Here is a 72,089-nt window from a genome sequence, read left to right on the forward strand (position 1 = left end):
ATCACGCAGATTTCCTCTGTTTTTCGTTTCTAGCTTGTTTCTGTTGCAGATATCCAAGGTATAAATCAAAGATTAATGGCCCTCTTGGAGTCAAAGATTGCAACAACTCCTCCATCACCACCAAAGGAAGACAACTTAGCATTGGTATGGTCAATCCCCTTGGCTTATGCCAATCTTGAGGGAGTTGCCCCGGTATCGTATCACCATCACATCTTTTGCCTTTACCTTTGTTTTTGTTTTCCTTTTCAGTTTTCTTTTTCTCTAGTAGTTTAAAAGTCTTAGTTTTTTAGTCTGGAGTTTTGCTTTGTGTCACCCCCGATGTATTCTTGCTCGTGAGCCATATAATAAAGAGTTTCTTAGTTGAAGGGCTTTGCCTCTTGCCATGATCAAAAGAGTGAGAATAGAACAAAAGCATGAAAGATCATGTAATGATCTTATGGGAAGTGATGGCTTCACATATAAAAAGAATGAGGATTGAACCTTGTTCAGGGTAGGCAAATGTAGACCTTGGTCATTGTTGCAATTAATAGGAAGTGATAAAGAAGGAGAGGTTCACATACAAATATATCATCTCCGACACCATCTATGATTGTGAACACTCACCAAACTATTGCATGCCTAGAAGTAGATGTTGGAAAAGGAAGACAACATAATGAATTGTGTTTGCTTGGCTCTAAACAATGTTATATGATTAGAGATCCCTTAGCATGTGACAATTTCTTCCACCTCATATTACCCAAAACTCCCGCACCAAGTAGAGATACTACTTGTGCATCCATAAACCTTCAAACCAGTTTTTCCATGAGTGTCCACCATACCTACCTATGGATTGAATAAGATCCCTCAAGTAAGTTGTCATCGGTGCAAGCAATGTAAATTGCTCTCTAATATGTACGATCTATTAGTGTGTGGAAAATAATCTTTATACGAGCCTGTGATGAGGAAGACATAAAAGCGATACACTTCATAATAAAGTTCTTTATCACAGGAGGCAATATAAAGTGACCTTCCTCCTTACTAAGAGGACACGCATCCAAACCTCAAAAGCGCATGACAACATCTGCTTCCCTCTGCAAAGGTCCTATCTTGTACCTTTACTTTTTTCCCTTGAAAGAGTCATGGTGATCTTCACCAATTCCCTGTTTCGCCTTTGTCTTGGCTACCGTGATATGCTTGGGAAAGATCTATATTCATATGTCAACTTGGAGGTAGGCATTCATGAATTATTATTGTTGACATTACCCTTGAGGTAAGAAGTTGGGAGGCAAAACTGTAAGCCCCTATCTTTCTTTGTGTCCAGCTGAAACTTTGATCTCATGAGTACCACGTGAGTTGTAGCAATTGTAGAGAACGAAAGAATAATTGAGTATGTGGATTTGCTTTACAAGCTCTTATTTGACTCTTTCTGATGTTGTGATAAATTGCAATTGCTTCAATGACTAAAGGCTATCGGTTGTTACTTCTCGGTAAGGTTCTTGATCCATGCTTTACTTTTTGAAGGAATTATCACTTTAGCATGAGAGATTATATGTTGGTATTGTTGTTCTGATCTTGATCATGATGCATGCATGTTCGTATATTGTTTTGTCGACACCTCTCTCCCTAAACATGTGGACATATTTAGTGAGCTAGGCTTTTGCTTGAGGACAAGCGAGGTCTAAGCTTGGGGGAGTTGATACGTCCATTTTGCATCATGTTTTTATGTTGATATTTATCGCTTCTTTGGCTGTTATTTCACTTCACGGTACAATTCTTATGCCTTGTCTCTCTTATTTTGCAAGGTTTACATGAAGAGGGAGAATGCAGACAACTGGAATTCTGGCCTGGAAGTGGAGCAAAGTTGAGATACCTATTCTGCGCAACTCCACACGCTGTAAAAATCAACGAGATTTTTTTCCCGATCTATCAAAAATACTAGGCCGAAGAAGTGCCAAAGGGGGACGTGCAGGTGGCCACAAGTCTGCACAGTGCGGCCACCCCCAAGGCCGCGCCATGAGGGCATGTGGGCACCCTCCAGGCCCACTTGCCCCCCTCTTTTGCTATATGAAGGGTTTCGTCCAGGAAAAAAATCAGAGAGGACCTTTTTCGTGGTTTCGCCGCCGCCATGAGGCGGAACTTGAGCAGAACCAATCTAGAGCTCCGGTAGGACGATCCTGCCGGGGAAACTTCCCCCCCCCCCCCCCGGAGGGGGAAATCGTCGCCATCGTCATCACCAACACTCCTCTCATCGGAGGGGAGTCGTCACAATCAACATCTTCATCAGCACCATCTCATCTCCAAACCCTAGTTCATCACTTGTAACCAATCTCCGACTCGCGACTTTGATTGGTACTTGTAAGGTTGCTAGTAGTGTTGATTGCTCTTTGTAGTTGATGCTAGTTGGATTATTTGGTGGAAGAGTTTATGTTCAGATCCTTGATGCTACTCATTACCTCTCTGGTCATGAATATGATTATGCTTTGTGAGTAGTTACTTTTGTTCCTGAGGACATGGGATAAGTCATGCTAATAGTAGTCATGTGTATTTGGTATTCGTTCAATATTTTGATGTGTTGTATGTTGTTTTTCCTCTAGTGGTGTTATGTGAACGTCGACTACATAACACTTCGCCGTTATTTGGGCCTAGAGGAACGCATTGGGAAGTAGTATGTAGATGATGGGTTGCTAGAGTGACAGAAGCTTAAACCCTAGTTTATGCGTTGCTTCATAAGGGGCTGATTTGGATCCACTAGTTTAATGCTATGGTTAGACTTTGTCTTAATTCTTCTTTCGTAGTTGCGGATGCTTGTGAGAGGGGTTAATCGTCAGTGGGACGCTTGTCCAATTAAGGGCAGTACCCAAGCGTCGGTCCACCCACATATCAAACTATCAAAGTAACGAATGTGAATCATATGAACATGATGAAACTAGCATGACAGAAATTCCCGTGTGTCCTCGGGAGCGTTTTTCCTCCTATAAGACTTTTTCCAGGCTTGTCCCTTTCTACAAAAGGGATTGGGCCACTTTGCTGCACCATTGCTACTTTTGTTACTTGTTGTTTGCTACAAATCATCTGACCACACAATCACTTGTTACCGACAATTTCAGTGCCTGCAGATTTTACCTTGCTGAAAACCACTTGTCAGATCCTTCTGCTCCTCGTTGGTCTCGACACTCTTACTTATCGAAAGGACTACGATTGATCCCCTATACTTGTGGGTCATCATGCATGCATCTAATTCATACAAAAATTTACCAAAATGGAAATGAATGAACATTTTGGCAAAACTTAGGAAACTCATGTCATGCAAAATTCATAAAATATACCCATAGAAACTTATGTCAAGCACAATTTGGTCATCTCTCTCACAAACACAAATTTCCTGCTTTCACAACAATACAAACTTTTTACTCACCTATGTAGATAAGGGAGCACGATGGATGAGGCGAGCGAGTGTTGCTTTTGTGATCGAAGTGGAGGTAGCTATCTTACTTCATTAAATGAGTGGATCTACTTGGGGAGGACATGAATATAGTGTAGAGGGAGAGCTAGTGAGTGAATATAGTTGATGGGCAGGCAAGACATAAGGGGACAAGGGGGGAGAAGAAAAGCAAGTGAGGAAGATGATCCATTATTGAAGGGGCAAATGAGAGAAATAGAGGAGGGTGGAGAAGCCTAAGAGAAATAGAGAAGTTGGAGAGCAAAGCATCTAAGGGAGAAGGAAGGGGGGAGAGGGCAGGAGGAGGGGAGAAAAGGTGGTTGATGTGCCTTAGCAGTAGGGCGTATGTACGAAGCACGCTAATTCTATTGGTTTACATATAGCGCTTGTTGCCAACCCTGGTTTGTGGATAAGAGGGGCCTACAAGCTACCCTCCTCTAACTTTAGTACAAGCGTCGGGGTTATCGCACATGCTACTGCGAAATAATTATTTGTAGCGCATGTTTCTGTGGTCACACTACTACTATATTTCAACTAGGGGAGATCCATGGGGCCATATAGAACGAGCATCGGGCCAACCACGAGGAGCAGCTACTATACTATAGTAATAGCGCTGGTTAAGGAACGGTGTCACTAATAAGTAACAGTGGTGCATCCCTTCAACCCACTCTACTACTAATGATCTACCTATAAGAATTTCCATAGTAGTGTCACACAAAGAGGAGAAGTAAAGGCTTCACAAGACAAAACAAAAAGTAAAGTAGTAAAGGAATAGAACTGATTGCTCAATGAAGAAAAATGATTTGCTTGCCCAGTTTCAGTTGGTGTCACCATTGTATGTATGCTTTTTGAGGTTGAGATTAAACTCACAAGACCATGTATTTACCTTATTCCCCTTGAGCTAAAGTCATTTAGACCTCACCCAATCAATCAGGTAAGTCTTCAATGTAGACTTCTGAAATATTCACAACTTTGTTCACTGATAATCCACAATGTCCCTTGGATGCTCAAAACATGACACGTAACCTTTTGGAAGATCACATTATTCAAGTGTAATAAGTATTTAATTCACTTAGAACAAGATGTCTTCAGTTCTCCTCAATCACTTTGGGCTCTCGGTACCTTAATTTTTCAAGCATGAATTCTCTCTCAAAAGTTTCGGAGTTTGGTTGCTCTGAAGTGAAAGAAGTCATGCAAGAACTCGGAGCATCTACCAATTTATAGTGGAGGCGGTGGCTATTTATAGCCAGGGCTAGACCGATATGATATGATCGGTCTGACCTTGGGTCAGTGGCCAACTGACATGTGTCCCAATCGTCGGATTTCAGTTAGAGGCGACAACTTGAGCTACAACCATGGTTGGCTGAACAAACTATGGAAGAGGTTTTTGTCTCGGTATCTTCACTAGAAGACATAGGTTTAGGTTGAGCATCGGGTCAGTTCCTGACTTTATATAACCTTGACCCACTTAGCATTGCGGTAGTTCCTATGACTCCAGAAAGAAGAAAATGCAAGTAATGAAAGACTAATTCTTCGAGCTCAATTGTTTTCAAGTGCATGTCTTTCCACATGATGATACTCTTCACTGTCTTCACACATTTTTAGGGGTCGTCTTCAACAGTTAAACCGAATCTCCTTGGACTTTTATCTATGTCATCATGTTTACTCTCACAAACACTTCAGTCCCTCAACCAGGTTTGTATTCAATACCCCAAAACCAATAAGGGATTGCACTAGATGAACTTACATAACTGCAAAAATCGGAAGAACACGACAACTCCAACTTTGATAATGACAATTTGTAGAAGAAATATGGTGTGCTCGTGTTTCTCAAGTCCTCCCCGTAGACCACCAATTACCTGTCATCATCAGTACCTAGGCTCGTTCAAGGCATGTTAAACCCCATGATGACATAGTTAGACGAAGAGAAAACATGAAAACCCGACTACCAAAAGCCATGCCGCAAACTTTACAATTCTTGTCACCATCAACACTGCCAAGCAGATGATATGGCAAGAAAAGGAATAGACGACCCCCCCCCCCCCCCCCGCGCGCGCGCGCGCAAGGGACATGGGAGGTAAGACCACAATGTAAAACCAAAAGGGATAAGGGGCACCAATAAGTTCATTATCACCATCTCCATCAGCAAGTACAAGTAGGGCATTCGCTCTAGGTCGAACAAGCTCCCACTCCATGGCAAAGCCTCCCCCCTCCCCACCAGTGATGCCACCTAGGCCGCAAACCATAACATAGCTGAGGAGTCGGAGTACCGACCTGCACCGATCCAGAGACCAAAACACTGACACAACAAGGTGTGGGTGCTGTAAGGCTACTCGTAATGGAAGTATCATAGGTAGTATCATGCATGCCAAATAGGCAATTTTGATGAGGTGACATAGAATTAAATGAAGAAAGAGAGGGTTCAATATCATATCATGATACCGTATTATATTAAATGATGTGCTACTATGTGTCTTGCATGACAATAAATGAAATATCCTATGGTACTAACATATGATACGATGCATTACGGATGTGGTATCATAGACTAGTATCATTTGCATGATACTAGTATATGATACTACCCATTACAACTAGTCTATGAAATCGAATCAGTGTAAACACAGCATGTAAAATTCTGTATGTGACTAGTGATTAATACAAAGTCAGTAGTAGCCTTTCCTATTGTAGTTCATGTTAAAATAAACTGACACAATAAGGAAACATTTGCGCGGTGCAGCCATGGGGAAGGCGAGAGATCCAGCTCCAAGATTAGGGTTCTACCTTAGAGTCAAAATAGGGAGAGACATTCAATGATGTAGCAAAGACACACACACTTAACACGCATAGATGAACACACGGCTAGTTAATTTAGAAGCTAGAAATAAGAGAAACGCTTTCAGCCGGCGCGCTGGCCGAATCGTTCGGCCGGTCGCTATTTAGGTATGTAACATTTTTTTATTCAAATATGTTACAACCACGTTTACGTTTTTTATGTTGTTGCAATTTGTCCATTAAAAAACTACATATACGTTTGGTTTCAACTCGAGTTCATTGGATTTTTTTGTTATAACTGATGTTTGATTTTTGCTACATCCGTGTTAATTTTTGCTACAACCGCTATCATTTTTTGCCGCAACCGTTCATTAAAAAAGTTGCATACACGTTCGTCCGAGTTACAATCCGAGTTCACCGGATTGTTTTTGGTACAACTCACATTTTGTTTTGCTACCACGCATCATCATCGTCATTTTTTTGCTACGATCACGTTGATGTTTTTTCCTACAACTATATTTTTATTACAATCGTGGACGAAAATAGCTGCATTGTGACCAAAATTTACTGTATCAAGAAAAAAAATGCTGCATGGGTAGATCTAACGGTGCGCCCTGCAGATCTGACGACCGCGCTGCGACTGGCACGACTGTTCGCGCCGGCGCGGCGACGCCAGTACTACGCTAGAAATAAACTAGTCATCATCACACCACACCGCTAGTGCATAGCAAGTGAGGATGTCAGCATGCTAAAGAAATGGGAAAATATTTCGTCTTGTAGTACTCCCTCCGTCACGGTTTAGAAGGCGCGCATAGAAATTCTACAGAATCTAGGTGGTTAGTGATTGTTCGTGAAATGAGTTAAAAAATAGGATTCATACTACGCATGCATATAGAAATAATATAACAGAGTACTAATTAGCTGCTAGGAGTAAATGTAATGCGTCTTAAACCTTATTTATTATAAAAATGCACGTAAATTTAACGATGCCTTCTAAACCGTGATGGAGGTAGTACATCCATCCAGTACAGACTTCAAAGTTGGACCCTGTACACACACCGTTGACAGCTCACCTTACCCCGCACCACACCCAGGGTTATGTTATGTACACTCGTCTTCTCAACCCTCTTTCCTCCGTCACAGTTTATAAGGCGTGCACGTTTATCTAGGTCGTTAATTTAACTTATATAAAATATATTGTTTAACATAAAAATTATATCATTACAAAATAAAATATTTAAAGTTTTTAATGATATATTTTCTATAATATATGCCTTTTATTAAGTTGGTTAAATTGACAACCTAAATATACGCGTCTTATAAACTGTGATGGAAGGAGTACATGAAACGCACATGCTTTCCCCTTTGAACATTCTTTTTTCCCTCCTCCCATAATGTCGGCCGCGGTGCTGCGCAACTTGAAAATAGAGAAGAAGGTATGAGAGGATGGTGACGTTCCTCCGGCCGCTCCCTCACGCCTATGGATCGACGGCCGTCAACGTTCGCCTCCGGAGAAGCTACCGCCTCCATTCGCCGTCGTCATCGCTCTCCTGCCGCTGCGGCAGCCTCACGCTCATGGCGGAGGACCCCTCCCACCCCCACCACCGAACAAAGGAGGACGATACCGCCCCGACCTCACAACTGCAACCAGAGCAGCAAGAGCTAACGCAGCATCTGCCACCAGCGCCATCTCCGCCGCCGCGCGACGTCCACGAACCAAGTACGAGCAGTACCAGCTGCGGCAACACCAGTTCCTGGCTGCAGCTCGGTATCCCACAGTCGTCTTCGTCGTCGAAACGCACAAGAAACGATTATGAAGCAGGACCCTCGTCGTCCATACAACCGGACGCTTCGCCGCCGCTGTCTGAGCTGGGCATGTCTCTGTTCCCAGCTGGTTCTTCTTCGCCATCGGTGGCGGCAGGTTCAATGGTCGTGGCGGTGCCTCCTCCGGCGCACGAGGCCGGCACATGGTTCGTGCTCCTGGCGTCGCATAACCAGTGAGTACGCTACATGATGCAATCTTGTGCATTTGCCAATGTGAGTAGTTAGCTCATGTACTTGTTGCCGTTGATCCCATGCAGGAGAAGGGAGCAGCGATTGCCGCAGGTGCAAAGGAGCTACTTGAGGGTTAGGTAGGTTAGCTCCTAAACTTTGCCTTAATTTTCTTAATACAAATTACAATGCATGGTGCGTCAGCATCGATCTTTGGACTTGGATCAAGTCATTAACGACGGATAAATGGATTGATGATGGATTCTTGGTTGGGTTAATTAGGAAAACTCATTGGTACATTCGACCCATTAGATATTTGACTTGCTGTGGTGTGTGCTATTGTTTCATGGCCATTAGAGACGGGCGGATGACTGTTAGAGTAGTGATGGGGTACCTGGTTTGCAAGCTGGGTCTTGAGGACAATTCACAGGTATGCCATATACATATGTCTCATCCTAGCTTGTCTCCTTTCCTTGCAATTTGTCTGCTCTGCACTCTTTCTTCGTACTTAACATTTTTTTTTAGAAATGAAGACATCGCCCCGACCTCTGCATCGAACGATGCATGCAGCTTTTTATTAAAATAAAGTAAACGAATCCGCCAAAAGTACATCAATCCGCAAACAAACAAAAAATAGATACAAAGCGCCAATTGCGCCCCAACCAGCGACGGAAATATAGGACGACGACTAGCCACCTATCCTTTTAGCCTGCTGCCAGGCAAACCGGTTGAAGATATCCTGTGCTACCATCTCTCAGCGGACACACCCAGTAACCATAGGCTCCGTGGTTTCCGCAGGAGTGAGTGATGACCACATACGGATCAGTGCGGTAGCCCTGAAAATAACCTGTAAAAAATTAATAGATATGCATCTGTTAAACACTAAATCGTTCCTGCAGTTCCAAATCGCCCACAATAATGCACAGGCTCCCACCCGGATAATTTTTGCCAAATGACCACTAACTCCCTCCACCCACGTCCCAAACAACGTGTTGACAGTAGTGGGGGGATTGATATTAAACGTAATGTGTATAGAGCGCCATAGTATTTTAGCCATTGGGCATTGGAAAAGGAGGTGCTTGATAGTTTCACTATGGTCACAAAAGTTGCATCGCTGGTTACCTTTCCAGTTACTCTTAGCCAAGTTGTCCTTTGTTAAAATAAATCCTTTGTCAAGAAACCACATGAACATCTTTATTCTCAACAAGTTGTCCTTTGTTAAAATAAATCCTTTGTCAAGAAACCACATGAACATCTTTATTCTCAACGGAACACGGACCTTCCAAATATGTTTGGATCTTGGAATGTACCCCGAATCTATAAGATATAACTACATCGATTTTACCGAAAAGGCACCATTCTTAATGAGTTTCCAATGAATGGTATCTGGTCTATCCGACAATTGTATAGCCATTAACCTTCTAATTAAGTGAAGCCAGCTTCTCCATCTTTCCCTGATCAAGGATCTACGGAATTGAATATTTAAAGGTGTGTGACTCAAAATTGTCGCAACAGGCGCTTGTCTGCGTTGGACAATATTGTATAACTGTGGATATTCCACTCCAAGGGGCAAATCCCCTAACCACGTATCCTTCCAGAATCTAGTTGATTCTCCATTAGCAATGACAAACCTAGTCTGGTTGAAAAAAGCAGTTTTACACCTCATCAATCCTTTCCTGAATGAAGAATCATTCGGTTTAACGGTCATCTGTACTAAGGTCTTATGTTGCAAGTACTTATTCCTTAGAATCTGCATCCACGTGCCTTCGGTTTCTACAGAAATTCTACTCGCTCCATTTCATAATTCTTGTCGTGGTTGTAGTTCACCTTAGCTTTAAATGCAAAACAGTGTTTTTATAGTTTCTGCTACTCAGATTTTTTGCTTTATTAATTGAGCTGACCCCAACGTGTAGTCCGTGGGCTCCCAAACAAACAAAATACTAGTAGCTCTAACCGTTCAGCCGGATCCGAAAGAAACTATTTAGCCAAAACTAATAGTACTACATATAATATATGTTAATTAAAGCAACTCCAAGGAGATGACCCATTTCGTTCGTCCATGTTCCTTAGGGTCGCTGGAGACAGAAACGCAGGCCCAAAGCACCGACCCATTTCCAAAATCCGTCTGCATCGTGTCCGCGTGGAGCTATTTCCTGCCCAAATTTGCGCATGAAATGCGTTTGCGCAGACGCGACACGGACGCGTCGCGCGTCCCCTCGATGTTCGTCGCGGTCCCACTTGTCGGCCGCCTAACCACCAGCCATGTCTTATTAAATGTCAGCACCTACCTAGGTGCCCTCCTGGCAGTGTGTGGATGGTTAGCGTGCCTGTCCTTTTTTATCAAAGCGTGCGATGGGGCCGGCCTCATCCACTTCCAACCCCGTCCACATCTAACCATGCGGTGCTGCCTCGCCGGCGACCACGAACTCTAGCAAGCCCAAACCACCATCAGGTTTTTCAATGGTAAGGGGAGTCGGAAGCTGTCCGCCGGTGCGAACTCTTCCCGCGGCTCGCCGGGGCGAGCTCCTCCGCCGCCGCCTGCTAGATGCGACTCCACACCATAGCGACATCGCCTGTACATACCAGTACACCAGGCACGGAGGCACTGGCTGTAACGCCGGCCAGTGCAGTATCTAAATGTCAACATGCCTCACGGCTGGCATATGGATCCGCAACGGATCCCTATTCCGGCAGTTCCACACCCGGCGCGGGCGCACGCCGAGGAGGTTCTCCGGCGTTGTGAGTCCCTCACTCCTGAGCAGCAGCAGATGTATGCCTACTCGCCAGATTCCCCCAACCAGAAGCGTTGGTTCGCGCTCGAGCATGAGGAGGAGCACCGCCGGGGCATCCATATCGACCATGACGTTCCTCCGCCACCACCTGAGGTTCTGCCGCACGAGGAGGAAGAAGAGGCAGCATACGAAGCCGCCTGCAAGTGCGCCGTGGAGTAGGCGCTGGAGGCTCGCAAGATCGAGGAGGGGGCCCAATGGGATGGGATGGAGCAAGGCCTCGCCTTGTCGGAGGCAGGGGACTCCGTCCACGCCCACCTCTTCGTCCCGCCGCCGCCACTGCCGCCGCTGCCCATCGTCGAACCCAAGGTGGAGCCGGAGCCCATGTCGATTCGGAAGCACTCGCCGCCTCCACCCAAACGGATGAAAGCAGACAAAACGCGTGTCCATTTGGATCGGTTCGTTGGAGTTGCTCTTAGTGTACCACATTCAACTCACCAAAACGGGTGACGGTGTGTTCAAACAAGCCCAGAAGAAAAAGAAATACCTCCTTGTGCTGAATATTTTGTCTCTTTTTTTGTAGCATGTTATATGGTGTGTTAAATAGAGAGAATGCTAGAGAACAAATTGGGAGGAAAGAGTGGCAGGGGACACCAGGTAGTAGCTAGGGAAACCTAGCAGTGCATCCATGTCGCTAGAGATCTAATCGTGCATGTTATAGTAGCTAGGGAAACCTAGCAGTGCATCCATGTCGCTAGGGAAACCTAAAAGTGGCAGCGCACATATTGGTAGGTGAAAGGAGCTTTGGAGCTACGGACAGTAGTTTAGACGTCGGGATTCCCATGAGTCTTTGTTGCTCTTGTAGGTGAGGTGTGCTAGTCCATGCGTTACATCATGGCGCCACCCCATGATTAAGCTCTCTCTCCCTCCCTCTCCCCGCGTGTCCCTCTCTCTATCTTCCTCTCTCTCCCTCTTCCCCTCTCTCTCTCCCTCCCTCTCACGCTATTGTGGCTGCTGCTAGCTGCTAGCTGCATGCCTTCTTATCGCTTACTAATATGCTCCCTCTAAATAAAGGTTCTACTAACGTATCATACGAATGTATATGGACATACTTTAAAATATATGTTTATTTATTTTATTTAGTATGTAGTTTTCTGAAATCTTTAAAAAAAGTTATATTTAAAAACAGAGGGATTATTTAGTATACATGATCCCTTAATTTAGTTGTGTCTACTTCCTACCTTTGACGTAGACCTGAACAATAGGGAATGACATCCCCTACAAGAAAAAAATACTAATTTTTTTGATAAAGGACTTTTATTACTTTAAAAAGTTTAGGCATTACATACGGTCTCTGCATAGCTAGCATGCACACACACTAGTGGGGACGGGGCCTTTAGCCCCGGCCCGTAAGGGGCTTTACTCCCGGTTCATCAACCGGGACTAAAGGGGCGGGACTAAACGCCTAAACTTTCGTCCCGGCCCTTTTAGAATCCGGGACTAAAGGTGCTCCACGTGGGCGCCTCGTAGCGCCCCAGGGGCAGGCCCTTTAGTCCCGGTTCGTTACACGGACCGGGACTAAAAGATTTTCAGATTTTACTGGGTTTTGGGTTTTTTTTAATGAATTTATTTTTGGGTTTTAGGGTTTTAGGGTTTAGGTGTTCGGGAGATTAACGTGATGCCTCGTTTGATGTTCGGGAATTAGTTTTCATATAATTTAAATAAAAATAATTATGCATATATATATATATATATAAGATTAACTTATCTTACAAGCGATCATATATATACAATTATATGGAGATCTGAATTATCGGAACTAGAGCCCGTCTATTCGATTACATGGACGAACATCAGTAATGGCCCTTAGCTACACTAAATCGTCCTTTGTCTTCTATAGCTTCCGTCCTCAAAAATCCCGCAAGCTCCTCTGCAACAGCAATCGCGCGTTGCTCTGGTAGGACCTTCGTCCTCATGGCCGTGTGCTATATAAGAAGAGGAGATGAATATGAATATCAATCATGATAACAAAGAATGACGGGTAAAAATAGAGGTGTGAATGTTCATTGCTTACGTCGAATCTGTGATCCTTGAACTCAGAGGTAAATGTGTGAATGGTCTCGCAAACATAGTATCCGCATAGATTCGTTCCCCGTGGCTGCTGGTCGCACTTTACGAGAATAGAATATATATAATCAAAATAATAATCTAGCATCATAAATGTATTGAAAATTAATAGAAGTATATCATACTACTACTTACCTGAGCCGCTCTAAAGGTCAGCTTCTCAGGAAAGTTACCGGGGGTCACGCACTTGAACCGCTTCCAAACCCTGCCCGACAAGGATAATATTTGCTAAGTTTTTCATTAATTGATATATCAGAAAATCATCGAAAGAGACCGATAGAGCGCAAGAATGATTAAAATTACCCTTGGAGCATGTCCTGCAGGCTTTGGAACTGTTCCAAGGGTCTCGATAATGGGTCGAAGGCATCAACTCTTCCCTTATCAATTTGAATGTCCAACAGAATCCAATGAAAGCTGCACATGTATATATATATATAAATATATATATATATATATATATATATATATATATATATATATATGTGTGTGTGTGTGTGTGTGTGTGTGTGTCAAGAACTTATCAATTACACTTATAAGTGAATGGACACAACAGAGTAAAGACCCTCACCTGAAGTTGTATGGAAACAGTATGTGGTCACAGAAATTTTGATCTATTAGAAACCTTAGAAGGTTTTCCTCCGTCTCCTTGGGTTTGTCAGTTAGCGTCGCTATATGTATTTTATCTGGGTCAATAAACCCAATATTTAGGATGCTCTTACTTTTACAATCCAGAATCTTCATTCTGCATAATAGAGTACAAGTTATATATAGACAATGAATTGAAATAACTAAACAAGTTATATGTAGACAACGAATTGAAAAACTTACAAACAATAGCAACTCATAAGCGATTTGTCGAGGGCGTCGACATTCTACATCTGGAAGAGTTCATCAAAGTCGATATGGATTTCTTCGGAGCGGCCGTAGTACTCCCGTGGGACACTCAACACGATCATCGTTCTCCCATTCTTTGATTCACTTAAGTACCATTTATGCAAGTAACGCATATTTGTTGGGAGATCATCTTTGCTGACCAAAGACTCTCCCATGACAAACTGTGGCTTAGGGGCTACCACGGCCTTGGGTATCCTATCGTCTTGGGAAGCCACCAAATCTTCAACCGAGATACCACGTTCATCTGCCAACTCCTTTGCTCTTTCAAAATCTTGCCCCTGCACCGGAGGGGGAACATTCTCGGTTAACACCTTGAGGGGTGGGATCGACTGTTTGGGCTGTTGTCCAAGCTGAGGAACGTCTGATTTTTTCTTGCTTGTAGTTGAACTTGATTTGCTCCCACTTGCACTTGCACGTGAGCTGCTCTTTTTCACTTCCTTCTGCAATGTGCGTGTATAGTCATCAGGCTTATAGTGTAAGTCATACTGTGATGGAAGGGTTATGAAGTCTTTTGCCCATGCTATTTGCTTCTCGGTGTATTTCGGGCGGGGCTCGGGTTCCTTCTTTTTCATCTACGCATCATGTTGTTCCTTTGCTATCCTGGCGTTTTCCTCGGGGGTACGATCATAAGGTCTGATAGGAAGATTAGCATGAGGTACCTTTGGGAGGGGCGACAGTTTGCGCTTTGGGGAGCTCCGTCGCTTAGAAATCATCGACGAAGCGTTCTTGCTGGCACGCTTCCGCTTAGTATCATGTGCGGGCGGCGGCGGAGACGGACGACCCAAGTCCGGCAGCGGTGATCGAGATGGACTCGTGTTGTGCTGGCCGACGTCATGTGGAGGGCTTGGAGGTAATGGAGGTGTAGGTGACCTGCGACGACTCGGAGGTGGTGTTGTCCTTGGGGCCGAGCCTGGAAGCTTGATGTAGTTCTTGTCCCATAGGATGACTCCACCCAGTACTTCTCCGAGTGTCCTCTCATCTTCGGGTCCAGCTATGTCGAGCTCCATATCATTAAACCCCGTCATGATTTCATCCAACCCGACTTGAGCAAAGCTAGCTGGAATCTCACAGCCATGCCAGCGTGAATCAGGGCCAGAAGGTAAAGCTTGTCCGACGGCCACCTTCATGGATATGTTCTTGAATTTCTGATGGAGTTCACATGATGTTGACTCCTTGATTCCATCCACGGGGTAGCTGGGACCGCCCTCTATCATTCTTCGTTCATCGTCGGGCGAGGCCTCAGATTCAGCCACGCTGCTTTTCCGCTTAGATGGGGCGCCGGTAATATCAAGTGCATGATCTTCCTGGCGCGGTACTCCTCTAATCTCATCAATCTTCTTCTGTTGCTCGTTAATCCTGGCAAGCAACTGGTTGAACTTGTCATTCTCCTCATCCTGTTGCCGCTTCTTTGCTCTCTCCCGGCTTCTGTAAGTGTCTTGGTCTCTAGCAAACCCAAGCCACCACGGGTAAGAAGGACCGAAGCCTCGCGTTCGTCCTCCATGTTTGTCATTGCCGAGGACGAGTGTGAGCAAATCTTTATCTCTATCTGCAGTGAACTTTCTTTGTCCCTCCTTAATTTCTTTCACTATCCTTTTCCAATTCTCCCTGGGTATCCTAAGATCGTCATTGCAGATGAGGTCCCCTGTTGTTTCGTCGTACGACTCAACATGCGCAAGGAACCAATTTCTTGCTCTCAATTCCCACTCATCACGGAGTGGTTCAGGTACGATGCCTTTATCTATCAGATCTTTCTCTTTCTTATCCCACTTTGGGATGGCAGTCTCATAGCCCCCTGGCCCCAGCTTGTGGTGATATTTCTTCTTGTCGGCATTTATCTTGTTCTTTTCTGATAATGCCTGGGCCTCTTCTGACTCCTTGTACTCTTGAAATGCCTTCCAGTGATTCGCCTGCTTGGTAGATATCCCTCGAATACTCGCACTTTCTGTGTCTTCAGATAGTTTTTCCATAGCTTCTTCTTCCAGCTACGGAACAGTTCGGCCATCTTCTTCAGAGTCCACTGCTTGACTTTGGCCCTCAGTTTGTCTGCGGCGTCTTCATTATCATATTCTGGCAGGTTGAAATGTGACATGAGATCATTCCAAAGATTATCCTTGTACCTTTCGGCGACATAGTCACTATCGGCTGCCCCTTTGCGCTTGTTCCACTCCCGAACGCTGATCGGGACGTGATCCCTAACGAGAAATCCGCATTGCTTCTTGAATGTGTCAGCAGTATTCTTAGGAAGCTTGGGTTCGCCCGTAGGAAATATCACCTCAAATGTGTAATGCGTCCGTGCATCCAACTTTCTAGTCGGGCCTCGTTTCGTAGTTTTGCTCGATGTGGAGGCCTAAGAGGGAGAAACATTCGTCAAATGAATGTATATGTATACAATATAGAGCTATCTCCAATATTTTTCACATATTACAAGTGATTGTCGAACTTCATATGTATACCTCGCCAGACTTCTCCTCTTCACCGGCTTCTCCGTCAGTGGAGCTATCACCTTCTCCGTCATTGGACCTATCTCCTGCCCCATCGGCTTCATCTTCGTGTCGCTCGACCTCCATTCCAACGTCCTGGTTTAGATATGACGACGGAGATTCAGCTGGTTCAACGTCGGGGCCGTCTTTGATTATATCTTCGAGAAGTTCTTCCTCTTCGAGGTTCCTGATATGTGGATCCATAGTTCTGCAAAAAACGGATTCTCTTAACCTTTGTACCAAAAAAGAATTATTCTATCAGGAACTCCGTTCCAAAACAACTTAAGTCCTGGGTCGTGGCTCCACCCGGGACTCCTAGATTTCTGCATAGTATTCAAAGTAGGAGTACTTTTCCAATTTGAGCATTCAATAAGAAAAACCAAATCGTAAAATAAAGTAGTATTCAAATTAGCATGCATTCAATTATAAGCTAATACATCATCACTTTTGTCCGTACATCATCGAATATTATCACTAATACTCCTCGAATACTATCATACATATAGCATCACTAATACATCTAGAACCGTAGCGCCCGACGGGTATCGGCGCGGGCGGTGGACACCCAAAGAGAAGGAACCATCACAGGATCATAGATCCAGTGAGATCCCTGAAGAACCTGCCAGGTATGCTCGAACCTTCCCTCCAACGCAACCATGTAGCGATGGACTTGCTCATCCTCCTCGCTGACACGGTGACGTACCACCTCCGCGGTGTCCGGAAGCCTCGGCACCCTCACTGGCCCATGCGACCGCCACCAACCAAGGATCAGGTCAACGACGGGCTAGCTCCTCACCAACCTACGCCCCCCGGAAGGTAGCACCTCCCAATACCAGCCGGGCGGAGCCCAGTCCCGGACAGGGCTCCTCTGATCAAGCAGGTGTCCTCCGCCGAGTCGACGACGAGGATGCGGGATAGGCATCGTAAAATGAACTAAAAAATAAACTAGTTCTATAAATTTTCTTGCTAAAAATAAACTATTAACACTTAAGCATATACAATAGCAAAATTAAACTATTAACACTTAAGCATATACAATAGCAAAATTAAGCAATAATCTAAGAAACGCTATTAACACTTAAGCATATACACTATACAATAGCAAAATTAAATGACAAAAAAAATTCTTCTTCTTGTAACCCTAAACTAATTTTTCCTCTTCTTCTATTTCTCCTCTTCTTCTACTTCTTCTTCTACTTCTACTTCTCCTCTTCTTGTAGTACTTCTCCTCTTCTCTTCTTCTACTTCTCCTCTCCTCTTCTAATTTTTTCTCTTCTTCTACTTCTCCTCTTCTTCTATTTTTCCTCTTCTTCTCCTCTCTTCCTCTTCTTATTCTCCTTTTTCTTCTTTTCTTCTCCTCCTCTTCTTATTTTCATTTTTCCAAATCTTATTTTCTTATTTTTGTTCATATTTCTTCTACTTGTAACCCTAACCTAATTCTAAATATTACTAACCCTAATAATCTAGCAAAAACCTAATAACAATAGGAATCAAATGACAAAAAATCTTTTTCTTTTTCTTCTTTTCTTCTCCTTTTTCTTCTTTTCTTCTCCTTTTTCTTCCTTTCTTCTCCTTTTTCTTCTTCTCTTCTCCTTTTTCTTCTTTTCTTCTACTAGCGGGAGTGTTGGGGAGGAGGGGGCGGGGGGCTTACCGGCCGGAGGTGTCGACGGCGCGCGGCGAGGAGGATGGCGGTGTGCGGCGAGGAGGACGGCAGCACGCGGCGAGAAGGGCGGCGCGCGGCGAGGACGACGGCAGGCGGCGGCGAGCAGGACGTCGGGCAGCCTGACGGCGTCGTCGAGTTCGTCGTTGTGCCGCGCCGGGCAGGAGAACGAGAGGAAGAAGAAGAGAAATGGACGATTTTGGTTGGAATTTTTCGAAGTCCCGCTTATATAGGTGGATCTTTAGTCCCGGTGCATGGCTCGAACCGGGACTAAAGACCCCCTTTAGTCCCGGGTGGAGCCACGACCCGGGACTAAAGCTCCTCGTTTCCCGCCTCCTCGCGTGCTGAAAAGGGGTCTTTAGTCCCGGGGCATGGCTCCAGCCGGGACTAAAGGTGGTCTGTAGTCCCGGGGCGTGGCTCCAACAGGGACTAAAGCCCCTCCTCGGCTGTACGATAAGTTTAGTCCCACCTCGCCCAGCAAGGGGGACTAACGCTTGTTTATAAGCCCCGTCGTAGCTTCTCCATCGAGCTCCTCTCTAAAGCAGGCTTACGGGCCTAAACTCTTTGAAAATTGTAACTATATTAGAAATTATCGGGAAAATTCAATCTAAATTCAAATGAGAATTTAGATTGAATTTTCTCTATGATTTCGAATATAGTTTCAATTTTTTCTATTTTCATAATTAATAATTTTGACTATCCAAACTATTATCTATTTTGTTATTTTTAATTAAAAACTATGTTTATTAAAAATTCTTTTTGCATATTTGAGAATTTGACAAAACTATGATAATGAAAAGTGCTTCAAATTGAATAAATAATGCAAAACTATTTTTTATTTTCATAATTAATAATTTTGACTATCCAAACTATTATGTATTTTGTTATTTTCAATTAAAAACTATGTTTATTAAAAATTCTTTTTGCATATTTGAGAATTTGACAAAACTATGATAATGAAAAGTGTTTCAAATTGAATAAATAATGCAAAACTATTTTTTATTTTAATAACTAATAATTTTGACTATCCAAACTATTATCTATTTTGTTATTTTCAATTAAATACTATGTTTATTAAAAATTCTTTTTGCATATTTGAGAATTTGACAAAACTATGATAATGAAAAGTGTTTCAAATTGAATAAATAATGCAAAACTATTTTTTATTTTCATAAATAATAATTTTCACTATCCAAACTATTATCTATTTTGTTATTTTCAATTAAAAACTATGTTTATTAAAAATTCTTTTTGCATATTTGAACTTATTTGAACTCCATACTTTTTGTGTGTTCGAAACGCACCATTCAAAAGCACATCACAAAATTTCAACAATTTCTGACTACATTTGGTATATTTCGTGCATTTACTTATTTTTTTTGAGCTAGTTGACCCTGAAATTGAAAAGCACTACAAATGAACTCTGAAAATGTTGAAAGTTGGCATGCTATCATCATTTCACCCACATAGCATGTGTTAAAAAGTAGATAGGGCTACGACAAAAACTAGATGCAGTTCGTGTACAAAACGGACAATCTCTCTCGAAGTAGCAGCGTTTCGAACGAGAACTCATCTCTCACAAAGGGATTTCATTTTTTTGAACTTATTTGAACTCCATACTTTTTGTGTGTTCAAAATGCACCATTCAAAGGCACATCACAAAATTTCAACAATTTCTGACTACATTTGGTATATTTCGTGCATTTACTTATTTTTTTTGAGCTAGTTGACCCTGAAATTGAAAAGCACTACAAATGAACTCTGAAAATGTTGAAAGTTGGCATGCTATCATCATTTCACCCACATAGCATGTGTTAAAAAGTTGAGAGGGCTACGACAAAAACTGGATGCAGTTCGTGTACAAAACGGACAATCTCTCTCGAAGTAGCAGCGTTTCGAACGAGAACTCATCTCCTACAAAGGGATTTCATTTTTTTGAACTTATTTGAACTCCATACTTTTTGTGTGTTCAAAATGCACCATTCAAAGGCACATCACAAAATTTCAACAATTTCTGACTACATTTGGTATATTTCGTGCATTTACTTATTTTCTTTGAGCTAGTTGACCTTGAAATTGAAAAGCACTACAAATGAACTATGAAAATGTTGAAAGTTGGCATGCTATCATCATTTCACCCACATAGCATGTGTTAAAAAGTTGAGAGGGCTACGACAAAAACTGGATGCAGTTCGTGTACAAAACGGACAATCTCTCTCGAAGTAGCAGCGTTTCGAACGAGAACTCATCTCTCACAAAGGGATTTCGTTTTTTTGAACTTATTTGCACTCCATACTTTTTGTGTGTTCAAAATGCACCATTCAAAGGCACATCACAAAATTTCAACAATTTCTGACTTCATTTGGTATTCTTCGTGCATTTACTTATTTTTTTTTGAGCTAGTTGACCCTGAAATTGAAAAGCACTACAAATGAACTCTGAAAATGTTGAAAGTTGGCATGCTATCATCATTTAACCCACATAGCATGTGTTAAAAAGTTGAGAGGGCTACGACAAAAACTGGATGCAGTTCGTGTACAAAACGGACAATCTCTCTCGAAGTAGCAGCGTTTCGAACGAGAACTCATCTCCTACAAAGGGATTTCATTTTTTTGAACTTATTTGAACTCCATACTTTTTGTGTGTTCAAAATGCACCATTCAAAGGCACATCACAAAATTTCAACAATTTCTGACTACATTTGGTATATTTCGTGCATTTACTTATTTTCTTTGAGCTAGTTGACCTTGAAATTGAAAAGCACTACAAATGAACTATGAAAATGTTGAAAGTTGGCATGCTATCATCATTTCACCCACATAGCATGTGTTAAAAAGTTGAGAGGGCTACGACAAAAACTGGATGCAGTTCGTGTACAAAACGGACAATCTCTCTCGAAGTAGCAGCGTTTCGAACGAGAACTCATCTCTCACAAAGGGATTTCATTTTTTTGAACTTATTTGAACTCCATACTTTTTGTGTGTTCAAAATGCACCATTCAAAGGCACATCACAAAATTTCAACAATTTCTGACTTCATTTGGTATTCTTCGTGCATTTACTTTTTTTTTTTTGAGCTAGTTGATCCTGAAGTTGAAAAGCACTACAAATGAACTCTGAAAATGTTGAAAGTTGGCATGCTATCATCATTTCACCCACATAGCATGTGTTAAAAAGTTGAGAGGGCTACGACAAAAACTGGATGCAGTTCGTGTACAAAACGGACAATCTCTCTCGAAGTAGCAGCGTTTCGAACAAGAACTCATCTCTTACAAAAGGGATTTCATTTTTTTGAACTTATTTGAACTCCATACTTTTTGTGTGTTAAAAATGCACCATGCAAAGGCACATCACAAAATTTCAACAATTTCTGACTTCATTTAGTATTCTTCGTGCATTTACTTATTTTTTTTGAGCTAGTTGATCCTCAAATTGAAAAGCACTACAAATGAAGTCTGAAAATGTTGAAAGTTGGCATGCTATCATCATTTCACCCACATAGCATGTGTTAAAAAGTTGAGAGGGCTACGACAAAAACTGGATACAGTTCGTGTACAAAATGGACAATCTCTCTCGAAGTAGCAGGGTTTCGAACGAGAACTCATCTCTTACAAAGGGATTTCATTTTTTTGAACTTATTTGAACTCCATACTTTTTGTGTGTTCAAAATGCAGCATTCAAAGGCACATCACAAAATGGAAAATCTCTCTCGAAGTAGAAGCGACCCCCACAATAAGAGACGACATTCTTCTTCTCTCATATATGGTGGACACTAGCTCACCTCATTTTTCAACCGTCGATGATGGTCGCTACTCCTACTTCCCCTAGTGCATAACCAATATCTAGCACAAGGAGAAGAAGGAGAAGCGACCCCCACAACAAAAGTGGTTCCGCGGCATGCCACGCGGTTCCGCTGCACGCCACATGGTTCCGCTGCACGCCACGTGGGACTAATGGTCTTTCATTTTTAAATGACTGTTTTAATCAAAAAGAGATCTGTTACAAAAGGGATTTCATTTTTTGAACTTATTTGAACTGAAGACTTTTTGTATATATATGTGGTCGAAATGCATGATACCATGAAGTTAGAAAGGGCTAAACCATTCAAAAGTAGCAAATGAAGTTAGAAAGGGCTAAACCATTCAAATTTGGAAACTATAATGGCACAAACAGAAACTAGACATATATAAATTGGTCCAAGAAGTACATGATACTAGTCCAAACAGTACATAATAATAGCTACCATAGATATATATACAAGTGTTCGACGTTCAGAACACTACTCGTCTGAATCATCTAAATCAGAATGTCCACATTTCTCGAGTTGACGCTGGCCATAGTGGACGACTCGAATCTTGCGGTACAACTCGTATGAAATGTATGCATCTTTTGCTGCATACTCAATGTTGGTATCATCAAGTGGGCCCTTCTCCCAAAGTTTGTGCTGAGACTTTGGGAAATTGGTCTTCATATCAGCATATGAATCGTCGATCAAGGCAACTGCCATATGTACCATCGAAGTCCTGTCATGTCGAAGCCTGAGTATCGTTTGGAGATCAACGAGGCAACCAGCTGGTATCTCAATACCGAAGCTGTGCCTCATCTTCAGCTTATCGTTCCTTATGTCAATGGAAGCAAAAGTGATGCCGCTGCGAAGGAAATCCATGAGTTCTGGACAATGCTTGTCACTCCTGCAAAAGAAAAAAATTAAAATGGAACAAATGTTACATAGTGCTACAATAAGGAAACATGTTTCACTACAACTAAAGAGAAAATTATCTTTAGGATTCCAATAGAACATATGCAATGGAACCTAGAGAGATCACTATAGCTATCCAATGGAACCTAGAGAGATCACTAGCTATATGCAATTTTCATGACTATGACATATCATATTGCTATCCAATGGAACCTAGAGAGATCACTAGCTATATTCAATTTTCATAACCTTGGATCAAAGAACACCGCATAAAATTGTATCACTACAACTATGATTTCAATGGAACATATTGAACCAATCAGATTTTTCAAATTGTGGAACACTATTCCAATCAGATTGTGTTCCCTTCAACTAATCAAAATTGTTTCACTACAACTATTTGAAGCGAACCAACTATGATTCCAATGGAACATATTAAACACTAGTTGATTCTAATACGATTTTTCAGATTATGGAACACTATTCCAATCAGATTGTGTTCCCCTTCAACTAATAAAAATTGTTTCACTACAACTATTTGAAGGGAACCAACTATGATTCCAATGGAACATATTAAACACTAGTTGATTCTAATACGATTTTTCAGATTATGGAACACTCTTCCAATTAGATTGTGCTCCCCTTCAACTAATCAAAATTCTTTCACTACAACTATTTGAAGGGAACCAACTATGATTCCAATGGAACATATTAAACACTAGTTGATTCTAATACAATTTTTCAGATTATGGAACACTATTCCAATTAGATTATTCTCCCCTTCAACTAATCAAAATTGTTTCACTACAACTATTTGAAGGGAACCAACTATGATTGAAACAAATAAACTTACAATGTCATTATCTTGGATCAAAGAAAGCCTCAAAACTTACCTCGCCCTTTGGAAGATCAAGACATGGCGTGCGAAGCATAGTTGGATGACGGCAACACCGCGTTGATCGGCCGTGTACTCTAGATCAAGCCCCAAGAACTTCTCACGATCCACTGTGTTGTCAAACCATCGTTCCTTCAACTCTTGAAGAAAAAACGGCACCCCCCTGCTCAGGTTCGTGTACACGACATGGAGCTTGGTCGTGCCATGTGCGAGCACCTCATGAAAGCTAGTTGGCATGGTGGAAGAAGAGAAGGGAAGAAGAGAGGAGAAGAACAGAGAGGGAGAGCGAGACAGAAGAAGAAACATAGAAATGGCGACTGTACGCTTCGGTTCGTGCTTTTCATCGCCTGAAACGACGCGGGATGCAAACCGTTTGGGTCTTTAGTCCCGGGTTGAGCCACCAACCGGGACTAAAGAGGTATACCAATGGTCGCCACCACTACGGCAGGCCACGTGTTAGTCCTTTAGTCCCGGGTTGAGCCACCAACCGAGACTAAAGGGGGATACGAACGGTTGGCACCACCACTGCCCACCGCGTAGCCCTTTAGTCCCGGTTTGGGACACGAACCGGGACTAAAGGCTCCTTACGGGCCGGGACTAAAGCCTCGAGGGAGGCATTGAGAATTGGGGCGACGTGGCCGGGCCTTTAGTCCCGGCCCAGAGGCAGGCCGGGTCTAAATGGTCCCGGCCAAAGGCCCGTTTTCCACTAGTGACAGCCATAATTCAGAAAACTGAAAATAGTGAAGCACCAACCGACGTAATACAATCCAGTAGAAGTAAACGCCATTGCCTATGGAAGGCCTATCCGGAGATCACGCAGCCATCCATGTGGGATAAAATTATTCCTCGCTACTTTCTCCAATCGCATAGAAGCTTCCATAAAAAGTTCGCGAAACGCCATCCGTTGTAATATGGATCACGAACGGAGAATACCTCTGCACCAGTAGATAACCTTGAGATGATAATAATTTTTATCATTAAAAACATTGTCATTTCTACTGAGCCAGAGCGATCATATAAGGTCAAGCCCTCCTACCCATAAAATGGTTCTAAACTTAGCATCTATCTCGAATAACCAGTTACCAAAAACATTGGCTACTCAAGTAGGTTCATACAAGTTGGAAGCCATATGGATAGCCTACCAAATAGACCTTGCGAGCTGGCATTCAAATAATAAGTGTTTTATTGTAACTTCTTGGGGACAGGATACACATTTCGTATTGCTATGCCAGTTTCATTTGACTAGGTTATGTTTAGTTAAAATGACCCTTTTCCGAAGATACCACACAAATATCTTTAGTTTTAGTGGGACCTTCATCCGCCATATTTTTTGTTACTATGGACTTGCACTTGAACCTATGATAGCGCCTTATACATGGAATCCATCGAGAATTTCCCATTCTCACATAGATTCGAACGGAACTCATCGGTATCTTATGACAGCTGAACCCTGGCCACGTGTCCCAACAAGGCATTCCACGACTGTAGTCTCGCACCAATTAAATCCCGTCTGAACGTCACGACCGGTGGAGACACTTGCATAACGGAAGCAAGCGTATCACCTTTGTATCGCACAATATTGTATAGAGTCGGATATTGTTCTCGGAGGGTGATATTCCCTAACCACTTGTCCTCCCAGAATCTAATTTTTGAACCATCCTTAATCTTAAATACGCCAAAGCGAAATAAGAGTTTCTTAGTCGCCACTTGGCCGGCCCAAAAATGTGAGTCACCGGGTTTCCATTGTACGTGTGATAATGATTTTGTGCCTATGTATTTTCGTTTCAGGAGTGTTTGCCAGAAACCATCCTCCGTCAGTAGCTTAAACATCCACTTACCCAAGAGGGCTGAGTTCTTAACCTGTAGGTCATGTATCCCCAATCCTCCCTGGTCTTTTGGTCGGCAGACGACGTTCCATTTAGCCAGTCGATATTTCTTCTTCTCACTATCCCCTTGCCAAAAGAATCTCGATCGGAAACAATCCAATCTATGTAGGACTATTTTGGGTAGTTGGAAGAAAGATATCATATACAGTACCATATTAGTGAGTACTAAATTTATGAGAATCAGTCGTCCTCCGAGGGATAGTAATTTTCCTTTCCAACTTGCAAATCATTTTTGTAGACGATGTTCGACGTGTTTCCATTCAGCATTCGTTAATCTCCTATAATGTATTGGTATACCCAAATAATTAATACGAAATTGACCTTGCTCGCATCCGAATGACACGGCATATTGAGCAGCTGCGTCCTGGGCCTCGCCAAAACAGAACAATTCACTTTTACGAAAATTAATTTTCAATCCAGATAGCTTTTCGAAAGCTGATAATATTAATTTCAATTTCGCTGATTTATACAAATCGTGTTCCATAAAAAGAATCGTATCGTGTGCATATTGAAGAATTTTTATACCCCCATCAACCAGATGTGGGACTACCCCTTCTATGTGTCCGTCTTGCTTAGCACGGTCTATCATATTGGCCAACATATCTGCCACTAGATTGAATAGTGTAGTGGAGATATAGAGTCCCCTTGCCTTAATACCTTCTTCGTTTCGAAATAGCTCCCAATGTAATCATTGAACTTTATGGCAAAGCTACCTCCGGAAACAAAGGTATGGAGCAGGGTACACCATTCTCGTGAGAAGCTTGTCATTCTCAGACTTTGTTGGAGGAATAGCCGATTGACCTTATCATGGGCTTTTACGAAGTCTATCTTAAAAACTACCCCATTTAGCTTTTTAGTGTGCATCTCATGTACGGTTTCATGTAAGGCCATGACCCCATCCAGGGTATTCCTACCTTGGATGAAAGCAGTTTGTGTAGGTTTAACCACATGACTGGCCACAGAGTTTAACCTTATGTTTGCAGTTTTCGTAGTGATTTTGAAACTAACATTAAGGAGGCATATAGGTCTGTATTGTTGTATCCTTTGTTCCTCCGAAATCATAGGTAACAAAATGATCTCCCAAAAATTCAGGCGGAACAATTCTAGTTGCCCAGAATGCAAGCATCCGAATAATTCTAGAAGATCAGGTTTGATGACTTCCTAGAAGTGTTGATAAAACTCCGCAGGACATCCATCTGGACCTAGTGCCTTATTGTGTTCCATTTTGAAGACCGCCTTTCTAATCTCCTCTTAAGTGAAGGGAGCATCTAGAAGGGAGTTCTCCTCATTGGAAACATGTGGGGTGTCATCTGTTCGTGACTCATTCATGGAAATATTTCCAGTCTCTGGAGCCCCGAACAGACCTTTATAGTACTTCGTGATATACGACTTGAGTTGTTCTTGTCCTTCGATCCGGCCTTCCTCCTGGACAAGGGAGTGAGTACTTTTTTTCCTGTGTGTGCCATTGGCGACATAATGGAAGTATGTTGTATTTGAGTCCCCTTTCAGCAAGCGTAGTGCCTTATATCTGTGGTACCATTTGATTTCTTCCTCATGCAACATACATGCTACTTGGGCATTAGATTGGCTTTTGAGCTCAATCTCTTGTGGTGAAAGTACACGTACTTTTGCCTGACGGTCAAGCTCATCAATGATGGTACATAGGTGCTCTTTCTCTTTTTTGAGAATGCCGAGAGTTTGTCTAGCCCAACCTCGAAGATGACCGCGTAAATTACACATTTTGTTATTCCATCTTTGAATAGGCGAAATACCACTCACTGGCTTTACCCATACTTTTTGAACAAGCTCATCAAACCCATCACGTTCCAACCATCACAATTCAAATTTCAACGATTGTTTTGTGTTCGGATTTAACATGCCAATAGATATTAATATGGGGGCATGGAACGATAGTTCCTCACTACGTTCTAGAGCACGTACCGTTACCATCGTGAATTTTTCTTCCTAGTCTGTGCTCATAAGTACACGGTCTAGTTTTTCGTATGTGGGTTCAGGAAGGCTATTCACCCAAGTGAATTGTCTTCCCGTCATGTGAACCTCTCTTAAATCCAAGCTATCAATGACATCATTGAATAAAAAAGGCCAATGATCATCGAACCTCCTTTACTTATCTCATGAGGGAACCTTAGCATATTAAAATCACCACCTATTAGAATAGGATGGGGATTGTTATTAGCTAAGTTTACCAATTCAGGAAGAAAAGCCGCTTTGTAAGCCTCTTGAGCGGCACCATAGACGGCAACCAAACTCCATACAAAATTATCAATTTATTACGGATGTGAAATTTTATATGAAATTCACCAACCAAGAAAGTTAAAATCTCCATGGAGTCTGAGTTTATGCCGAGTAGGATGCCACCGGACCTACCGCGCGGGGGGATAGGACATTAACTGGGAAATATCGTCTCCACGTTTCAGAAATGTCCAACCTATGTTTGTTTACCTCTTGTGCAATATTCATATGCTTAGCCAAGTCCCCGAGACCTCTGCTATTCATGAACATGCCATTCATTTGTAAACATTTGGAGATTTTAACTTTTTCGCTTTTTTGCGCTTCTTACTTTTTTTTGCATCTGGCGGATTTGTACTTGCGACCGAAAGAATAAAGATCATAAAAAGATCATAGCTCGTCGTCATCCACTGTAACGCCCAAGATGCGATCCTATCGTTATTTTGGCGTGAGGGCCTTGACGGGGATAGAAGCGCATCTCGTCGTTTCGCAAGAATCGATATTGTTACAAGTACATCTATTGAAAAGATGAGTATAAGGAGTTGGCTTACACTCGCCAAAAAATACATCAAGTTCACATCATTACAACAATATACAATCATCATGAAGAAGAACAGGGTCCGACTATGGACGAAAACAAACGATAAAAGAATGACGTTCATCCTTGCTATCCCAGGCTGCTGATGGGGAATGTAGCATGGGAAATAAAAAGTTTCCTACGCACACGCAATACCTATCCATGGTGATGATCATCTATGAGAGGGGAGAGTGAATCTACATACCCTTGTAGATCGCTAAGAGGAAGCGTATATAACGCGGTTGATGTATTGGAACATCTTTGCGATTCAAACCATAGCCCGTCTCGCGATCTCATTACGATCCGTCCCGCGATCCCATAACGATCCATCCTGATCTAGTGCCGAACGGACGACACATCCGCGTTCAGCACACGTACAGCTCGATGATGATCCCCGACTTCTTGATCCAGCAAGAGGAGCGGAGAGGTAGATGAGTTCTCCATCACATCGGCGTGGTGGTGGTGGTGGTGAACTAATCCAGCAGGGCTTCGCCTAAGCACCGCCGAACTAGACTAGAGGAGAAACAGATCTAGAGAGAAGTAGAGGGAGCACGTGGAAATTAAGGTTAGGGCTACCTCTAATTCCTCTAGTATATATAGGAGGGAGGGAGGGGAGGAGGCAGCCTCACACCCTCAAGGTTTAAATGAAATTGGAGGTAGAGGAGTCCTACTCAAATCCTACTAGGAGTAGGATTCCTCCTCTGCACTTGGAAACCCTTTCCCCCTCTTCCACCTTTGGGTTTTTTTCTTCCCAACCCTCATGGGCCATAGTGGGGCTTAGGCCAGACCACGAGGGGCTGGTTTGTCTCCTCACACATCCCATGAGGCCCCTTGGGGCGTGGCACCCCCCCCCCCCCGATGGTCCCGGGTACCCTCCCAACACTCCAGGTACACTACCGAAGTACCCGAAACTTCTCCGGTGTCCAAAATAGGACTTACTATATACCAATCTTTACCTCCGGACCATTCTAGAGCTCCTCGTGACGTCAGGGATGTCATCCGGGACTCCAAAAAACTTTTGGTGACCAACACGCATAACTCAATAATACCGAAACGTCAAGAACCTTAAGTGTGCAGATCCCGCGGGTTCGAGAACTATGTACACATGACCTGAGACATTCTCTGGTCAATAACCAATAGCGGGACCTAGATGTCCATATTGGATCCTACCTATTCTACGAAAATATCTATCGGTTGAACCTCTACGTTAAGGATTCAGTTAATCTCGTATGTTGTTCCCTTTGTCCTTCGGTATGTTACTTGCCCAAGATTCAATTGTCGTATCTCCATACCTAGTTCAATCTCGTTACTCGAAAGTCTCCTTACTCGTTCCGTAATACAAGATCCCGTGACTAATTCCATAGTCACATTGCTTGCAAGGCTTGTTTTGATCTTGTATTACTAAGTGGGCCCCGAGATACCTCTCCGTCACATGGAGTGACAAATCCCAGTCTTGATCCATGCCAACCCAACAAACACCTTCAGAGATACATGCAGAGCACCTTTATAGCCACCCAGTAACGTTGCAACGTATGATACACACAAGGTATTCTCCGATTTCCGGGAGTTGCATGATCTCATGGTCATAGGAACACATACATTGGCATGCAGAAAATAGTAGCAACAAACTCACATGATCATATGCTACGTTTATAGTTTGTGTCTTGTCCATCACATAATTCTCCTAATGATGTGATCCCATTATCAAGTGACAACACTTGTCTATGGCCAGGAAACCTTGACCATCTTTGATCAACGAGCTAGTAAACTAGAGGCTCACTAGGGACAGTGTGTTGTCTATGTATCCACACATGCATTTGAGTTTCCAATGAATACAATTCTAGCATGTATAATAAAAGATTATCATGAACAAGGAAATATATTAATAACCAATTTATTATTGCTTCTAGGGAATATTTCCAATAGTCTCCCACTTGCACTAGAGTCAATAATCTAGTTCACATCACTATGAGATTGTAATGAATCTAACACCCATACAGTTCTGGGGCTTGATCATGTCTTGCTTGTGAGAGAGATTTTAGTCAACGGGTCTGAAACTTTCAGATCCGTGTGAGATTTACAAACCTCTATGTCATCCTATTGATGCTGCTACCACGCGCTATTTGGAGCTAGTCCAAATGACTGCTCCACTATATGAATCCGGTTTACTACTTAGAGTTATCCGGATTAGTGTCAAAGCTTGCATCGACGTAACCCTTTACGACGAACTCTTTAATCACCTACATAATCAAGAAAATTCCTTAGTCCACTAGTTACTAAGGAGAACTTTGACCGCTGTCCATTGATTCAATCCTTGATCACTCTTTGTACCCCTTGACAGACTCATGGCAAGGCACACATCAGGTGCGGTACACAGCATGGCATACTTGAGATCCTACGGCTAAGGCATAGTGGACGACCTTCGTCCTTTCTTTTTCTTCTGCCGTGGTCGGGTTTTGAGTCTTACTCAATACTTACACCTTACAACACAACCAAGAACTCTTTCTTTGACCGATCTATTTTGAACGCCTTCAAAATCTTGTCACGGTATGTATTCATTTGAAAGTTCTATTAAGCGTTTTGATCTATCTCTATAGATCTTGATGCTCAATATTCAAGTAGCTCAATCCAGGTTTTTCTTTGAAAAACTCATTTCAAACAACCCTTTATTTTTTCCAGAAATTCTACATTATTTCCGATCATCAATATGTCAACCACATGTACTAATCAGAAATTCTATAGTGCTCCCACTCACTTCTTTGGAAGTACAAGTTTCTCATAAACCTTGTATAAACCCAAAAGCTTTTATCATCTCATCAAAGCGTATATTCCAACTTCGAGATGCTTGCTCTAGTCCATAGATGGATCGCTGGATCTTGCATACTTGTTAGCATCCTTAGCATCGACAAAACCTTCTGGTTGTATCACATACATCCTTTTCTCAAGGAAACCGTCGAGGAAACAATGTTTTGACATCCTATCTACAAGATTTCATAAATAATGCAACAATTGCTAACATAATTCCAACATACTTTTAGCATCGCTACGAGGGAGAAAGTCTCATCATAGTCAACTCTTTGAACTTGTCGGAAACATCTTTGCGACAAGTCGAGCTTTCTTAAAGGTGTCATTCACCATCATCGTGTGTCTTCCTCTTAAAGATCCATCTGTACTTAATAGTCTTACAACCATCAAGTAGTTCTTACAAAGTCCACACTTTGTTTTCATACATGTATCCTCTCTCGGATTTTATGGCCTCCAGCCATTTGTCGAAATCCGAGCCCACCATCGCTTCTCCATAGTTCGTAGGTTCTTTGGTGTCGAACAACATGACCAAGACAGGGTTACCGTACCACTCTGGAGCGATACGTGACTTTGTCGACCTACTGGGTTTGTAGTAACTTGATCTGAAGCTTCATGATCACTATCATCAGCTTCAACTTCAATTGGTGTAGGCGCCACAGGAACAACTTCCTGCGCCCTGCTAAACACTGGTTGAAGTGACAGTTCAATAACCTCATCAAGTTCCACCATCCTCCCACTCAATTATTTCGAGAGAAACAATTTCTAGAGAAAGGACCAGTTTCTAGAAACAAACACTTTGCTTCTAGATATGAGATATGAGATGTACCCAACAGTTTTTCTTATCCTATGAAGATGCATTTATCCACTTTGGGTTTGAGCTTATCACACTGAAACTTTTTCACATAAGCGTCGCAGCCCCAATCTTTTAAGAAATGACGTCTTAGATTTCTCCAAACCATAGTTCATGCGGTGTCATCTCAATGGAATTATTTGGTGCTCTATTTAAAGTGAATGCAGTTGTCTCTAATGCCTAACCCAAAACTGATAGTGGTAATTTGATAAGAGACATCATAGTATGCACCATATCCAATAGACCATCAAACCATGGCTATGATGTTCGAACACACCATCAAACCATGGTGTTCCCGGTAGCATTAGTTGTGAAACATTTTCCACACTGTCTTAATTGTGTACCAAACTCGCAACTCACATATTCATCTCTACGATCATATCATAGACATTTTATCCTCTTGTCACGACGATCTTCACTCTGAAATAGCTTGAACTTTTCAATATTTCGGACTTGTGATTAATCAAGCAAATACTCCTGTATCTACTCAAATCGTCAGTGAAGTAAGAACATAACGATATCCACTGCGTGCCTCAGCACTCATTGGACTTCATACATCAAAGTGTATAACTTCCAACGAATTACTCTATTGTTCCATCTCACTGGTAGACGAGCCCTTCAGTCATCTTTCCCATGATGCATGTCTCAAGTGATTCAAAATCAAGTGAGTCCAAACGATCAATCTGCATGGAGTTTCTTCATGCATTTTACACCAATAGGCGTGGTTCGCATGTCTCAAACGATTCAAAAAACGAGTGAGTCCAAAGATCCATCAGTATGGAGCTTCTTCATGCGTTTTACACCAATATGACTCAAGCGGCAATGCTAGAAGTAAGTGGTACTATCGTTACTACTTTGTATATTTGGGCATCAATATTATAAACATGTGTGTAATTTTAGGTGCAAGAGCATTGAAGTATTATTCAAATAAACAGAGTAACCATTATTCTCTTTAAATGAATAACCGTATTGCGATAAACACAATCTAATCATGTCTATGCTCAATGCAAACACCAAATAACAATTAGTTAGGTTTAACACTACTCCAGATGGTAGAGGGAGCATTCGATGTTTGATCACATTAAACTTGGAAACACTTCCAACACATATTGTTACATCGCCATTAGCTAGTCTCCGTTTATTCCGTAGCTTTTATTTCGAGTTACAAACACTTAGCAACCAAACCGGTATCTAATACCCTCGTGCTACTAGGAGTACTAGTAAAGTACACATCAATATCATGTATATCCAATATACTTTTGTCGCCTTTGCCAGCCTTCTCATCTACCAAGTATCTACGGTACTTCCTCTTCAGTGACTGTTACCCTTATTACAAAAGCACTTAGTCTCGAGTTTGGGTTCAACTTTTGTCTCTTCCCTACAGCAGCAACTGGTTTGTCGTTTCATGAAGTATCCCTTCTTGCCCTTGCCCTTCTTGAAACTAGTGGTTTTACTAACCATCAATAATTGATGATCCCTTTTTATTTCTACTTTCGCGATGTCAAACATTGCGAATAGCCCAAGGATCATCATATCTATCCCTGATATGTTATAGTTCGTCACGAAGCTCTAGTAGCTTGGTAGCAGTGACTTCGGAGAACCATCACTATCTCATCTGGAAGATTAACTCCCACTCGATTCAAGTGAGTGTAGTACTCAGACAATCTGAGCACATGCTCAACGATTCAGCTTTTCTCCCTTACTTTGTAGACAAAGAATCTTGTCGGAGGTCTCATACCTCTCAACAAGGGCACGAGCCTCAAATCCCAATTTCATATCTTGGAACATCTCGTATATCCCGCGACGTTCGAAACGTCTTTAGCGCCTCAATTCTAAGCCGTTTAATCATTATGCACTGAACTATCATGTAGTCATCTAAAAGGTGTATGTCAGATGTTTGCAACATCCACAGAAACGCTCGCGGTTCAGCACACCGAGCGGTGCACTAAGGACATAAGCCTTTTGCGCAGCAATGAGGACAATCCTCAGTTTACGGACCTAGTCCGCATAATTGCTACTATTAACTTTCAACTAAATTTTCTCTAGGAACATATCTAAAACAGTAGAGCTACAACGCAAGCTACAACATAATTTGCAAAGACATTTTGAGTGGGTTCATGATAATGAGTTCAATTAATCATATTACTTAATAACTCCCACTCAAATAGACAGCCCTCTAGTCATTCGAGTGGCGCATGATCCAAATCCACTAACTCAAGTCTTATCATCACGTGAGTTGAGATTAGTTTCAATGGTGAACATCTCCATGTTGATCATATCAACTATATGACTCATGATCAACCTTTCGGTCTCTTGTGTTCCGAGGCCATGACTGGACATGCTAGGGTCGTCAAGTTTAACCTAAGTGTTCCGCGTGTGCAACTGTTTTGCACCCGTTGTATGTGAACGTTGAGTCTATCACACCCGATCATCACGTGGTGTCTCGAAACGACGAACTGTCGCAACGGTGCACAGCCGGGGAGAACACAATTTTATCTTGAAATTTTAGTGAGGGATCTTCATATAATGCTACCGTCGTCCTAAGAAAAATAAGGTGCATAAAAGGATTAACATCACATGCAAATCAAAAGTGACATGATATGGCCATGAACTTGTACTTCTTGATCTCCATCACCAAAGCACTGACATGATCTCCATCATCATCGGCGCCGCACCATGATCTCCATCATCATGCTACCATCGAGGTTGCCGCGCTATCTATGATGTTACTACTAAAGCTACTGCCTAGCGATATAGCAAGAGCATCTGCAAGCGCAAAATAAATTTAAAGACAAACCTATGGCTCCTGTCGGTTGCTGTAGCATTGACGTGCAAGTCGATATTTAACTATTACAACATGATCATCTCATACATCCTATATATCATATCATGTCATTGGCCATATCACATCACAAGCATACCCTGCAAAAACAAGTTAGACGTTCTCTAATTTATTGTTGCATGTTTTACGTGGCTGCTATGGGTATCTAGTATGATCGCATCTTACTTACGCAAAGCCACAACGGTGATATGCCAATTGCTATTCAACCTTCTCCAAGGACCGCCTCAGTCAAATCCGATTCAACTAAAGTTGAAGAAATAGACACCCACCACTCATATTTCTGCAACAAGTTGTATGTTAGTCGATGAAACCGGTCTCTCGTAAGCATATGAGTAAAGTTGGTTCAGGCCGCTTGAATCCAACAATGCCGCCGAATAAAGAATAGGCTAAGGAGGGCAGCAAATTGAACATCAACACCCACAAACTCTTTTTTGTTCGACTCGAGATATCATCTATGCATGAACCTAGCTGATGATGCCACTGATGGGGAACGTAGCATGGGAAACAAAAAAATTCCTACGCACACGCAATCCCTATCCATAGTGATAATCATCTACGAGAGGGGGAGAGTGAATCTACATACCCTTGTAGACCGCTAAGAGGAAGCTTATATAACACGGTTGATGTAGTGGAACATCTTCGTGATTCGAATTGCAGCCGGTCCCGCGATCTCATCACGATCCGTCTCGCGATCCCATCATGATCCATCCCGGTCTAGTGTCGAACGGATGACACCTCCGCGTTCAGCAAACGTACAGCTCGATGACGATCCCCGCCTTCTTGATCCATCAAGATGGGAGAAGAGGTAATAAGTTCTCCAGGACGGTGGCGTGGTGGTGGTGGTGAACTAATCCAACAGGGATTCGCCTAAGCACCGCCGAACAAGACTAGAGGATAAACAGATCTAAAGAGAAGTAGAGGGAGCACGTGGCAATTAGGGTTATGGCTGCCTCTAATTCCTCTAGTATAAATAGGAGGGAGGGAGGGTAGGAGGCAACCTCAAACCGTCAAGGTTTGGCCGAAATTGGAGGTGGAGGAGTCCTACTCCAATCCTACTAGGAGTAAGATTCCTCCTCTCCACTTGGAAACCCTTTCCTCCTCGTCCGCCTTTGGGTTTTTTCCTTCTCAAACCTCATAGGCCTTAATGGGGCTTAGGATAGCCCATTAGGGGCTGGTTTGTCTCCTCCCAAAGACCAAGAGGACCCTCGGGGCGTGACACCCCTCCCGATGGTCCCCGGTACCCTCTCGGCGCTCCCGGTACACTACCGAAGTACCCGAACCTTTTCCAGTGACCAAAACAGGACTTCCTATATAATAATCTGTACCTCCGGACCATTCCGGAGCTCCTCGTGATGTCCCGTATCTCATCCGGGAATCCGAAAAACTTTCTGTTACCAACACACACAACTCAATAATACCGAAACGTCACCGAACCTTAAGTGTGCAGACCCTGCGGGTTCGAGAACTATGTAGACATGACCTGAGACATTCTCCGGTTAATAACCAAAAGCGGGACCTAGATGTCCATATTGGATCCTACACATTCTACGAAGATCTCTATCAGTTGAACTTCTATGTCATGGATTCAGTTAATCCCGTATGTTGTTGCCTTTGTCCTTCGGTATGTTACTTGCCCGTGATTCGATCGTCGGTATCTCCATACCTAGTTCAATCTCGTTACCGGCAAGTCTCTTTACTTGTTCCTTAATACAATATTCCGTGACTAACTCCTTAGTCACATTTCTTGCAAGTCTTGTTGTGATGTTGTATTACCGAGTGGGCCACGAGATACCTCTCCATCACATGGAGTGACAAATCCCAATCTTGATCCAGGCCAACCCAACACACACCTTCGGAGATACCTGTAGAGCACCTTTATAGTCAACGAGTAACATTGCGACGTTTGAAACACACAAGGTATTCCTCCGGTGTCCGGGAGTTGCATAATCTCATGGTCATAGGAACACATACATTGTCATGCAGAAATAGTAGTAATAAACCGACATGATCATATGCTACGTTTATAGTTTGGGTCTTGTCCATCATATCATTCTCCTAATGATGTGATCCCGTTATCAAGTGACAACACTTGTCTATGGCTAGGAAACCTTGACCATCTTTGATCAACGAGCTAGTCAATTAGAGGCTCACTAGGGACAGTGTGTTGTGTATGTATCCACACATGCATTTGAGTTTCCAATCAATACAATTCTAGCATGGATAATAAACGATTATCATGAACAAGGAAATATAATAATAACCAATTTATTATTGCTTCTAGGGAATATTTCAAATAGTTACCGCCCTGGAACCCATCGTAGATCGATGAAGAAGATGAAGAAGAAACTCCAAAGAGAACAATCATCGCGCTCACGTCCAAGTGACTCTTTACCTGTACCTGCAAATGTTGTTGTAGTAAACTGTGAACCACAGGGACTCATCAATCTCATTTCCAAAGGTATCAAGACTAGCAAAGTTTAATGGGTGAAGAATGGTTAAGTAGTGAGCCTGCAGCAAGTGACTAAAAATTTATTTTAGGTGTCTAATTTATTTGAGGTAGCATCATGATCAATCCAACACAAAGTGCTTTAAAGAGTGCCCCAAAGTTTCTACCGGAGAGTCAAGATGACAACATGTGCCAATCCCCATGCATAGATTCCAGGGTCACGGAAACAATCCATTTTTAGCAAGGATATCCCATCGCAAGACATACATCAAGTGTTCTCAAAGCCTTAAAGACTCAAACCAATAAGAAAACTTTAAAGGGAAAACTCAATTCATCACAAGAAGATAGAGAGGGGAAAACTCCATAAAGCTTGCGACACATTAAGGTTGTGCCATCTCAAGAACACGAGAGACAGAGATCAAACACACAACTACTGGTATATACCCTCAGCCCCGAGGGTGAACTACTCCCTCCTCGTCATGGACACAACCGGGATGATGAAGATGGCCTCCGGTGATGGTTTCCCCCTCTGATAGGGTGCCGAAACGGGCTCCTTATTGGTTTTTCGTGGCCCTAGAGGCTTGCTACTGGTAAATCCAGATCTCGGTTTCTTTCTGGGGTTTGTGGGATTTATAGGATTTTTTGGCGTCGATCTCACGTCAAGGGGACTCCCAAGGGACCCACAAGCCAAGGGTCACGCCCCCTAGGCTTTTGACTCCCTCGGGAATCCTCTCTGGTATCTTTTGTCTCTAGTATTTTTTATATTTTCCAAAAATATTCTCTGTAAATTTTCAGATCATTTCGAGAAATTTTATTTCTGCACAAAAAGAACACCACGGTAGTTCTGCTGAAAAAACAACATCACTCTAATAAAATCATACCAAAATCATATAAAATTATTATAAATATGGCTACTTCACAAATTATAGATAAATTGGAGATGTATCAGATACCATGCCTCATGTGAGTGCACGATATCTTAACTGTTGAGCCTCTCCCAGATGGCTGACTCGATCCATGATCCATGGTGCTGCGTAATTAGTATCCAACCACGTAGTAACGAGGGCCAAATTAGCATCACTTTTTTCAGTCCATGCAAACACAGCACCAGGCATATATTAACATACTCCTGGGTAGGGTCCCCTAGGCTACGGGGGCCCGAGGTGGCCACCCCTTGCCCCCCTCATCGGGATGAGGCATGCATGATCCCTTCGTATCCCACTCCCCACGATGGACTTAATTAAACTAACAATCGAATTGATGTCATTAATACTTGCACGAGAACCAAAGTGTGGTGGGACATGTTGTCGGTGGGCCCATGCATATTGCCACACACCAACTTTATCATCGGAAGACAGATGACACATGGTCTTGTGAGGCTGCTCAATAAGAGTGGTCTTGGTTCTTAGAACTAGTCGGACACTTGTTGACCAAACTATGCAGGAACATGGCCTACCAAGCGTTAGAGCAAGTACAATAAGGTGACATAAGCAGCATATAAGGATTAAAATATTATATCCTTGCTTAGTTGGAGGAGAGAGAGGAGGAGATAAAAGAGAAGCGGGCTCTTGGTGAGTAGCCAGCTGCAACACGAGACCCAAGACACTTTGTGAGATTGTAAGGTGGGTAAACTACTACTAAAGTAGTACACATCTAAAACTTACTATTGTATATGCCCGCTATTAGGTTGGGTCTATATGACATGACAACTCCTTATAGGCGATTGTTGGCTATATTATCAACCCTGCTCTTAGGGTGTGTGGAAAACCTTTCTTCTTTGCTGATTGTTCTGCAACTTATACATATGCAATACCGAGGTGGCTTGCATCACCTTGAGAGCAGCTCGTCAGTAATTCATCTGCTTGACAATACTATTCGAGGGCGTTCCATTGAACCGTTTCAAGAAGGGTATAAATTCGGATGACCCGAGTGCAACCAGGGTTGAAGACCGATTCATGGTCTAATGTTGGTGTCACGGACGATGGTGTCCTCACCACATCAGTTCTCGGTCTAGTGGACCGAGGTATGCCAACCTAGGTTGGTTCTTTTTGGGGCCACTTTTGGCAGCCTATAGCTGATTACGTGGATATTTCATAATACTTGGAGTACAATCCTATAACGTCGGAGTGATGGAGGACTCCACATCCACTATTGTAATCGACCTAGCTGTGTAAACCCTCGGACCTACGATATGTATATAATAAGGGGGTTCGGGGTCTATGTATATCATATTCAACCCCTTAGGACTTTACATGCACTTTGTGTATACTCCGATGCAAGAAAACCCAACTAGAACATTAGCCATTATCTCCTTTGGAGAGCCTGAACCTAGGTAACTCCTACTTGTCGTTACCATCATGCTAGGTCACCTAAGAGGACACCCTACCAAGGGATTTGCCATATTTAGCTCTAACAAGCACCATCACATGTGCTACTCAAAGATCTCGCAATAATCTGCCTTGTCTACTATATTGGTTAGGACACCCATGACTAATTTGTACAAAAGTGTCAAGAGAGGGCCTCCTTGTCATAATCCCTGGGTCATCCATATGCACCTACCGGATGCCCATTTATTAGGACTCCAGTAATCACTTATGATAGAGATAGAGTAGCCCACACATGTCATTGAAGGAAAAAAATCCTATGTTCTCCAGAAGTTGAAACAAAAATGGCACATAAACTAAGACCTATATGTAGTTCTACGAATATCAAAGACATTATGTGGTTGTGTAAATTTCTAAAAATTGACTGGAGAGCATGAAGTTTTGTTGAATTGCCCCTCCCGAGATGAAGGCTCTTTTATTCTTAGAAACTAATAGGGAAAGGCTGAGGGCCACACAACCTCCTAAAGCCTTCATAAATATTTTACCAACCAAACAATAAGACTAATAGGCTTGGAATCACTAATGTCCACTACCGCATCTTTCTTTGCGAGTAGGGACATAAAATCTTGGTTAATGATATGGAAATTTCAACCATGCACACACGTAATATCCTTAATCACCACCATCATATCCATTTTGATGATCAACCAGTAGGTATGAGCAAAAATGAGCAGAGAAAACGGTCTTGTCTCGAAGCTTTGTATGGGGGGTGGGCTCTTACTCAAGTTCCAAATTTCATGTTCTTTAAAATGCAATTCGAGTGTAGAGAGTTCTATAGCCGGTAAAGCAAACACATATAAATTAATGGTTTTCAACTACTCCCTGTGCCTAAAAATAAGACTCACAAAGGACATCTGTGTGTGCCTCTCCCTGTAACGTTATCTTATTTCGTGGTAGAAACAACACAAGGTTACTTCACACAGGTGGTGCTCTTCAAGTATCAGTTATCGAGTTTGTGAGGGGATACCCTTGGTCAAACCTTCGATGGTTGTTCCTAGAAATGGTGGTATTTACACATTGTGTCCTTGTTCTTGAAATTTCATAGGAAATATGTTAGACCTGCTCTTGGGAGTGAAAACTAATCAACAAATCATTAGTGCTTGAATCGGATGACGACGACAGTGTGCATTCTTTCCTTTAGGAGGTTTTTATTTTAGAGAACCTTTACCGTTTGTTTATGTGTTGTCAAGGACGGTGAATGGTGGATTGCGCCATTGCTCACATTGAGTTTCTTTGTTTATCCTTGATCTTTTATGTATATTAGTGTATGCATTCTCAATGTCTCAAAGTAGGTCATGATAGTTTTAACATTGGAGATGCTAGGTCTAAAAAAATATTTCCAACTGTACAATTCAACATAGTTGATTCCTAAATTTTGGCTCGTTATCGTTCTTGTAAACATTAACTAAGCTCTAGTAGGGTCTAAACATTACTTTCATCTAAAAATTAATTCCGAATAAGATTACTCATTGTTGTCGGTACCATGCAGTCATCTCAGAAGTTGCATGATGGTTCTGGTTAGGAGCTAGTCACTGAGCTAAGGCATAACTTATTTGGTGTAATTAGAGTCTCCCATATAAGAATGATGTTTGGTGTTGGAGAACATAAACATTACAATTATTAGCGATATGCAAGAAGGATTTTATGTTCTGTTTCAAATCAGTTCATCCTCTTATGATGGCAATTTGATTATCTGAATGTACTATATTTCTTGCACTATAAACATTTGTGTAAACATTTTTATATGAATACATGAACACCTCATGAAAAACATAATTACTATCAACATGGTACAAATTGGAGTCGATGTCAGCAATTACACACAATATATATACTTGGTTGAGACACCGAGGGTGCACACTGCTAAAATTATAACAAAAGAAGAATGCTACAAGAAACAATCTAGCACAACCAATGACACACAACAATCAAACCATCAGCAACACTACTCATCACCCTTGACATCATATTAACTATCAAATAATTCTCACATAACAACACCTTCAGGAAAGTTATGACATGCAAGCTTTGTCATTGTTGGATCCAATAGCAAACTATGGAAGAAATACAGAAGATTATATGGATGTCTTCATCTTAAAAAGCACATGCCAATCACAATAGCATGTCCTCGGGCTTTTATCAATTTATAAATCCACCTTGTTCTTTTAATATTTACCATTTTGCATGTAAACTCAAAAGAAAAGCCCATCAATAATTATGTGCTTTCTAGGAACACAATCACAATTCGAGGAAGCTATGAAGACATCAATGTAAAATAATTATTACATTATAATTACTACCTTATTAATTTATGCCAAAATTTGACTGTGATGAACTTTAATAGACACATTCTATTTATTCCATGTGTTTCTAGCTAGTCTTTTAATCACATCTAGGGTACAACGTCGAGGATAAAACACGTTGTTAAGCGTGCAACCATGCACTCGAGCATTTGAGTCCATATATTTAGAAGCACAAAAGTTCAAATGCATTAATACAACATACATATTTGTTGGCACATTTTTTATGAAACTACAGTTAGAATATCAACATACTGCACTAGGACCTCTATTTTTAAATGATAGAAAACCATTAGAAATGCAACTACACCAAACTATTTACATTACAAATTATCTTTATCACTGTTTTCATGTGGGCATATCTTAAAATTTGGTTGCAAGAATGTCAAGAAATTTTTATTTGAGAAATATAGTATAGACATCGACACACACAAAACACACATATGATCACACACACACACACACAAACAAACAAAAACATACAAGCACTAAAATGGACGCTCATCCCTATGAGCGACATACCTCTATGAGCATATCGAGTCAATAGTTATTGACACTGACGAAAGCACCATGTCCACCTCGTAGTTGAGGAAAAAGTCATATCATTGAAAGAATAGCATCGATAAGTCTGAAATAATTCAGGAAATATTCAATAACACACATACCTGTCTAGAACTTAAATATGTGAAATGTATGGAGAAGCACGCCTAGTCTAGAATATAAAGAAGGGTAAGTTGATTTTACCACAAGTAACCTAATAATTTAAGTTATTCATAGTCTACAAGCATGCCAAGACATGGTTAAAAAGAATGAATGCAAAATAGGGTACAAATATGTAAGACAACTCCACGTGATTTTAGTTTTTGTTCATGTGTATGTGTGTCTCAACATGTATAGAAGAGTATCTTAATTTGGCAATATTGATTACAGATCCTCCATCTTGTACTGACTTTCTCTGTAACTATACGATGTCGCATGCATTGCCGTGGGAACCTTGTTAAAAAATACGATTAAGCAATATATGACTAAAATTAATGTAGAAACAAATATAAAAGTGTCTTACATGACTTAATTTCCTAGAAAAAAAACCATGTTTGTGGTGGTATGTTTAACATGAGAGATTAATGAAAAAGGTAACTTATGGCTCCATGCATGAATTGGTGATGTGGCATTGTTGCATGGAGAGGAAAATTTGTTAGTGGGTTGAAGTCATTTTAGAATATAGGTTTAATTAAAACTATAATATTCTTAGGATAACACAATCAAAATGCAAGTCCTCTATCACAACCTCTACTAGATAAAAAATAGTGCACGAAACAAATCAATCACATTTTACACAAGTGCAAAGATTTTACACTATCTACATGACTTGAGTGCAAATATTTCCTTAATCAAGATTTTGCGGCGATAATTAAAGAGGTAAATCATAGAAAAAGAACTCATGATGCATGGCACAAATTGTAATTTGTAAATGTTCTTGGGCGTAAATGATACTTTATATATTGCTTAAACAAGTGTAACATAGTGGCATCCGTGCAAATCCACATTAACATGAACTATATTTGTATCAAATGCAGTTAGAGATTACTTGTCGAAGTCACAACCTTCTCCCGACAATGACATTGTGGCATGTACGAGATAATATTTGGCGGCTCCCACCGACAGAGACTGCAGTGATTTTGCCGGTCCCCGGCTCGATGAGCACGAACCAGGTCATGACATTGCATTATGGTAGAAGATAGCACGTCAAGAAGGGAGCACCTATAGACATAATTACTACTGTAATTAGTTTTTTTCACTAACCACGGGCACCAATATCCTCTTTTCCCCACTTACTAACACCTAATATTCACGAAGAAATTCATATAAAGGTAGTAGTACACAATAAAACTATATTATACTAGGTAACACCCAATTGTAAGTGTACTTGAGTAATAACTTTTCTTATTTATTTAATTACAATATATTATTTTTGTTCTCATGCTCTACTTTTGTTCAGAAAATGGAAGTTCATTAGCAGCACATGTTCTTTCAACATGTTAACAACATGTTTTTAACATACCAAAAATAAAAGAAAAGATTGAACGGAAGACATAATATCTAGCATGACTGCAATGTGAACAAAGTATATATATGGACAACATAGTGAACTTTATTTTTTTCTGTGGGGTGAATAACAATCTCCATTATGCTCATGGGTGCTTTTCAGCCACACCCAGGTTTACAACAAAGTCCATATCTATAGCAAGCTATACTGCTATACGCGGGGTACTACGCCCATAGGTGGCCAACTCATGACTAATAATGTTCCGAGAACGCCTAGAGTGTATAAAAGAAATCTCCCTAGTGTCAAGACTAGCCATCCTGTGAACTCCTCTACTAGTGCATGATGAACTGATCTATACTGCTGACATCCTATAAGCATGGACACCGCCTCCATACTATCCATCTCGAGCATGACCGGTAGGTTCCTTGGGTATAAGGCCAACTCTAGGGAGTTATCGCATGTGCAGAGATCCCTACATGTGCTATATATGATCTCACCTCTGCCATCTCTTAGGATCATTCCACCACCTGCCGTGTCCATGGACACGATGTAGCTCCGGCCCATGTTCAACTTTGCCTAGCCCGTCACAAGGGGGGCCATCTCACATTCTCCTTGGTCTCTGTGCGCACTTGAGCGTATTGCGGTGAGGTAATGACCACCATATTCCCCTTCTCTAGGTTTCCAGTGGGATGTTGTTGTATGGACAATAGAGAGCTTATGTACCTGTGCAAAAAGAACCTCAAAGCTTTGGCCAGGGGTGGATGCCTCTAATGCCCAAGACGCGAACCTATCCTTATATTGGCACAAGGGCCTCGACACTAATAGAAGCGCATCTCATCTTTTCACAAGAATGGATATCATTACAAGTACATGTACAGAAGAGATAAGTATATGGAATTGTCTTACACTCTCCAAAAGCTAATCATAAACATCACAATATGTCAATACATTCAGTCACCATGTAGAAGAGTAGGGTCCGACTATGAACGAAATTGAACGATAAAATGACGTCCAATCTTGCTACCCCAGGCTGCCGGCCTGGAACCCATCCTATGATCGAAGAAGAAGAAGAAGAAATTATTTACCATTTTCATTAGTGTATAGGTGGCCATTTGTTTGCATATAAATCTTGTAGCCTTTACATTCTTGCATGCCAAACTTCTTGAGGCACTCTTTAAGGTACTTCTCTTGTGATATGAAGACCTATTTGGTTGTTGTTGAATCTGAAGCCCTAGGAAAAATTTCAGTTCTCCCATCATAGATATCTGATATTGCTCTTGCATCATGAAGATAAACTCATCATTTTATCAATTATTAGTGCATCTGAAGATAATGTCATCAACATAGATTTGACATACAAACAATTCACCATCATATGATTTGATTAAAAGAGTGGGATCGAGTGAACCAGGTTTGAAGCCTTTTTCCTTGACAAATTCCTTGAGTGTGTCATACGAGGTCTTTAGTGCTTGTTTGAGGACATACAATGCCTTGTTGAGACTGTAGACCATGTTGGGGGTGTATTGGATCTTCTAACCCTGGTGGTTGAGCAACATATACTTCTTCCTCAATCTTGCATTGGGGAATGCACTTTTGACATCCATTTTATTAACCATATATTTTGATGGTTAGCATAAGTAAACAGTATGTGTATGGATTCAAGTATGGACACATGTGTAAAGATTTCATCGAAATCAGTAACATCATCCTATGTGTAGCCTTGAGCGACAAGCCAAGCCTTGTTTTTGACAACGTGGGCAAATTCATCTGGTGTGTTGTGATAGAACCACATTGTGCTTGCATGTATCGGGACGCTTGACTAGCTCCCATACGTTGTTGAGTTTGAATTGAAGATGCTCTTCTTGTATGGTTTGAATCCATTACAAATCAATGAAGGCTTCATCTACTTTGGTATGCTCTGAGGTTGACAAAAAAGGAAAGTGCCCAAATTTTTTAGCCAATTGGTTAGTTCTTGAGAGAGTGAGAGGACCCGATGCATTAATGTTATCGAGCATGTTCTCAATTTGAACTTTATTTGCCCCACGAGGATGAGCAGGTCAAAGAATATTGTTCTGCTGCACAAAATTGTCTTCGTCAACAGCATTATCTTTAGGAGGAGCATTCTCTTTGTGATGAGCTGCTGGAGGAATGATGACTTCCTCGAAAAATGGTTCCTCAGGGATTATTTCACAAGTGCCCATGAGCCGAATACCTTCATCTGAAGGAAGTTCATCTAGCACAAGAGGGAGGTGCTCTCTTTGCGAGCTATTAGTTTCATCGAACCGCACATCTATAGTTTCAATAATTTTATTATGGAAAATGTTGAAGAATCTATAAGTGTGTGAGTTCGTTCTGTAACCAAAAATAAAACCCTCATGTGCCTTCGGTGCAAATTTTGACGTGTGGTGTGGATCTATAATCCAACATCTTGCAACAAAGACTTTGAAATAACTGACGGTGGGTTTCTTGCCAGCACTAGATCATATGAGCTTTGGTTGATGAATTTATGAAGATATACCCTATTGATGATGTGGCATGTAGTGTCAATGACTTCAAGCAAGAATTTTCTTGGCATCTTGTATTCATCAAGCATAATGCAAGCCATCTCAATAAGTGTCCTGTTCTTGCCCTCCACAACACCGTTCTGATGTGGTGTGTATGGAGCAGAGAAATCTTGAGTGATACCAAGATAGTCAAGGAAGGTATCTAGACCCATGTTCTTTTATTATGTTCCATTGTCACTCGTGATATTCTTGATCTTGACGTTGTAGTTGGTCATGCATCTGTTTGCAAAGCACGTGAAGACATCTTCCACTTCACTCTTATAAAGTAAGATGTGCACCCAAGTATATCTAGAGAAATCATCAAGAATTAAGAAAGCATATAGATTTGAAATGGTAGAGGAAGTGAAATTGTGAGTAGGGCCGAGTAAGTCCATGTGGAGTAGCTCAAAGGGACTGGAAGTCATCATGATAGTCTTTGTGGGATGTTTAGCCCTAGTCATCTTTCGTGCTTCGTAGGAACCACACACACGGTGAGGTTGAACTTGACACCCTTGACGCCAATGATGTGGTTATTGTTGGCGACTGTATGCAATTTCCTCATACCAGCATGTCCTAGCCATCGATGCCATAACCAACATTCTGAATACTTTGCTATGAGACATGTGGCAATATGTGATCCTACAGATAAGTCTACCATGTATAGATCACCCTTTCGAAAACCTTCGAAGACTTCGGTTTTGTTAGAGGCCATTATTACAATGCATCGAAATTTGCCAAAGATGACAAGCATGTCAAGATCAAAGTGCATTGAGACAAACATTAAGTTGTATCCAAGGAATTCGATAAGCATCACATTTTGCATGTGCCTATCGCTTGATATAGAAACTCTACCTAGTCCCAGCACGTTGCTGCTGCCTTTGCCAGCAAAGACGATGTGATTTTTGGTTGGAGGTCGAAGAGTTGACTCCATCATTAGGCTTCGATCAGTAGCCATGTGACTAGTGCATCCACTATCATGATCCATTCGGTTGGACTGGATTTGTCTTCCTGCATAGGGATTTAGTCTTGTTCACCAAGGCATGCATCAACATCATGCTTTGATGAAAATATTGCAGTGACAGAAATAGTAACACTGGACGATGTCAATGCTAACACCATTTCCATTTGTTTTCTTGCGTCCAGACAAGAAAGTTTCTGGGTCTCTAGAGATAGTATTCGAGTTAGGCTTCATTCTCTCTAGAGACCCGATGCTTCATGAAGATATTAGTTCTTCTTAACCACCAAATCCCGAGGGGGTGGTTTAGAAGCAATAAGACGTAAATCAACATCAGAGAACCTAGGCAATGTAGCCCTAATAGCACGTTTCGCATCAGGGTTAGAATACTCAAATGAATATGCAAAGAAGTTTTTAGTCGGGTGAACATAATGGTTCATTTCATAGTTATAATATTCCTGAGCCTTTTGATTCCTTCCCTGCGAAACATAGGTTTTAGTGCGATTATATGATGACCTTTGTCTTCTTGAAGACATTGATCTAGGCAATGCACTATAGGGAGCAGATACTTTGTTGTATGCCATGGCAGAAGGCAAAGGGGGACACCCCGGACGACAAAGGGCTTTGTTTTCCTTCTGCCATGAACCCCTTGCCGTCTGCCATGCTGGTGGGCTGACGGCAAAGGTGCCTCCAAATCCCCTCTCGTTTGCCCCTTTGCCGTCTGCCCTTTGCCCCTTTGTCGTGTGCCCACCAGCATGGCACACGGCAAAGGGGGGCACCAAGTTTGATTCAAAAGGCCAGTTTGGGTCCTTTGCCGTCTGCTGTAGCTCCTTTGCCGTCGGTGGGCAGGCGGCGAAAGCTCCAAACAGCCACTATTAATTTTATTTTTAATAATATCCAGCAATTTTCACACAAATCAGGAATATATATATATATATATATATATTTGACAGTTTCATCCATAATACATAATATATATTTGACAGTTTCATCCATAATACATAATATATATTTGACAGTTTCATCCATAATCCATAATACATAATATATTTCACACAAAATGCCCCATACTCATAACCATAACCATATTAAGTTTCACACAAACTGCCCCACACAAACTGCCAGTTTCATCCGTACCAAACCATATATTACACTAGTTTCATCCATACATACAAAGTTTCATATCCATTTACTACAATAGTTTCAATCCAAGCTTCCGTGAAGCCATTTTAGAAGAAACCATATTGAAGCACTCCATCAATATAATCCAAGCTTCAGTGAAGTGAATGTAATCCAAGCTTCAGTAAAGCTTCAGTGAAGTGAAGTGAAGAAGAAACCATATTGAAGCACTTAGAAGAAGAAGACTAGATGAAGAGGAGAAGAAATAAATAAGTTTCATATCCATTTAGCTCCAAAAAGACATACTTAGCTAATTTAGCTCCAAGAAGAGGATAAGAGGAAAATGAAAAGAAGGAAGAAGAAGAAGAGAAGAAGAAGAGAAGAAGAAGAAGAGAACAAGAAGGAGAAGAAGGAGAAGAAGGAGAAAGAGAAGAAGCCCTCCTTCTTCTTCTCTCCTCCCTCTTCTCCTTCTCCTTCTCCTTCTCATTCTCATCTTCTTATCCTCTTCTTCTTCTCCTTACTTCTTCTCATCTCTCGTCTTCTCCTCTTCTTGGAGTTAAATTAGCTAAGTATGTCTTTTTGGAGCTAAATGGGATAATTATGTCATTTTAGAGGAAAACAAGCTAAGTATATAATACTCATGAGCTAACCAAGGTTCTTATGCCATTTTGAGATTATTATGTCATTTTGGAGCTAAATTAGTCATTTTAATGAGCTAGCCTAGGTTGTGATGATGGTTTTACCTAACTAATCTAATTATGTCATTTTGGAGGATAATTAGCTAAGTATGCCTTTGTTGTGGAAAATAAGTTACGTAGAAGAAGAAAGAGAAGAAGCAAGAAGAGAAGAAGAAGGAGAAGAAAAAGAAGAAGGAGGAGGAGTAGGAGGAGAAGGAGGAGGAGGAGGAGAAGAAGAAGAAAAGAAGAAGAGAAGAAGAAGGAGAAGAAGGCGGAGAAGAAGGAGGAGAGAAGAAGAAGGAGGGCTCCTTCTCCTTCTTCTCCTCCTTCTCCTTCTTCTTCTCTTCTTCTTCTCTTCTTATTCTTCCTTCTTTTCATTTTTCCTCTTTCTTCTCCTCTTGTCCTCTTTCTTCGAGCTAAATTAGCTAATTATGCCTTTTTGGAGCTAATTATGTCATTTTGGAGGATAATTAGCTAAGTATAGGTCATTTTTTATTAAATAGAGCATTTTGGAGCTAACTAAGCTAATTATGTCATTTTGGAGGATAATTAGCTAAGTATGTCTTTGTTGGGGAAAATAAGCTACGTAGAAGAAGAAAGAGAAGAAGCAAGAAGAGAAGAAGAAGGAGAAGAAAAAGAAGAAGAAGAAGGTGGAGGAGGAGGAGGAGGAGAAGGAGAAGGAGGAGGAGAAGAAGAACAAAATTAGAAGAGAAGACGAAGGATAAGAAGAAGAAGAAGAAGGAGGAGAGAAGAAGAAGGAGCAGAAGAAGGAGAAGAAGAAGGAGAAGAAGGAGGGCTCCTTCTCCTTCTTGTCCTCCTTCTCCTTCTTCTTCTCTTCTTCTTCTTCCTTCTTTTCATTTTTCCTCTTTCTTCTCCTCTTGTCGTCTTCTTCGAGCTAAATTAGCTAAGTATGCCTTTTTGGAGCTAATTATGTCACTTTGGAGGATAATTAGCTAAGTATAGGTCATTTTTTATTAATTAGACCATTTTGGAGCTAACTAAGCTAATTATGTCATTTTGGTGGAAGCCTAGGGAACTATAGGTCATTTGGGAGCTAACTTGGGTAAAATAGGTCATTCCGGAGCTAACTATGCTTATTAAGCCATTCCGGAGCTAGCTAAGCTAATTATAGGCCATTTAATAGCTAAGTTAGGGGGAATAGGTCATCTTGGACATACATAAGCCTTATTATGTCATTTAGGAGAGAACTTAGCTAAGTATAGGTCCTTTTTTATTAAATAGGTCATTTTGGAGCTAACTAAGCTAATTATGTCATTTAGGTGGAAGCCAAGCTAACTATATGTCGTTTTGGAGCTAACTTGGGTTAAATATGTCATTTTGGAGCTAAGTATGCTTATTAAGCCATATTGGACCATTATGTGGTTGTTAAGCAAAACACTAGAAATAACATACCATTATCGTCATCACGGCGGTGAAGCAAGGGTGGCTCTGGCTTGTTTCACCAAGAGAAGGCTGCCCTGGAGAAGGCTCCACTGTAGAAGGGTCGTGCGATGCGTTTGGGAGATATTCTGCTCCAAACATCGTTTGTAATGTGTCGTTATCATGATGACACTCTTGAGATCACTACATTGAAATGAAACTCACCGTCCCCGCCATGTTAATGACTGGCATCGCCGGAGGGACATGGCCGGTCTTCTCGCACATAGACTGTACATTTGGTTTCGACAAGTCAAACTTTTTAGTTATTAATAAAATGGACATTAAAATGCAAGATTTGAAATAATATGAAGAAGGAAATTACCACGAAGAGCTTGTACACGGCCCTGTTAGACGCATCATTCCGTGCTCTCTCTGCCACCACCAATGCAACCGTCCTCTCCTCCAGCTCCTTCATCTCCTTATCCTTCTTCGCCAAAAGCGCGTGCATTGCCTCTCTCTCTTTAAGAATAGAAGCTAGCAACACAACTCATTGTTAGCATTGCAATCATATTTGTTCCCGCGCACAACATAATGTGGAAAGATATTTGAGTCCATTAAACTAACCTCGATGGCGAGCTCGAATGGCCGTGGACGAGGTGTTATCTTAGGACAGGAGCTCGTTTGGCGTGCCTTTATCTGTCGGAGAGTGCTAGGACAACGTATAAGGCCGTCTTCAATGGCGATCGAGCCGTGGGGCCTCCCGTTGCCAGCTATCATCACCAGCTCTGGATCAATAGGCCCCTCGCTCGGATTAAAGGCCTCCCCTTTCCTTGCCTTCCCGTGATCTCTGTACTTCGCGAGCTTGTGGTGGGAGGAGATGTTGGTGAAGTTTTCCGGATGCTCGAGGTCTTACTGAGATAATGCCTTGACCTTATTGTACGAGGTAGTATGGGCCATTGCATACATGTCGTACATCCGAGGCACCTCCGTCTTATTGTGATGTGCCTAAAAGAGAGAGAGAGAGGACAAATGTATTAGTAAAGGGCTCAAGATAGCATTAAGAATGAATTGCATGAGGCATGAAGCAAACCACATACCCAATTCTCACCAAATTGGATTAAGTTGACGCTCCCTTGATGGTGTGGCACACCAACCATTTTGTCACGCCTCTCCTTGGCGTTGTTGTGGCTGGCCTCCCACGTTTCGGAGCACCACTGATCGACCAAGGCCTCCCAACAATACATCTTATCCACACACCATCTCTTGGGCACCTAAGTTAATAAAGAGAAATTTGAGCGCAATGCGTAAGAATCAAATCAAGGAAACTAACTACAAGTCCTTAATAATATGTAATTACCTTCATGTAATGCTCCTTCTCCATCTTAGAATCGCGGCACTTCGCCTTGTCCTTCCTAATACGCCGCAAGGCATAGTAGTCTCGAACAACCTGCAGCCGAGCCTCATGCCGAAACTTTTGAAGCAGGCGGCGACATTCGGTTTCGATAACCTTTGTCGCGTCCTCCTCACATCCCTCCTCACACCTGTAGTAGGTCTGCTAACGAGACAACATCGATTAGTACAATAACTAGATATGGTTGATTTATATTTTTGTAAAGGACAAATTACCCAGAACCGTCAGATCACCATGTCGGCCCTCGTGTGGGACAAAACACCGTCGATCTTCACCTCCGGCGGGGCCGGGACACCCAAGTAGTGCTCCCAAGTCATTCCTACCTCTCGCTCCCGATCAGGCAACGTAACAAACCCCGAGAAGTTTGGACGGCAAAGCACACAAAGGACGATTTTGGGCTTGCGGACACCCTTGGCAACGATCCAACCCCTGCAGTATGACAAATTAAAGCCAAAACATTAGATATTTGAGAAAACATGAAGGCAAAAGGTTAAGTGAGAGTAAATTAACTTACTTGTCCCCATTTGGCTTAATCGACCACGTCATCTCGCGGGTTGCTGACACGAGCGGGAGCCCCGAACTACCATGCTGGTAGACGGTGGCCCCCTCACCCAGCTCCTCGTCGCTGTCAGCATGGCCACTTGTCTCAGGCTGACCCACATCAGCCTAGGTATCCCACTAGGTCTCTAGGGACGTACCCTCATACCTCCTTTGCTCCGGAGTCACCTGGAACAAAGCCTGTGGGACACAAGTCTCGTGGGTCAAAGGCTCGTCGACCTGAGGCTCGTCGACCTGAGGCTCGTCGACCCGAGGCTCGTGAACCGAAGACCATGTAGCCTCCACCTCAGACGAATCCACCCTAGAAGTCATGCGCTCAGGTGAATCAGCTTGGGGTGGCGGCGGGGAAGGCATGGCAGCCACCGCCCTACCTCTCCCGCGGCCACATGTACCTTTAGTACAACATAAATACCACATTGAGTAATAAAATGTATATAAATACCAACATGAGTTAAAACATAAATACCAACATGAGTAATACCTTTAGTACCTCTCGGCTTCGCGGGGGGTCGACCTCCTCTCACGGGGGCCGCGAGAGTCGAAGAAGTGGCCACTCCATGTAGAGTAGAGAGAAACGCTCTCCGAAGAGGCGAGGAAAGAATGGAAGTACCCATCCCACCACCCGCCGACGAAGAAGGAGTCGCGGAGTGCTTTCGACCCTTTCCCGCCATCTTTTAACACCTGTCATGACAAAGAGTAAATGAAATTAGTACAAATAAATACCAACATGAGTCATAAAATGTATATAATTTAAGTGTATCATCATCATATATACCAACATGACTAATAAAAATTGAATACCTAACATGAACTCAAAATTTATATATAGTAATAGTTGAATACCTGACATGAACTAATAACAATCATGCTCGTCTATATATGCTTCGGGGTCAATAAATCCATCATGATCATCACTATCATCAATAAATGAATCATCATCATTACTATCAGGAAGAACATGTGGAAGGCCACCATTATGTAATCGGTCAAGAAGTGATAGGTCATCCGCGGCAGTAACCTCTTCTTCTTCTGGCTCTTCCTATTCGGCCTCAGGGGTTAAGATGGATTCACTATCGCTATCTACTTCAATGTTCTGGGGTGAAGTAGACCGGTTCTTGGAACATTTCTTGGACATACGTGTTTCTTTGAAGAATTCTCCTTCATATGTGTCTGGGTTAATGTGAGGTTCGTAATCCTTTTCATTGAGGGTAGGTGGTCTAAAATGTGGCGGCACTTCATAAAAGACATCCGAACCCTTCAGATTTGGATCGGTTTGGCAGGCCCATGGTAGATAGAAAACATGTGTTGCCTGTTGAGCCGTAATATAGACATCAGGAACATTTAAGTGGGTGTTTTGGTTGATTTCGACTAGTCCTATATGTTCATGAGTCCGTCTAGTCTCCCTCGGCTCAAACCAATAACATTTGAAGACTACGATGGTCGGTGGGTTTTCACCATAGAATAGAAGTTCATAAATTGCTTCAACTCTTGCATAATACTCGGTGCCTCCTTCGCTGATAGCAGAGACAGAACAATTTGTAGTCTTTAGGTTGGGCGTAGATAGAACTTTGCCAAAGGTACAAAAGTGATACCAGTTGATGTTGTATTTGTCAAATGAACGGACTTTATAGTCAAAACCATTATCGACTTGTCTCAACTCGGTGTCCATAGACTCTGCACCATCCTACAAGTTTAATACAAAAGAATGGATGCATTAGCCGCAGATTAGACCAAGAAATCAAATGGCCAATTAATGGTAATTAATTACCCTTTGTTTGAACCAAGAGATGAAACCGGGATAGTCGCCTCCATGCTTTGCGAGAAGCTCATACTCTTCGACGGAATCCTTTTCAAGGACCACTCCATCCGAGAATTTGGCAACGTGTCGACTATATCAAATATCCGAGAATAAGAGTAGTTCAGAGGAATTAGAAGTTGCGGAACAATAATTTACCGAGAACTTACTCAATGTATGGCCGCACTTCTGTTAGGTTGGTGAAGATATACAATGAAATGGTTCGCCATTCTTCGACATCCAACGATTTCCCTTTCAAAGCACCGGATGGTACGAGCTTCCCTTTGAATAGGCCGAGGTTGGATCGACCTTTTTTAGGATCACCATCATTGTACCGAGGATTCGGGTTATGCAAATGATGATTTTTGGCTTCGTGGTGTGCTGTCACGATGTTTGCCGCCTCCTCAGTAATGAATGCCTCGGCCATTGATGTTTCAATTCTATGTTTATTTTTACATTTAGCTCGAAGCGTCTTCTGCATTCTCTCAGTTGAGTAGCACCATCGATCTTGAACGGGCCCCCCAAATCTTGCCTCGGTCGGGAGATGCAAAACCAAATGTTGCATTGGATTAAAGAAGCCCGATGGAAAGATCTTTTCTATTTTGCAGATCAACTCCGCCGCCAACTCTTCCATTTCATCTAGCATGCCACGCGATAGTTCTATTGCACAAAGAGAATGGAAGAAATACCTCAGCTCTGCGAGTACTAGCCATTCATCGTCAGGGATAAAGCCACGCAACATCACCGACATTACCCAGTCAATCCATATGTGCCAATCATGACTCTTGAGACCAAATACTTTCAATTTCTCAAGACTCGCGTCCCTCTTTAGATTCCGAGCATACACATCGGGGAACATCAACCGCATTTTCACCCACAATAGCATTTCCCTCATAGCTGGCCTTTCAAGATTGAACCATGCCTTTGGCTTCGCTAGGCTTTGCTTTCCTTCCCATTGTCGCAAGTTTTGTAACGGTATATCACATAGAGCCTCCAGGTCGATTCTAGCCTTAGGATTATCTTTTGACTTCCCCTCTATGCCGAACAATGTACCAAAAATGGCCTCCGCAATATTATTTTCAGTGTGCATCATGTCGATGTTGTGTGCGCACATGAGGTCTTTGAGGTAAGGCAGATCCCATAAGCATGACTTGTGAGTCCAGGCATGTTCCGTATTATACCCTCTGAAGTACCCTGGACGCAAAGGATCAGGCTCGAGAGCATTTAACTGATCAAGGGTCTGTTGGCCTGTTAACGCAGCTGGTGCAGTGTTTTTGACAACTCTACCTTTGATGAAATCCTTCTTGTCTTTTCTGAACTAATGGTTAGGATCCACGAACTATCTATGCATGTGGTGCACGGGAACTTGCGACCAGCCTGCAGCTTACAAAACTGAAGAGCTGCCTTGCATGTGGTGCACGGGAACCTTCCATGCACACACCAGCCAACGAATAGCGCAAACGCTGGATAATCATGCGTCGAGTACAAGTACCAAACATGCATTTTGAAATTTGATTTGGTAGCGGCGTCATAGGTCTTGATCCCATTATCCCAGGCTTCTTGCAACTAATCCTTAAGCGGCTGCATGTACACATTCATATTCTTCCTCGGATAGTTGGGCCCTGGAATTATCAACGTCAGGAAAATGTTCTTTATTTTCATAATCTCTCCGGGGGGAGTTTGAGTGGAATGACAAATACAGTCCAACAACTGTATTTTTTTGCCGTCATACCATACACATTGAACCCATCCGCGCTGATGGCAACTCTAGGATGCCTTGGATCTTCCGATTTATCCTTATGTAATGCATCAAAGTGCTTCCACGCAAAACCATCTGAAGTGTGTACCAGCATCTTGTTCCCATCCGCATCTAGTTCGGTTCATTTGCCCAATTTGTGCCATGTCATCTGTCTGGCCGTCTGTTCGACCATGAAAAGACGTTGAAGCTTGGTACGATTGGCAGATACTGAAGAACAGTAATGGGGATGTTGGTCTGATTCTTCTCACCCATCCCGTTGTCTACCACAACATACCTGGAAGAATTACAAATGGGGCAATAGTTCAAGGCTGCATACTCAAGCCTAAATAAGGCACATCCATTCTCACAGACATGTATCATCTCATAGGGCATCTTAAGTACACGGAGGATTTTCTCTGATTGGTACATGTTTGGAGGCAGTACATGGCCTTTGGGTAGAAAGCGTCCAGATATTTCATAGAAGGCCTTTGCAGATTCCTCCATCTCATCATCTGAGTCCCGAGCATAATCTAAGTCTTGCACCATGTCTTTGATCTCGGTACCATGCTCGTCGGTGCAATGATGAATCACCTCAGCTCTGGCATGCTGGTCAGACTCAGCATGAAAATTCCACACCGTATAATTAGGCGTAAAACCCCACTTCTACAGGTGTTTACCCATTTCAAGTTATGTGTGCTTTTTCCAGTTGTCACAGTTGGGACACGGGCACCATGTTTTTTGCTGGCCATTTGCAAATGCGGCTCTCACAAACCCCTTGGTTTTTGTTAACCATTCATGGGTCATATCTTTCTGACTAGGGTGACGAGTGTATATCCAAGCACGATCACTCATCTTGCCTAGCTATCTTTGTGCACACAAGAATTAAATATATCATTCATCATCTATATCCATCCGCTAATCAAGTTTTTTAGTTTTATTACGTCCATGCAACCTACACGCTAATAGGTAAAGATAGGTCCTAATCCCACCCGGGTATGTGTAGATTGGGTTCGTTTTCCCATGCTCTGCACCAGATCCGACGCAGAATTTTGGCAGCACCTCCCGGCTGTTCTCCTGATACACGTCTCGGAAATTAGCAGAGAGGATGTGTACCCGGATAACAACAGGGAGGCACTGATGAAATTCCGCATCGGATCCGGAGCACATCATACGGGAAAACGAACCCAATCTACACATACTCGGGCTGTCCATGGATAACGTTGGACCATTGGAAGGGATGGCGGTTATAAATATGCAAAGACATGAATATTTATAAATGTCGCCCTTTCAAACAGGAGACCCATACTGGTCATGCATACTCATGATTGAAGAAATCTATAGCTAGCAAGTTTCATTGGCACGAAGACCGGAACAGAGCAAATTAAGGGGGTAGGAGGAGAAGTCATAATTACACAGCTAGCGGTTATAAATATGTGACCTAGATCATAATTTACAAAAGGAAAAAGTGGTATCGTGGGTCGAGGGTTGGGGTCAGTGGCGTCGGGGGTCGGCGGTAGGGGGTCGGGTGTAGAGGTTCAGTGGCGTCGGGGGTCGTGGGTCGGGGGTCAAGGGTCAATGGCATTGGGGGTCAAGGGTTAGTGGCGTCGGGGGTCGGGAGTTGGGGGTCGGGGTGATTTAAGCTTGCCAAGCTATCATTGATCTCCTGTGTTCCAAGTGTTTTGCGGTGAATCTTCCCTCTATGACACATGTCTCTGGTTTTTATTATGGTTCAGTGACGCTTTCATAACTAGATACTCATTCATGATGTTTCCTGTTTTCTCTTTATGAACTGAAGAGAGAATTCATCTCAGGTTTTAAAAGAGTCTCAACTTTATTTCAGTGCCATTTGGAATTACTGTTGTGCTTCTATTTTGGAACATTTTGGTGGCCATAGGACAAAGCAAACCACTGAATCCATGCTAAAAGACTGTTGGGATATAAATCAAAATCACTAATTCCAATACACCTAGTGTGCTGCCACACATGGCATGAGTCCCAAGATAGCATCCTCTCACCATCATCATCCTTTCCTCCACAACAATAAAGAATGTTGAAAAGGAAATAAAGCAAAAAAGGAAGAAAAACTTACCTACAGGGGCAGTGGGTGCCGGGGCAGTGGGGGCCTGGCCAGTGTGGCGCCGGGGCCGGCAGGGGCATCGACTCTGGCAGGGGTGGGGCAGGGAGTAACACCCTGTGTTTAGCTTTCCTGAAAAATTAACTTATTTCAAAAATTAGGACTAATTAAATTTTTTGTGAATGCTTGTGATGCTTGAAGTGACTATTGTTTGCTTGCTTGCTTGTATGCTTGTGTTTGATTCTCATCAATTTCTGTTACTCTCCATAATCTACTACTCAGCCCAAAACTCCCGCCTAATGATCATGCCATGTGTTTAGGTCCGAAAACTATTTTTTACCAAATATTATTTACACCAAAAAGTATTTCTTTCAATTAAGCTTTCAAAACCCCTTAGATGAGATTTGTACTACAAGTCCTCAAATTAGGGAATTTATTTTGCACCACTTATTTTATTTAAAACCCATTATCAAAATGCTTTCCCAAAACCACAATATTATTATTTTAAAATTTATTTTACTATTTTCTTTAAATGCCCTCCTGTGAGGCTAAAAATGGTCTTTTATGAAGGAAAGTTATTTTTATTGCTTTCAGAATATTTAATAAAATTTAGGGAAACTCAAAAGACATATGCATTCAATATATATGAGCTGAGCACATGGTCATGTTCAAAATATTGGGCAAACCCCTTCAAAACCCTTCCTTCCTATTTCAAGCTTTTGGAATATTTCCATAAGAAATATTCTCAATAAATTCCAGTAATGATCTTGCCAAGTTTCATATCAATCCAAGTTGATTTGAATCCCCTAATTATTCTAAAACCCTATTTGTCCAGATCCAAATTTGAGAAACTCTACATTATAAAGTGTCTTCAATTGTGCTCAAATTTGGTGGACATGTTCTTATAATCAAATAATGCATCCACACCAGGTGGTGCATCAAGGATAATAGAAGAACTTATCCCAAGACCCTCAAAACCCCCTCTGTTCATTTCTAACTTTGGGAAACTTTACATTATAAAGTTTCTCCAATTGACACCAAACTTTTTGGGCATGCTTTAATGCTCAAATAATTCCCCCACAACAAATATTAGATTTGTGGGAATTGATTTGAATAGCTTTGTAAGAAGAAAGCCATTTCTGTCCATTTCATGGGTTTTCCAAGTCTACCTTGGAAACCTTCTCCACCAAATCCCAAATTTGGTGTCCAAGCTTATTTTTATATATTTTTTGATCTTGTTAAGTCTCATATCCATTGAAGTCCATCAGGTTGCTCTGTCACTCATCAAACACCTTGTGTGCATTCACTTTATTGGCTACATTGGCCCCTTCCACTTTAACCCTTGAGCTCAACTTTCTACCACAACTTCATATACTTACATTTTACCTCTAGTAACATTTCCATGGCCACTGGTCAATTATTGGAGAGATGCTCCATGTATCTATTCCTCATTTTACCCTTGGAATCACCATCTTCACCCCTCTTGCCCTACTTCTGCTTAAGCCAAAGCCCCCATCTTTTTCCAAAGGACCCCTAGCATCCCAAGGCCTCATTTGAAGCCAATAGATGGCATGCTCATATAGGAAAAACGAGCAGCACATCTACAAGTTGATTTATGGCAGAAATGTAGTTTTGTACAACAAGTACTAGCTACACACCTGTGCCTGATCTCAAACTTGGCATTGTTGTAGTCCTTCCATGTATAAGACTGGTAGACAAGGTTTCACCTCAATTCCCTTCTTGTGAAAACCACTTTTACTAGCCCTTAGTTTCCTGCTTGAATGTTAACCTCAGTCAAAACCAATTGAAACTAGTTCCATATCTGTCCAAACTCTACTAGTGCACTATGGCATGCATGCCTTGCATGTTTGACACGTTGGTCTGGCCAAGGGGTGACCCAGGGCACCATGTGGGGTGGTGACCACCTCCCTGGAGTGCAGAAACGGTGCCCTGCACCTTGTTTCTTCCCTCCCGAACGATTCTAGCCAAACCAAAATGTCTCAGTATGTGTCAGCCCTTCCCCTTGACCAGTCAAGCCACTTCCCATCGCCAGCCAGCTTCCGAGCCATTTCAAGGGTGCGTGGCGTCCCGAGAGCTCCCGAGCTCTCTCTCTTCCTCTACCTCTCTTATCTCCTCTCCCCCGAGTCTCTCTTCCTCCCCCTTCCTTGTGCACTTCCAGGGCTCCCCTTTTTGAGCCCTGCTCTCCTCCCTAGCTTCCTCCTCCTCCTACCTCTCCCGTCGCCGAAGCCTTTCGGCGGCCTCCATGCGGTCGACCTGGCCAACCTCCCCTGTCCTTGGGCCTCCTCTCCAGCCGCGTTTCCGCAGCTCCCTGCCGCTGCCCAAGCTCCTTCCCGGGCTCCTTTCCCCGTCCTTCCGGCAGCCGGAGTTCTCCAGCCGCGGCCAACCTCCTGCACCGCTCCCGCGGTCGTGGCCCTCTTCCCTAGCACTCTCCGGTGGAGCTAGCGTCCCCAGAGGGATACGACCTTCATCCCGCGGCCGTTGGTGGCCGGGCAGCCACCGGAACCGGCCGAAGCCACTGGGGCGAGCTCTCGCGTGGCTCTGGTGGCTCCGCTCTCACCTCTTGTGCCTCAAGCGAGAGGTACGGGAAGGGCCTGCCATCGGTGCCCGCCTGCAAGTGGCTAACGCCTCAGGCCCCCTGAGATAGTGGTCGCGCATTCGGCTCAGGCAGCCTTCCCGCATGAAAGACGTATTATGTCGAATGCGCCTTCGGTGTGGCCGCGAGCTGCCTAGGCCGAGCCAGTGGGCCGGCCCAACTTCTGTCCACATCCTTGGGCCCAGGATAGCTCCTAGGGTTGAAGCCCTTTTCTGATTTTCTCTTTTTGCAGAATCTTCAAAATTCTATATAAAATTCATTTTAACTCCAAATTGCTTTGCACATTTTTCGAGGCAACCTTTTTGTGGTGTTTTTATTTAAATCCAAATCTGGATAATTTAAACCCCACCTTGTGAAATTCCTATAGAATCCAAATCAGCTCCAAATGGAATGATTCCGATTTCCAGAGACTTATTATATCATGCCGCATTTTTTAAGCCTTGGTCAAAAATTTTATCAGGCTTTATTCTTTTGCATTAAATAAATAGCTTCCTATTGCTATTTATCTAGTATTAGAAAATCCATAGAATATTCATTCCAACTCCAAATCCAGTGAAACAATTTCCTAAATATTTGTAAAATTGTTCTCTGTTAAATGAGTGCCTCCACTCATTTTTATCATAATAATTTTTGTAGGCTTCATAAAGGATCCCCTTTTCCTCCTTTCGGCCATTCAAAACTCTCTGATGATCCAAATGTCCTATGGCAACCTTCAGGTATTTTTCTTATGACCAGAGAGGTCCAAGAAAAATATAACTTCTATTTTATATAGCACTTTTGTTCTGCTAGTTGTGTGGCTGACTTTGATTGTTTCCGACGATAGTTGATGAGTTGACGGAGTTCTCGGAGTTGGATCGGAAAACCTCGAAGACCCCGAGAGCTATGAGAGCAAAGGCAAGCAGCCTTTTGACCATGTCTGAGCATATGTTATGATGCATGCTAGTGTAGCAAATATTTCCATTGCATATGATCATATGTACCGGTAAATCATTGAAGTGATGTTACTGATGGCTCCTCCGGAGCACATGCATTGAGCTTGATCCTACCATGCTAATATCATGTGGACATGGTAAGTTAGAATAGTATTAGCATGAGCATGATGATCACATAAATCAAAGATTTCAGAAAACCCTGTCGGGTGCCACTAATGCCCGAGGGTGATGATGAGTTAGGTGGCCACTTTTGGTGAAGTGGTGCACCGGGTATTTGTGTGTGTATGGTTTTGGAAATGGGAATAGATTTATGATGTGTCGACCGTCCAAACCATACATGTACGACCACGTTACCCCTTTATGGGACGGGGATGTGCTGATTACTCTAGTCGGTGCTAGCAAAGAGCCACATTACTAGTGGCGGGAGTGATGTGTGGTCACTCTCGTGATGGGGTCGTGCCAGGTAGGACGAGGATGCCGTTTTTACGTGTTCCAGGCACACCGTTCGTCCCCGCATTGTTGATACTATCCAGAGTTGGTTCTTGTAAGACGTACAACATGTGGAATGGGTACCAATCAAGTGGACCTCTTTGTCTTGTATCGTCATGGGAAAGACATTGACCGGGTACTTACCTCGGGTATGTTATATACCGCGATTCATGGTTGACACGGAAGTTTCCCGGATCTCGTGGGTCCAGTGTACTACCTCTGCAGAGTGTAAAACTAATCGAATAGCCATGTCCAGAGTCAAGGACAGTTCGGTGGTGCTGCTTAAACTACGTCCAGTCATTTCCGCATAAACCAAGTGTGTGTGAGTTGTGTTAAATGGAGTTAATATAAAAGTAATGATATGACCAAGTTTGGTGACTGGGCATATAGGATGAACCCGGAGTGTTCAACCCTTGACAGATATATTGGTATCTGTAACCTGTTCTTCGAATCAACATTTAGCTTATGTTGCATACCCATGATCATGTTTATTTACAACCAAGTTGTTATCAACCAGATGCATATTATGTTATCCTTTAATTGCATTCTTCATATCATGGGCTATTTGCGAGTACATTCAAAGTACCCATTGCCTTGCCATTGGTTATTTCATTGACCAGGTATGGGAGAACAGGATTTGGTGAAGACTAACTCAGTGATGTTGTCGCGAGCTAGGACGCTCCCCAGTCAGAATGCCTGTAGGTTAAGGCTGATGGCATAGGTTCACGCTTTCGACCGATATTTCCGCTATTGGTCCAGTTTGGTGTGTTGGCCCTCAAGGCCCTATATTTGTAAGGCTTGACCCTAAGGGTCATTTTTTGTACCAAATGGTATGTATGGATGTAAGACTCTTATTATTCAGTATATGTGTGTTCGGTGAGCATTGATCTCTGGGGTCACTGCGCACGTTCATTCGGCGATCTCGACTCGTAAGTCTGGGTCCCCACACAGGGCACCAGCAGGGGCGTCGGGCGGGGGCAGGGCGCAGACTGCAGCAGGGGCGGGGTAGGGCGCCTGCTGCGGCGGGATGGGAGACGACGCAAGGCGTAGAGGAGGAGGGGTGCGCGGGGAGGGGCGGTGCGGTGGTGGAGGAGGGAGCCATGACGGTAGTGGAGGAGGGGGTAGGGCCGCCGATGCAGGGCGTAGAGGAGGATGGTGGGGTGTGTGGGGAGGGGCGACACGGTGGTGGTGGAGGGTCAGTGTGGTAGTGGAGGAGGGGGTCGCGGCAGAGGTGGAGGAGAGGGGGTTGCGGGGAGTAGGGGGTCGCGTGGAGGAGGGGTTCGCGGGGACGAGGGGGTGCCCGGTGGTGGAGGAAAGATCAGGCCATTAGGATGCGGTGGCGAGGGGGTGTGGCGTGGGGGAGAGGCGGCTGGGAGAGAGAGTGGGAGAGAGCTTACCGTTTTGGGGCCCGTCCACTTTGCCGTCTGCAGGCGGACGGCAAAGGAGTGGCGGCAGACGACAAAGGGGTGGGTGGGGCGGGGTGGGTTGGGTTTGATTCTGACCATTAGGGTTGGCGTCGGCCGTCCCGTTTGCCGTCTGCCTCCATCTTATTTGCCGTCTGCTCGCAGACGGCAAAGGTCTGGCTGATGGCAAACAGGTTCTTGGCCAACAGCCAATCCTTTGCCGTCTAACTGCACCTTCTGTGACGTCTGCTTGCTGACGGCAAAGGATTGGCTGTTGGCAAAGAACCTATTTGCCAACAGCCAATCCTTTGTCGTCTGTTCTTTGTCAGCTGACGGCAAATATGCTCTTTCCCATCAGCCAACAGACGGCAAAGACAAGTCACATGGAAAATTATCTATTTCCAGTAGTGATGTATTCTTCTTGAGAGATGTTGGTGTGACATTCACATGATGCTTCTAAACAATACATTTGGGAACCCAGATCCTCTTCATGGGTGAACCATTCCTACAGTTAGTGCCAATGAACCTAGCAAATACTTCACCAGTTTGACATTTGGACAGTTTGTAGTTGGAATCAAAGGATTCTTCAATGATGATAGTATTAGCACAGGTAAAGCGAGATAATGTGGATGGATCAAATGTGCGGCCCTTTGCAACAACCCATGTGGTTTTGGGGTACTCATCGGGTTTCCATTAAGATCCATCAGCATTGGTGTTTATTTAGAAGCCAACACCCTCTTTCCTATGGTTTTTGTTTAGGATTGTCTTCTTGAGGACATCACATAAAATCTGATGCCCCTTCAGACTTTTGTACATACTTGTCCCGAACAATGTCTTCAACTTGTCACTGTCATCAGTGATAGCAGTGGTTTCCTCAGACAGGGATAGATACCACATATACAGTTGAATATATTGCATTTTTAAAAGCATTTGAACATTCAGCAGTGGAATCGTTAGGTCCACATGCGAGGCATTTTAAGCATGGATTATCAAATCCATCCTAAACGGTACTGATCTGTTCAGCAAGGAGTGAGTCATTTTCCTTCCGGAGATCCTCATAAGCATCTTTCAACTTCTCAAGATCATGTTTTCTTTGAAGATATTCAAGAGGAGCTTTCTCATGATTAGTTGAGGGAGAGCCATGATAATTTTGGATATTCTCATACCATGAATGAAGTTCAGGGATACCTTTTGCCATATCTTCATTCAGACTCATCTCACTGAGTAATAGATCATCACTTTTCTCTAGAGTTAGTTGCATTTTCTCCATAGCATTTTGTTGCTTATTAGCAATTTTTACAAGTTTAGAGTAGCTAGATTTCAAGCCATCATCAGTTTCTTCTTTGCTATGAGATTCATAGCATGAAGATTTTGACGATACCTTGGAACCTTTTGCCATGAAGCAGTAGGGTGGAGCATTATCTTCGTCGGTGGCTTCAGTGTTGATGTAGTGACCATTGTATTCGGAGTCGAAGACAGTTGAGGTGACAAATGGAGAAGCAATTGCGAATCTAGCTACTCCAGAATCCGACTCCTCCTCAGATCCCTCTTCAGCTTCACACCCTGGGTCAGCATCACAATCCATCTCCTTGCCAATGAAAGCATGTGCTTTTGAGCTCTTCCTAGGCGACGAAGACTTGGATGAAGACTTGTGATACTTCTTCTTCTTCTTGTCATCAAAATCATAGTTCTTGCCCTTCGTACTTGGTTCCTTCTCCCATCAAGGACAATCAATGATGAGGTGGCCTAATTTCTTGCACTTGTTACAGGATTGGTACTTGCTGCCATGCAAAGTCATTTCGCTAGATTTCTTTGAGTCACGCCTTGAAGACTTTGCAAAGCATTATAGCTTGGCAAGGTTTCGGAAATTCCGAACAAGCAGAGCGAGTTCTTTGCTAAAGTCATCGGCACAAGCAGAACTACATTCAGATTGGAGTTCACATGAAGACAAGGACTTTGCCTTCAGAGCATGAGAAATACGTAGTTGGAACCATAGATTTCCCTTTTCTCAGCATGCTAGAATTCGTGAGTGTTGAGCCTCTCATGTATATCAGAAGGATCCATTTCTTTAAATTCAAATCTATGACGCCCTCTATTTGATCATGCGCTTAACATACACGCAAATGCATATGACCAAGCTCAAGGACTCACGAAAATATATCACAACAGAACTCTTGACACAAATAAAAACACACAAGATTCATATTACAAGCGAGGAGCCTCGAGGGCTCGAATATAGAACATGAGTCATCGGAAGCAATAATATCTGAGTACATACATAAAACATGGAAATGCCTTAGAGAAGGCTAGCACAAAATATACAACGATCGACCGAGGCGAGGCCTCATTCCGGGGAACCTCCTAACCTATTCCTGGTTGTCAACGGCCACCACGTAGTAGTAGGCACCATCAGGGTAGTAGACGTCATCGGCGGGATACGCCAAATCCTGGGCTCCATCATCTGCTCGTAGCAATTGTATAAAGGGTAAAAGGGGTAACAAAGCAATGGTGAGTACTCATCCAATGTACTCGCAAGACTTACAACAGAATTATACTAAGTATGCATCGGTATCAAAGGAAAGGTGTTATATGTAGACTGACTGCAGCAATGTGATAATAGAGAGAGGGGACTAGTCCTATCAAAGACTAGCATCTTCAACGTCTTGCAACAATAGAAGAGACTAGAGAAAGTAACACCATTAAATAGTCATATTGTTGCAGCAATATTAATTAAGGTCATGCCCAGAGATTCTTCCTCGATTCCTTGCGAGAAAGCAATCTCGCAGCAAACATTCCACTTATGTTCCAGTTGAAGTTGTATAAGATCGGGGCACAACTCCAAGTCGTCCTATAATAGTGGACACTTCTATTTGAATAGTTAATTTTGTTCCCTACAGGGGTGCACCATAGTACCCAACAAGCTTGATAAACTCTGGCCGGACATACTTTCCTAGGTCATTCCTGGCCTCGGAACATCAACATTTCGCAACCCTACCTAGGATCAATAGAGAGGCTAGACCGACGGCCTAAATCCTGAGCGCGTATGGATCATGGGCCCATCACCTTTTGCGCCCCTGCACGTTGCAAGGGCGACCGATGTCAGTCCTAAGACCACTTATACAAGAAAAAAGCTTATCCGAGCCACTCGGGCGCGCGTTGCTCCATTGCTGATGTCTGAAGTGCTTCGACTCATACTATGACGTCGAGAACCCATAAATCATCCCACGTGAAGGTTAGTGCAAAATGGTCTCCCGACCAACTCAGATCAAATACCCAAACCATTATCATTTTATTAATCTTGAGGATGTCTGGCAAGGGCCAGAATGCCCAGCCACACCTCATCACATTCACGCGGTAATCCACCCGCAACACACCTTCCATGATCCGAGTAGCAAGGTCAAGTAAATGTGCGGCTTTAACATGAGATGGATCCGAGGTATCACCCTTTATGTATTACGAACGATGTAATCGTCAAAGTCGCCAGGGAGGAATCACCCTCGATGGACCACACTTGATGGGTTGTATGACAGAGTCATTATCGGAGGCGGTGAAGGAGGAATCACCCTCCGAGAACCACCCCCGATCAACTACACTACAACGCTAACATCATCGTACGTAACGAGGTGTCTTCCATCCACCGGTTCATGAAATCCAGCACCGGTGATAGTATGTTGTTCATTTTGTAGTAGTTCATCCCAGATAGATTTATCTTCCATCCATATGATTATGTCCATCCAGACCTATTTTATCAGTTCAATGTCCATGTTTTAAGTATTTTTCTTTCTATTTGATATGTATATTCATAGTGGATTCCTATTTTTGCAGCAACATTGATATTCCAAATCTTTACAGCAACGTCAACATTCCAAATCTCTATTTCACTTAGTGGTCCGTGAATCACTTGTGAAGGTGCAGTCACCATGGACAAAAGGTAGATGGATGAGCCTAGGTACAACACACAATTTTAGTGGTTATAGGGTGCTTAGCAATTGTTCAACTACATCTGATCTGATGTAGTTGTATATAAATATAACATGTAGGCACACAAAGCTATATCTGGAAGGGGTGGAATACTTCTTAAGCATTGCTTTTAGTAATTCATCCAGAAACAAAATATTATGTCCTTGTAAGAGCTGTTCAAATTCATTCTCGAAGGAATAAAGAGAGGTGCATGCGCATCTCGTATGTGAGGGGTTTCTCCGTTGGTATCAAACTTGTATTTTTCATGGAGAATATAGTTGTTCCTTCTTGAATGTTCCTGACGCTCATGAGCATGAGGTTAAGGAGGAGTCATCCGAAGAGGATGAAATTTCTGATTTGCTTTGACACTTGGGGGCGGTTTAATAAGGAAGGGGACTTCAAAGATGACATAGTTTGTAAGCAGACTGATGCTCTTCAAAAGTTAAAAAATGACTCTAGTCAAGAGCTATATTCTAGGTGTGAGAAGTTCTCAACCAGCATTTCTTAATTAGAATACTTAATGACAAATTTCTTGGTGGATGGTGAGATAAAACCGAGTTGAGGACTGGAGGTATATTGACCCCGTGGCAAAGTTGAAGATATGGGATGACATATAGGTAGTTTTGATGGTCAAAATATTTTTCTCGATACTCTTCTATTTGAGTAGCTAGCTTTTGCATAATGACATATTTTTCATATTTGTGCAGTCATATTTTGATGTGGATGAAGCTACTTTGGATTACTTTATGGTCGTAGCTGCAAACAAATGGGGAGAATTTAAACCAGACCTAAAGGAGAAGTTTGATGCCACATTGACAGATAAGGAACTTATGGAAATACGTAATTTAAGGATTAAAAAGGAAGATTGGTTACAACTTATGGATCAGTGGAGAAAACGAGAATCTAAGGTAAGGCATAGACTTCTTTACTTTGGGTTTGAATTGAACTAATGTCTTCACGTCATATCCTATCTTAACTCATCATCCATTTGTGTGCTAGGATAGGAGTGTTATAAAAAAAATTCCAATTTGAAATTGCTACATGTAGCTGGGAGCAAGAGTTTTGCTCGTTTCGGTCTAAAATCAAGCTGGGTGCCACTAGTGGCCCAGGGATATGATTTTGAGCTAGGTAAACACTTGAGAAAGGAGTGGTATACCGGAGCAAGTTGTGTGGGTGTTTTCAAAAATGGATTATATTTAAGATGTGCCGACCGACCCAACCTTACATATAAGACAACGGTACTCCTTTATGAGACGGGCTTTGATGATTACCTTGGTCGATGCTAGCAGAGGATGGATAGCCCTCAGGGATGGTACAATCTTGAGTGAGTCTGATATGATGTACATCAAGAGGATGTGGGACAACGAGTGGACACTTTGTTTAGTGTTGCCAGGGGAAAAACATTGTTCGGGTGCTTACCTCAGTATATAATAAATCGCGAGTCATGGATGACACGGAAGTTCACTGAGTCTTGTGGGTAAAGTGCACAACCTCTACAGAGCGTAGAACTATTCAAATAGCCATGTCCACGGTCATGGATAGTTGGTGGTCATGCTTAGACTATATATTTATGTTTTTCACAAAATCTTGGTGTGTGTATGTGGGGGGGGGAGGGGATATTATACTTGAGCTAAGTCAGTTGACTTAACATGATGATCGAACATGAGATGTTCAACCACTACTTATATTGATATTTGTAATTTGTTAATATGGAAATCTGCAAAACCCATGATGCATACATTTACAAGTTAGTTGACCATGTCATTGCATTCAAAACTAGCTTTTTGAAACTTACCTACTTACTGCTATACCATGAATTGTTTTTGCCTTCTTCCAAAAATGGGTTGCATGTGAGTACATTCAAAGTACTCATTGGCTAGACCATGGTTATTTAATTAGCCAGTCATAGAAGAGCGGGAATATGGTGAAGAGTTCGTTGGTGACGAACATGCGAACTAGGACGCTTCCAAGTCAGAATGCCTGTAGGGTTAAGGCAGATGGCATGGTTTCACGTTTTTGGTCAAGATTTCCGCTGCTAGTGGTGTTTGGTATTTAGCCCTCATGGCCCTATCTATATTAGACTTGGCCGTAATGGTTATAATTTGTGTAATACGGTATATATGGATGTAAGACTCTTGTTATCCAGCTTCTGGGTGTTCAGTGAGCATTGATCTCTAAGATCAATGTATACGTGCATTCAGTGATCATGACTTATGAGTCGGGGTCCCCACGGGCACTGGATTTATTTAATACTATATACAATACTAAAGGAACAACATATACACTCCTGAAATATACTACGTTCTTTGCTTCTCCATATTCCCATTTAAGATACGTGCTCGATATAAATTTCAACAATGGTTTGTTTTGCACGCTAACCAATTTTGTAAAACTGGTGCCATGCTTATTTTATAAAGGTAATAGTAACTTGCGAAAAAATGTAGTTGCTCACAATGATTTGTTCAGCTTGCCTGCTGCAAAGTTTTCAAATAACTACTATTTAATTAGTAGCATGTAAACTGGATTTTTATTTAGTCAACATTCTATTCGAGAGATATATATAAAAGTGTGTGTTGTCCAGCCCATGAAGCAACCACTTCTAGTTTGTATTGAGCAAACAGTGCACCGCGATGTAGCTCACTGTGTGAAGGAGCCTCCGCATGAGACGTGGGTGTGCGTCGTGTGCAATATAGCACTACAAGAAATATGGCAACTTGCGACCTCCAATATTGGTCATGATTGGTTGTTAATTTCCATTTTTGACCTTTTTACGACCAAAATGGGTTGGCCAAAAGCTGACCGTCTCTAATGAACTATAACGACCTTTCTTATGGAATGGTCGAAGACATTTATGACCAAACGAAAACGTCGTTGGTTCTACGACCAATTGTTTTGGTCATTGGTTGTGTGCTCAGGCCACGTCGGATCCAACGTGGCAAGCTGACGTGGCGAAGTTACGGCCAATTGGATTCGTCGTTGATAAGAATTAGCCTGGTCCAGTTCGGTGCTTTAGATGGGTCGAGCCCATTAATTCAGCCTTTTAAATATATATTTTTCCTGTTCATTTTCGCTAGCTACATGGGCCCAGCCCAGCAATTCGGCCTTTTATTTTCTAGGATTCAGCCTTTTACTCTCTACTGATTTTATATTTTGAGCCATTTTATTTTGCAGCTGGTCCCACCAGTCACATTAGTCCGACTTGTCATGGTTATCTCAAAATTGGTCCTACACATCAGAAATTTCAAAATATGTCAAACAATCATTATAACTTGGACCCTTTGGACCCCCGTGTGAGGTTAGCATTTCAGAGGTATTCAAATCCGATAGACAATCATTATTTTGAAAAATCTAGAGAGAAAATGAAATTCATCGAAAACAACACTAAAGTAGTCTATTACAACCGTTACAGTATACTATAGCCCAGGTAAGGCTACTACTGCATTCAATTACAAAACATAATATGCTACTCTTTGCTAATATGGTTCATAGCTTCCGACTTGGATTTGCACTTCACCTGTGCAAAAAATTATAATGAACATACAAGAATAAAAATGTGTACACAACATCAAACAATGGTCAATGAGGGTTCCAATAACATACAAACAAGAATTGACGGCAAATGAAATGTACATAAATAGTATGACACTAATCAGTATGTGTTTATGAAGCGACTAAAATGTTCTCACACTAGATAGGATTTGTTTTGGTGTATAGTATACTAACATGTGAGACTCTCATTAAATTTATCATGGAAATGAAAAGAATTGTAAGAACGAGTTCATTCAGAATCCAGACATGTCAAATTTTAAGTACCAACAAAACAGATCTAACAAACCATACCATGATCATCATGCATTAGGATTTATTGTTCTAGCAAAACCGTAAAGAGACGGAGATACACGCATCAAGCATATGAGCTACTACAATAAGAGGTCCACATGCATGCATGAGCACTTGCATCCGTTTGAGCGTTCCAGGGGGCTGAGAGGAGCAGCTGGATGCACATGTTGGAGTCTCTCGAACAAGGAGATGACGATGTGAGTCCCCTCCCCTTGAACAATTAGTAGGACCTACACAGAGCACAACCAAAGGCCACCGGAAATCAAATCACGTAGACACGGCGAGGAGCAAGCAAACCCATGGCGGGCGACCGAGATCGACCAAACCATGCGAGGGGAGGGGGTGGTGGTGTAGTTACCACAGAGACCAATTCTCACATGAGAAAATTATTAAACTGTATCAAATATATGCGAGGTAGTGCAGTGTAAATGCTACTTCTAAAATAGGAAAATGAATATTGCTGAATTATTTTTGAACTATGGAAGGAAGGGTTTTCACATATTTTAGGAATATATTATCCAAAGAATTTATGAGAATTTTTAGAGA

The 72,089-nt window shown here is 42.3% G+C and overlaps 1 protein-coding gene across 1 annotated transcript; it reads left to right on the forward strand.

Moving 5' to 3' along the window:
- The first annotated feature begins 7,615 nt into the window (after positions 1-7,615).
- Positions 7,616-43,897, forward strand: LOC123398299 (protein LAX PANICLE 2-like). Its single transcript, XM_045092778.1, has 4 exons — positions 7,616-8,190; positions 8,275-8,325; positions 8,543-8,615; positions 43,586-43,897. Exons 1-4 carry the CDS (start codon positions 7,640-7,642, stop codon positions 43,748-43,750), a joined length of 840 nt encoding a protein of 279 aa, XP_044948713.1. The 5' UTR covers positions 7,616-7,639; the 3' UTR covers positions 43,751-43,897.
- The last annotated feature ends 28,192 nt before the right edge of the window (positions 43,898-72,089 follow it).

The sequence above is a fragment of the Hordeum vulgare genome, chromosome 5H, assembly GCF_904849725.1.
Source record: "Hordeum vulgare subsp. vulgare chromosome 5H, MorexV3_pseudomolecules_assembly, whole genome shotgun sequence".
Classification (NCBI taxonomy): Eukaryota; Viridiplantae; Streptophyta; class Magnoliopsida; order Poales; family Poaceae; genus Hordeum; species Hordeum vulgare.

Excerpts from the sequence above, each read along its gene's own strand:
- LOC123398299 (XM_045092778.1), top strand. The coding sequence starts at position 7,640 with ATGGTGACGTTCCTCCGGCCGCTCCCTCACGCCTATGGATCGACGGCC. Across the intron at positions 8,326-8,542 it reads AGGAGCTACTTGAGGGTTAG|AGACGGGCGGATGACTGTTA; the intron begins GTAGGTTAGCTC and ends CATGGCCATTAG. Across the intron at positions 8,616-43,585 it reads GTCTTGAGGACAATTCACAG|TTAGAGATTACTTGTCGAAG; the intron begins GTATGCCATATA and ends TATCAAATGCAG.